The 72,089-nt window shown below is 34.0% G+C and overlaps 3 protein-coding genes and 1 non-coding gene across 5 annotated transcripts; all 4 read left to right on the forward strand.

The window, feature by feature from the left end:
• The first annotated feature begins 27,247 nt into the window (after positions 1–27,247).
• On the forward strand, positions 27,248–38,069 carry LOC105776800 (E3 ubiquitin-protein ligase RKP). Its single transcript, XM_012599712.2, has 11 exons — positions 27,248–27,507; positions 27,776–29,395; positions 29,819–30,643; positions 31,868–32,028; positions 32,906–33,044; positions 33,910–33,993; positions 34,619–34,900; positions 35,002–35,133; positions 36,245–36,444; positions 37,042–37,246; positions 37,406–38,069. The coding sequence occupies exons 2-11, from the start codon at positions 27,905–27,907 to the stop codon at positions 37,709–37,711; spliced, it is 3,825 nt and encodes a 1,274-aa protein (XP_012455166.1). The 5' UTR covers positions 27,248–27,507; positions 27,776–27,904; the 3' UTR covers positions 37,712–38,069.
• Positions 38,070–38,666: 597 nt separating this feature from the next.
• On the forward strand, positions 38,667–38,738 carry TRNAW-CCA (transfer RNA tryptophan (anticodon CCA)). The gene has a single exon. It is a non-coding gene; the product is annotated as a tRNA-Trp (tRNA).
• Positions 38,739–38,846: 108 nt separating this feature from the next.
• LOC105777602 (pentatricopeptide repeat-containing protein At4g39620, chloroplastic) lies at positions 38,847–41,733 on the forward strand. 2 transcript variants are annotated; one of them, XM_012600945.2, is made up of 3 exons: positions 38,847–39,240; positions 39,635–40,868; positions 41,292–41,733. In XM_012600945.2, exons 1-2 carry the CDS (start codon positions 38,893–38,895, stop codon positions 40,760–40,762), a joined length of 1,476 nt encoding a protein of 491 aa, XP_012456399.1. In that variant the 5' UTR covers positions 38,847–38,892; the 3' UTR covers positions 40,763–40,868; positions 41,292–41,733. The 2 variants fall into 2 exon arrangements, with proteins under 2 accessions (XP_012456399.1, XP_052478669.1); XM_052622709.1 differs by having other exon boundaries at positions 41,334–41,733.
• An 8,115-nt stretch (positions 41,734–49,848) lies between these two features.
• LOC105777154 (alanine--glyoxylate aminotransferase 2 homolog 1, mitochondrial) lies at positions 49,849–55,632 on the forward strand. The gene is made up of 9 exons (XM_012600246.2): positions 49,849–50,272; positions 50,381–50,611; positions 51,114–51,284; positions 53,421–53,564; positions 53,667–53,846; positions 53,984–54,209; positions 54,511–54,624; positions 54,896–54,982; positions 55,427–55,632. The coding sequence occupies exons 1-9, from the start codon at positions 50,003–50,005 to the stop codon at positions 55,468–55,470; spliced, it is 1,467 nt and encodes a 488-aa protein (XP_012455700.1). The 5' UTR covers positions 49,849–50,002; the 3' UTR covers positions 55,471–55,632.
• The last annotated feature ends 16,457 nt before the right edge of the window (positions 55,633–72,089 follow it).

The following is a 72,089-nucleotide window of genomic DNA, read 5'->3' on the forward strand; positions in this document are numbered from 1 at the left end:
TTTTTTAGTATCTTTTTAATTTCTTGGTTTTTGTTATGAATATTTTATTAAGTGGATATCCATCATGGTCAAAATAAAGTTTTGATGTACTTTAAATTCAAATAGTTATTAGAATTAGATCTCTACTTCTTTTATACTTCTTATGCCTATAATTAGAGACTCTGATGAAGCTTTGTAATTTTCCATTTGATTCATAAAGTACATTCTCCATTTCTTTCATATTTTCTTTGTTATTTATTCTCTCAATCTTTCTTTATTTTATAACACGTTATCAGCACAATGATTCTTTATTTTTTTCAAAATCTTTCGAAGTCGTCCCACAAATCAATCTTCAGGATGTTGAAAGATTCAACATCAGAATGGATGCTCGTGATAATAGTCAAGGTGGTGACGATGATGTTAAAGATCTTCAGGTATATTTTACTATGTTTTATTTATTATATCATATTTATAATAATTTAAGAATAATCATGACAACATGAATAGATAGCTTCTGATTTAAAATCCACGTATATTGGCGATGGTGATTATGAAATAAAAAATCAATAGAGGCATTTAGAAGTCTGTCATACCAGATTTGTTGCATTCCTCGAAGTGAATGTAAACTTAAAGAAAATAAAAGATATATTCATGGACCACTAAAAGTGGGAACATAATAATAACTAAGAGAACAATTGATTTTTGGTCAAAAGCCAAATATTTCCCATCTTACAATTTTTGGATGTGCGGTATATGTTCCAACTGTTCCACCACAACGCACAAAGATGAGTCATAATAAGAGATTGAGAATGTATATTTATATGAGTCTCCTTATAATATTTTTGAGCTATTAATTTGATATTTAGTTATGACATGAGTTGTCAGTTTTCTCAACATTAGGGAGAGAGAATAAAAAGTTGGATTAATAAAGTAATTGAAATGAATTATCAATGTCTAAGATCCTCGTACAAAGCAATGTGAACCAGAAGTTCACCAGATAATTCATTTTACAAATTAACTGCCAGATTCATTAAATCTCACATACCAGTTGAAAATGCTCCAATATGGATTGATGTCCTAACAGGGAAAACTGTTAATGCAAAAGAAAGTAATCCATGCATGAAGCGTGGAAGATCGGTCGGTTCCAAAGATAAAAATCCTCTTAAAAAAAGGGAGCAAACATTCAAGATAGTCATATAGTGGAGGCGGGGGTTCTTGAAGAGACCCATGACATAACTAATTATAAAACTCAAGAAGAGATTCAAGTACCTAAAAGTGAAAACGAAAATGATGAAAATAAAGAGATCTTGATAAGTTATGTTAATACAAGAAAAAGATAGAATAAAAAAAATGCAGTTGTCGACAACAATTTTTTTTATAATGTTGCTATTGAAATAACAAAAGAAAATGAGGATCTTAGGCCTAAATCTACTAAGTAATGTAAAAAATAGAAAAATTGGTCAAAATGGAAAGATGCAATTCAAGTAGAATTGAATTCACTTTCTAAACGTGAAGTCTTTGGACCTGTAGTCCAAACACCTAACGGTGTAAAGCCGGTAGGATATAAATAGGTATTTGTGCGAAAACAAAACGAAATTGATGAAGTCATAAGATATAAAGCTCGACTTGTAGCACAATAATTTTCGCCAAGACCCGACATTGATTATGAAGAGACATATTCTCCTGTGGTGGATGTAATCACGTTTAAATATATTATTAGTCTAGCAGTACATGAAAAACTTGACATGTATCTAATGGATGTTGTTACATCCTATTTATATGGTACACTTGATAGTGAAATTTATATAAAAATCTCTGAAGTATTTAAAATCCCAGAAGGATATAGAGTTTCTTGAGAAAATTGCTCGATCAGATTAAAGAAAATTTATATAGATTAAAACAATCTAGACGTATGTGGTACAATCATCTTAGTGAATACTTGTTAAAAGAAGGTTACAAAAACGATCCAATTTGTCCATGTGTCTTTATAAGAAGTTTGGATCAGATTTTGTGATAATTGTTGTTTATGTTGATGATCTAAATATTATTGGAACTCCTGAAGAGCTTCAAAATACCATAAATTGTTTAAAGAAAGAATTTGAAATGAAAGATCTTGGAAAAAAAGTTTTATATTAGCTTACAAATCAAGCATTTAAAAGATGAAATTCATGTTCATTAATCAACTTATTTGGAAAAGATATTATAGAAATTTTACATGGATAAAGCAGCCAATTAAGTAATCCGATGGTTGTACGATTGTTATATGTGAATGAAGATCAATTTTATCCTTACTAGAATGATGAAGAGTTTCTTGGTCCTGAAGGACCATATCTAAGTGCCATAGGGGCATTGATGTATCTTGCAAACAACACAAGACTTGATATAACTTTCGTTGTAAACTTGTTAGCAAGATTTAGTTCTTCTCCAACATGTAAACATTGGTATGGAATTAAACATATATTTAGATATTTCAGAGGGACTATTGATATGAGGTTATTTTATTCAAATGATTCAAAATCCCTATTAGTTGGCTATACTGATGTTGGATACTTATCAGATCCACATAAAGGTCGATCTCAAACAGGATTTTTATTTACATGTGGGGGTACTACCATATCATGGCATTCGACAAAGCAAACATTAACTGCTACTTCTTCAAATCATGCAGAAATAATTGCAATGCATGAGACAAGTCGAGGGTGTGTTTGGCTAAGGTTATTGACCCAACATATCAAGAAGATATGTAATTTGCTTTTATAGAAAAAGATGTCAACTATCTTATATGAAGATAATGCAACATGTATAACTCAATTGAAGGGTGGTTACATCAAAGGTGATAGAAAGAAACATATTTCGCCAAAATTATTCTTCAACCATGATCTTGAGAAAAGAGGTGATATAAATGTTCAACAAATTTGTTCTAGTGATAATTTAGCATATCCTTTTACTAAGGCATTTATAACTTCAACATTTGAAAGACTAGCACACAAGATAGGAATGCGTCAACTTAAAGATGTAATGTAATGTTGCCATTAGAGGAGTCTAAAACAAGTTGTACACTTTTCCTTTAACCAAGGTTTTGTCCCATTGGGTTTTCCTAGTAAAGGTTTTTAATGAGGAAACTTATAATAGATGTAATACCCATAACCCACATCCGTCGCCGAAATAGGGTTTCAAAGCATTACCGAAGCTTATCGATCAAATAGACATAAATTTAAATATTGATATCATATAATATTCAGATAAAACACCAATTAAATTCATACATAATGTCCCTTATTTGAGCCCTTGAGGCCCAAAATACGTGTTAGAAACAAATCGGGACTAATTCAGAGATTCAGAGAATTTTTCGTAAAATATTAAAAATTTTCAAAACTACAGGGTTCACACGCTCGTGTGGTCAAGCCATATGTCTCACACAGTCCAGTTACACTCCCGTGTGTCTGGCCGTGTGGACTCAGAATGTACCTTTAACAATAAGTTTACCATTCCTTGCAAGCTTGAACAATAAGCAACTCAAAAATCATTCGTTTAACCAATTCAAAACACAATCAAACACATCAAAAATATGTCAAAACGATCATCCTAGGTGCCTAACCAATGTATCATCATAGGTACCACAATTATATCATCAAAACATACCAGTAAAACATCATTCAAATCCAATTTGTAAGCATGCCAATTTCAATTTATTTTACCTATTTCATGTTCATTTAAACATTAACTTAAATTTGTCATAATATGACCTCAAACATAAAAACATATTTATATGTATATAACCATCCAATATTAATTTATAATCTTACTTACAATCAATCCGCAAAATGATTAATATTTAGACACCCTAGGTACATGCCAACACAAAACGAAAAACATCACGTTTGAGTTCCGGATCATTGTTGGATGTTGAATCGACGATCAAAATTAAGTACCTAACCTGCGTACGGAAAACAAAACCGTACGCTGAGTAAAAACTCAGTGGTATTTCTATAATTTGAATATTTAAAAATAAAATAATATACTATGTATAATAAAATGTTAAGCACAATTGAACATTTAAAACCATACAGTACTAAATTTTCCATCACTTGCTATAGAAATAGCTTTTAACAATTTTAATCACATTTCATTTATGCAATTGCTTTATCCATAATGCAATTGCTTTATCCATACCATATTCAATTCACTATTCCACTTCATTTCTCATATCATTCCATTTCAATATAAATTATAAGACTTTATTATTCATTTACCCCTATTAACATGACTCGGACTCAGACGGATACACAGATCCAATCAAAACACACCAGTTTGGCATCCAGTGTCTCATCAGATAATTCGAAGTAATAAATTGACACTCAATGTCTCATCGATTAAACCGAAGTAAATTGACATCCAACGCCTCATTAAATTAATCTGAAGTAATAAATTGACACCCAATGTCTCATCGACTTGAAGTCGAAGAAATCCCTGAACTCTTCCAATCCTATGGCATGCCATCTATATCCGACTCAGCCCGATACAATTAATAGGGTTTCAATTCACTTTCCAAATACAACCAATATTCATTTCAATTCAAATAATCAATATAATCAATATATATATACCAATTCAATCAATATAAATTCAATAAATCCATCACATACTAAATCAATCCATTTCAATTATAAAACACAATAATTCTCACCTTAATCACTTACCATAACATTTAATCAAAATACAACAATTAATAATTAGATTCGGATTATAGAAATACAAACCAAAAATTCTAAGCTATTCCTCGTAGACTTTATAGAAATACAAACCAAAAATTCTAAGCTATTCCTCGTCGACTTTATCTTTTCCCTTTTTAGTTGAGGATTCCTGAAACACCCCAAACCCGGCCTAGACGTTATGGTCGATTCTGGCGATGTCACATGAAACTCCTTTTCGAAAAAAAAAGAGTTGTCGTCAAAAACCTCTTACCTATATCACCTCTTGAAAGTATCTTATGTTAATTCCAGGACATGTCGTTCATTTTCAAAACGTAATTCATAAAGTTATTCTCTTTCAAAACGTGATTAATTTTCAAAATGTCACTTATTGCATAAGCTTTTTAAAACAGTTGCGTATTTGAGTGAATTTTGTGAAAACATTTGGTTCTTTTTGAAAACTCATTTATCCCTACTACTAGCAGTTATAAATCATAATAATAAAAATCCCAGATTAAAAATATAAATCAAAAGAGGCACTGATACAGTAAAATCCCCAACATAAAATCAAAATCAAAATTAAGCACTTAAATGGAATGAAGTAGGTTGTGTGGCCATCGCTGAGTCCTCCGCCACACCGATCCTCCTATAACTGGGGATTACCTGTACGGAGAAATCAGAAGGGTGAGTTTACAAAAACTCAGTGTGTAATCCCATATACAAGCAGATAGAAAGCAATCACAATCTGTCTGGGCCTAAGCCCTTTTTCAGTATCAGATCCAGTTTCAGTTAAGGCCTTAGCCTATTCAGTATAGGTGCAGTCATGCATTGGGCCTTATCCCATTACGGTATCAGTAATCAGTACAGTATCATTTATGCGATCACAAAATCCTACCTAGCTAGCCTTTACACTCCATCTCCGTCTAACCCTACATTCCATGTAGGGATATAATCACCCCACCCATCCCTACACTCCAAGTAGCACCGAATGAGGCACTATACAGTATTATGCAGCTAAGCTACTAGTAAGTTAGGCTTAAAGCCTTTCAGTACACTTCCTTCGATCAATATAAACCCATCCCCATGCTATGCATCATACAATCATGTCATGTCCGTATCATACATGCAATCAGTACAGTTTTATAGCATGCTCAATATACAGTCATAAATATATATATCGTACATGGATATAATAGTCATTGAGTCAATTAGGTGTCTAGGTAAGCTTACCGACCCTACAGTAGGTCCACCGTCGACTCAAGCGACCCGTGTAACCTTAGCAATACAACAGTGAAAATGGGCCTACAAGCCCATGATATTCGCTCGTGTGGCCTACGTGGCCCAAATTGGCCTTGGTCGTGTAGATCACATGGCTTGGCCCCAAAAATCCCACACGCCTGTATGGCTCACACGGCCTAATTCGGTCTGGCCTGTGTATCGCACACGGCCAGCCTCGTCGATCAAACGCCCATGTTCGATCTCATGGCCAACCACATGGACGGCCACACGCCCGTATGGCGTCGACAGCCTCACTTTTCAGCTTTTCACCATTTCCATTTATAGTGTTACGGTTACACACATTATTTCGATTCGAAGCTAAAGCCACCACGAGCACTCCAGAACCTATTATTGACCAACATTTCGATCAATTAGTCACTTAAACGATCGAATTAAACTTAATCCCAAAACAAAAAAGTCACCTTCCAAGCGGAAAAGCCCTTACCTTACGAACTACAGACGCTTCCCTCTATAACTTGGCACTAGCACAGCCCCTCACACCAAATTTTTGGCTGTCAACACAGTTAAATAAAGGTTCCCTAATTAATAACTTAAAAACTGAAATTTTATAGCACAATTATCACTTACCGAACGAGTGTGACTCTATGTTGCAATATGACGATTTGAAAACAAAGTTGAAAAGGGAAAGGAAAGAAAAAGGTGGATTCAACAAGAGGGAGGATAAAATTCAGCAGCAAATGAAAAATGGAGAGGAAAACGACAGGGAATTTTTATGAGAGAGAAGAAAAATAACTGGGTAACTCCCAAATCCCCTATTTTGCTCCCACTAAACCACATCCGTTACAGCTAGGTAACTCCCAAATCTCTCCACATGACTCCCCACTCAATCCAAACACCCCAAACCGTCCACAACCTCCCACACATCTTAAACACTCAGTATTTTACCACATTTCAAACTCCTTCACGGCACAAGAACAAAAAAATCCCCTTGCACGTACAGGGATTCAAATTCAAGACCTCCAGCACACTGACACCCCACTTAACCACCAGACCAACAAGCCCATTTTAACATATTTTACCAACATATATTTATAAGCCTACTGATTAGAGATAGAGGTTTATTCATTTAAAAACAAAAATTTGCCCAAGCTAAGCCTTGAACTTGGGACCTCTCAAACACTTCCCAAAACACTTAACCACTGAAGTAGACATATAATTGTGTCACAAACATACAAAAAAATATATAAGAGATTTTGGGGCGTTACAATTCTGATATGACGTTAGCTGCGGAATTAAAACAATTAAAATTCATCAATACAACACAATTCAATCTCATAATTAATATTTCAATTTTTACTCAATATTTGCCTAAATTCCAATTTAGGCCCTAAACCGAGACTAATTTTATTTCTTCAATCAATCTTATATTTTATACAAATTCCACTTTAGACTAGATTTAACTCCTTAATTTCACTTAAATCCTTAAATTTTGAATTTTAAAATTTAGTCCCTAATACTCAAAATTTACAATTTATTCTACAATTCAATCATTTTTCATTTCTAACTTAAAATCTATCAATTTAATCCCTAATACTAAAATTATTCAACATAAACATCACTTAAAAACTTAATAATTTTTAAAATTTTGACATGGGTCGGGTAGTATTTAATACTGGGCTTCCAAAAACATAAAAATTACAAGAAAATGGACTAAATTGACTAACCAATTGAGCTTTGAACTCTTGAAACCCTAACTTTTCTCTTCCTTTCTTTATTTTTTTCTTTTCATTCTTTCCTTCTCTGTTTCGTTTCTTTCTCTCCTTCTTTTTCTATTTCTTTTTCTTTTACTTTATCATTATAATATTAATAATATACATATACTTAACTTTTAAGTTTTAATATTATAATATTATAATATATATTTTAACTTTAAATATTTATAATATATATACACTTATGCCGCCTCAATTATGACCATTGGCATAATTGCTTCTTTGGTCCTTTTAATTTTTCTTTAATCTATAATTCAACTTTCACCCTTTATACAATTTAGTCCTTTTACCTAATTACTCTTAATTCATGCAATTTCACCTAGCCAAAACCTAATTAACTACACAACTAACTTTGTAAATATTTTTAACAAATATGTACGAGTCTGATTTACGGTAACGGAGTCTCTATGCACTTTTCGACACCCGTGACTATCGGGTCGTTACAATAGAAGATTGTGTACTCTTTTTCCTTCATTAGGTTTTTATCCCACAGGATTTTTCCTAATAGGGTTTTAATGAGGCACATTATCTACCAATGGACATCCAAGGGGAAGTGTTATGAATATCTTATTAAGTGGATGTCCATCATGATTAAGATAAAGTTTTGATGTACTTTAAATTCTAATGGTTATTAGAATTAGATCTCTACTTCTTTTATACTTCTTATGCCTATAAATAGAGACTCTGATGAAGCATTGTAATCATCCCTTTGATTAATAAAGTACATCCTCTATTTCTTTCATATTTTCTTTGTTCTTTATTCTCTCCATCTTTCTTTATTTTATAACAGCTTTTAATATTTTTTATGATTTTTTTTACTTTTAATGATTTTTTAATTTTATTTTATTTTTAAAAAAATTAAGTGATTTTTGTAATTTTCTTGACACAAGACAATTGTTGGAAAAATTGCTTTTATGTGAACTTTGAGGCATACTCTCAATAGGTAGAGGTGAAGAGTTAAATCATAAAATTATGGTTTCATATTCTACTCCATGAGACCTTTACAACGGTATATCATATGCTCAAAATGATTTAGTGATAAATGAGAAATTGATGTTCAAAGTAAGCTACTTGGAAATATTGTTGAGGAAAAGAAAAGGCTTAGATCCCAAATTGGTTAGATACCAAGTGTGAGATGTGTTTATATATGTGAACTCTCTTGAAGGATAATTGTATGATTAAGCTTGTAACCTTGTCTCACGCACAAAGAGGTGCAGGTTCAAACATGATGGGGTTGGGTTGCACCTGCACGACGTGTTCAACGCGAAATGCCTGTGTAACAGCTCGATTTTGACCCTAATCTGACAAAGTGGTTTTGGGGCCACAAATCTAAGTTAGAAAAATATTTTAATATTACTTTTGATATTTGCAGTATGTGAATTGATATGTGTGAAAATTTCATATGAAAATTTGATCGTTTGAGTGCTCAATTTGATAAAATGACTTAATCGCGTAAAATGGAAATTTAGGGGTTAAATCTAAAAGCACCTAATTGTTGTTGTCTTTTAAAATGGGAGGAGTTAAGAATCAATTAGACCATGAAATAGATAGTGGGCGGCATATGACAAAATTGACCTTAATATATATGTTATATATATTTATTATAATAAGGTTAATTTAGTCATTTGGTAAATTATAATATATAATTAAAATAAGTAATGAAAAGATGAATATCTTCATCTTTCTTAGTTGAATGTTGAACATGAAGAACTCATCCATGGCTTTTTAAAGTTTCGGCATTTCCATAGCTAGATTAAGGTATGTTTTGGTTTCGGTTTTTGATGATTTTTATGTTTTGTGATCGTTGCTTCGTGTTCTATCAAACCCATGCTTTGATTTTAGAATTTGATGGTGATTTTGAGATATGCCATTGATGAATGCTTGAGCTTTGTGATAGTTGGTGATGAAATATGAAACATATGTAAAAGATTAACATGTTTTGTCTTTGAATTTTTGGTGAAATTGAGTAATTAGAGCTAAATTGTGAAAATGAATTTTTGAGGGACTAAAATGTGAAATAAATGAAATATGTGGGCTTGTATAAGCCTATGAATATTCGGCCCTAGCATAGTGTGGGCAAATTTTGTGTATTTTGTGTTTTATGCAATAGGGACTAAATTGCAAAAAGTGTAAATGTTAGGGCCAAAATGGTAATTTGCCCATTTATGTGTCTTTGGACTAAATTGAATGAAATAATATTTAAACTAGTTTATTTTGAATATATTTAGATCAAGAACCAAAGAAATCGGAGTTGGATAGAGAAAAACTAAAGTCGTCGACTAATCGCCCGGTTTCGATCTTCACTGTCCGAGGTAAGTCTATTAGCAATTTAATGTTATTAAATCAGCATATATACATGTATATCTATTGTATATTTGATGAGTTGTAATTAAAAGTATATAAATTGAATTAAAGGTATGAATTTTATATATGTATATGTGAGGTTCGAATATATATGTATATACATGTATAAGTTCTTGAATTGAATTAAAGGTATGAATTATATATATGTATATGTGAGGTTCGAATATATATGTATATACATGTATAAGTTCCTGAATTGAATTAAAGGTATGAATTTTACATATGTATGTGTGTGATTTGAATAGATGTATATACATATACAAGTACTTGAGTTGAATTAAAATTATGAATTGTAAATACTTATAAGATTCGAACATGGATTACAAACTTCTTGAGGTGAAGTTAATGTGTGAATTGTACATAAATGTTTCGAACAAGTGTTTGCTATTAAGAATTATATGAGGAATCATCTTTGTATCTGTGATATTCAAGTTCTGTGCCTAGTATGCTTAATGCCGGTGAAATTTTTCAGACTTAATGTCTAGCAGGCTTAATGCCAGTATTCTGAGTCAGGCTTCAAGCCTAGCAAGCTATATTCTGGTGAATCATTTAAAATATGTGTTTAGTAAGTTCTTTGTCAAAATAACAACAAATGGATTATAAAATTATAATAATTAAGTATGTGTTATTTATATCTTGTTTGATAAGTATATATATGCATTCGGTTATATACCTTTGAAGTGTATATGCTTTCGATTATAAGTATTTGATAGGTATATATATGCATTCGGTTATATACCTTTGATGTGTATATGCAGTCGATTATAAGTATTTGATGTATATATGCATTCGGTTGTATGCATTTGATGTGTCTATGCATTTGATTATAAGAATTTGATAGGTATATATTTGCATTCGGTTGTATACATTTGATGTGTATATGCATTCGGTTATAAGTAGTTGATAAGTATTTATGCATTCGGTTATACGTATTTGATGAGTATATACATACATTTGGTTATATACATTCGGTGAGTACAAATTTTGGTTATCAATAAAATGATCTAAGGATAGCAAATGTTTAAACAATAATCATATGTGGTATTTGCGATTTCAATAAATGTACTTAGGAAATTATATGACTCGTATATATTTTAGTTATGCTAAAAACTTACTAAGCTATATAAGCTTACTTTGTTTGTTTACGTCTCTCTATTTTATAGACTTAGAAATCAAGCTTCAAGCTTGGGGATCGTCAGCAAAGTTCATCACTCTATCTTCTATTTCGGTATTTAAATGTTTGACTCAACTTATGGCATTTATAGGCTGGATAATGTTTTGAATGTCGTATTTTGATATACTGTATATGTAAATAATAGCCATGCGAAAATGGCTTAATTCCTTATGGTTTAGTTTGTTTACAGTGTTTATGTTTTGTTTTAAATGGTCAAAAGTAGGACTTATAATTATGCATATTTGATTATAGTTTAAGCTTATTATATGTAAATATATGTGATGCACTTGTCTTGATTTAAAATAGTTGATTTAGTTTTGGGTTTAGTCAATTGGCGAACATACATAAGGTAGAATGACATTTAGATTGAATGTTAATAGGTTATAAATAATGAGTTAGTATTAGTCAAATTTTTCACATACTTGAAATAGGATTTGGATTTATTTTGTATGAATTCGGTTTTGAGATATCGATCAAAAGTTAAGTATGTTTTGGATGAAGTGATTGTTAAATTGAGTTCATGAAAAGGTGTCTATGTTAATAAAATGTTATGAAATAAATTAGTAATTTGCATATGTATATATTCGATTATATGAGATTATAAATCATGTATAATTTGAAATTAAACCAATTATGTGTATTGAGATATTTGACTTGTAAATTGCACATTAAACTTATGTTCTTTTAAATAGCTAAAATATATATATTCATTTGTATTAGTTGGTACTATATTATAGTGTTTCGAATTTTAATATGTGAATATGAATATGAATGAATAGTTAAGTTCAAGTATATTTTGAGTTAACCAAATTGCATGTAAATGGTTAAAATTCTTGAATTCAAATGAACATCTGTTCTGAGTTGTGTTTTGTTCAGTAATACCTCGTAACCCTAATTCGGCGATGGATATGGGTTAGGGGTATTACAGTCTGGGCCGATCGGGCCTAAATGGGCCTACGGATATTTTAGCCCAACTTTGATTCCAATAAATCTGATTAAATTTTTAAATCAAATTGATTTAATGGCATATTTTGTGGATATTTTTTTCCAAAATTCCAACACTCTCCATGCCTATAAAAGGCCATGATTTCTGAAGGGATTTACACACTAATACTCTTTGATAATTTTTTTACTGAAACTCTGTTGCTATCAAAACTCTTCATTTTCCTCCTTCGTGTTTTCAAACATTCCAGTGATAGAAAAAGGCATTGTTCGTTCATTGATCTTGTAGAGGTGCTGCTACTTCGATCACTGCTATTGTTGTATCCTGGAGACATTCGACCAACGTTACTCCAAGTACCGTAGGAGCGGTCGAATCTATCTTAAGGAAACTGTGTTTCACAGGCTTTAACGTTTCGTAAAATCTCGATTCTCCTTTATTTCAACTGTTTATTATGGTTTTATTTGATTTTCGTATTTGATAAATTAATTATAAATCATTTTATTTATATTTTATTTCATATGTGTTTATTTATAATTAATTTATTTTCGCTAACATGTTTTGTCTAACAACAGTGTGTTATTGGTTGGTTTGTTTAATTTAACAAAAATTTGAATTGGCGACTAGATTAAAGAATTAAAGTACAAGAGCCAAGTTAAAAACAAAAACAAAATGCAACGACCAAATTGATAAGCAAAATTTTAACTATAATAAAGGGATCAAAGAAGTATTAAGCCTTTAATAAATAAACTTCAATGAATTACTGGATTTTTCATCAACTTTTAGGAGGTAAATGAATATTTTTCAAAATATAGGAGAGTAAGTAGGATATTCATCGAAACTTTAGAGTTGAATACTTTTCACAAAATATATAATAAAAAGAGATTTTTAATAAACATTTTATAATTTGTAGCCAAACATGATACAACAAAAGCGAACTAATAAAGTCACATTTGATATTTGTATTTTTATAGAAAATTTAATGTGTAGATTTCTTCAAGAGTTTGGTTATTCGTTTAAGTTTGAAGGTTTTTTTGAAATTTGTAAGGATTTGAGTAAAAATATTATATTCGAAAAATGGGTTTTGACAAAAAATTAAGTTCGTTTAAAAATGAGTTGAGCTTGGGTTCAAACATTCAAGGCCAGAGCCTAGCTTGACTCGACCTGTGTTATATTATATATATGCTATTTTATATATTATTCCATTTATAATAACACATAAAATTTAAAATTGTAGTAATACATATTACTATAATGTAAACATTAAAAATGTTAAGCTGTGTACATATAAAAGTTTAATAAATGAAAAAATATACAAAATCATTAAATATTAACTTAAAATAATATAAATATTTTTAAAAATATATATATGGGTAGGTCTAAAATGAGTGTGGGTTAGCTATTTACAAATATGAGCAGATTTGGGTAAAATTTTATGCCTATATTTCGGGCTTGACCAGGCTTGGGCAAATATAAAGTGTGTTAATGTTATGCTTAAGCCAGCCCACCCTAACCCATGAATCCTCCATCAATGTGGTACATGTAGGCTTTTTTACACCAATATTATAAAATTATATATTAAATTTGAAAATGGGTTAGATGTTTGATTATATACGAAAATGGTATAGGTGTGGTGGTGGAGGCTGGTGGATAGGCGGCACCACCACCCTAAAGCTGCCAATTTCAGTTTTTGTCATTTGAAAATATATATTTTAATAGATGGTGCAATGTTGATAGGCGGCACCTAAAGTTCGGGTTTAGTATATACCCGTTGATATATACGGGTATAGTATTTGGGGGTGGTGCCATATCAATAGGCGACACTAGTGACCCTTACTTGATAGGCGGTACTAGTGACCCCTATCTTATAGGTGGCACTGGTGAAGTAAATTTGGGGAACCTTATAACCATGGTCCCCCCTTTGTAGAGAAGAAGAGAAGTAGTTTAAAAAAAATAAAGATAGCAAAAGAGAATAAGAGAGGGAGAAGAAAGAAAGGTGAAAAAAAAAGGTTTTTAGTAGAGAAGAAGATTTAGGAAAAGAAAGCTAAAAGAAATAAAGAATAAGCAAAAAAAAAAAAGGATAGTAGAGAAGAGGAATGCGAAGGTATGGTTTTTTTTAAATAGAAAGTATTAGAAATGTAATTTTATTATGAAGGTATTTTGTTACTAATTTGTTTAGTTTAATGTTTATTGTGATTTGTTATAAATGTAATTATTTATGTTGTTTTAATTTATTTTAAAGTTATTTTGTTAGTAATTATTATAAATTAATTGTTAGTTAGTGATGACAAGAAGGAAAATAGATAAGTACTGAAATTCGGAAAAAAAACTTATTTTCTGTCATAGATATTGGAAGAAATGACAATAAATCTAATATTCTCTGATGAGATTACAACTTCAACACAAAGGGAGAAAGTTGATAGGATGATGAGAGAAGTGCAAGATTATAGAATGAAACAAGAAGAAGACATCCTTCAACACATTATTATTGTAAATCAAAAGATGCAAGAAGTGTTATGGAAGGGTCATAAACTGATTAGAAAGAATAAAATGCAATATTTAACCGTTAGAGGGACATTAATAGAACGGGAGCATCAAATGATTTTGACCAACTTTGAAAGACATTGGCACCACAAACCTATTAGAATGTAGTTATATACTACATGAAGTTTATAATCTCTTATGGAGCAAGAAAAATAGTGAGACAAATTGTAGGTTCGCGAAAGTTGACTAGGAAGCAAAATGTCTTTGACATGCCATGGATGGATAAATTAGTTAGGAAATTATCAAGAGAATTTATAAATTCAATACCCATTATAAAGATAGAAGAGGAAGAAGATCCCGAGGAATTTCCAAATTAGACTGTAGAAGATGAATTTGAAGAGAATTCATAATTTAATATAAAGAATTTCTCGGAGGAAGATAAAGAATCAGAGATGGAAGAAAACGTAGAAATGAATTTAAGTGGTTAAATGCGAAAATAAAGTAAAAGTTAGAGACTAGAGAATGTGAAAAAAAAAGAGTAGATATGGTTGTACATGTACAAAATGAGAACTTAATGTTGATATAATCTTGATCTTATGAATGAAAAGTTTTGCATATTAATATAATGTTGGTCTTTTTTATAGTTTATTTTTATTGAAGTAATTTTTTTGCTGTTCAAATTGTATTGAGAATTTTTGTTTTATTTTAATAGATTTAGTATTGAAGATGGATAATCAGTTTTTCGTATGTGTTTATTTCGATGGAGTAATTTTGACAACAATAGTTGGATGTATATTTGACTTTCGCCAACAAATAACAATGAGATTTAATAGAAATATCTCATTTGATGATATGAAGGAGAGGATTAGTGCAAAAATTGTTAGATGTTGTGGGAGAAGGATCTCAAAACTTTTCTCCAAGTTTTCAGTTTCGACATATCCCATCAAATTGACCAATATGGAACTTCTAAATGATGAAGACGTGGAGAGAATGATCGTTCTTTATTGTGGGAATCGGAGCAACCAAAATGCACTGATTCAGTTATTTGTTAAGTTAGCTGATGCGGAAACAACTGAAGATCCCACTCTATTAGGTGAAGCACATGGAGTTTAAGAGCCGTGTATGATGGTTCTGATATCGTATGTTGATAATCAATCAACTGTGCATGGGATCGACATTGATCTTGATACTGCGTTCAAGGCTGATGCGGTTGGTGATGATGGATGCAGTAGTAGTGATCCTTCTGATCACGAGGTCGATAGTAATAGTGATCCCGATGTGGATGAGGTCTCGAATGATATTAACAACGAAGGCGTGAATGACGATGGAAATGTTAACGCATCTTCAGTCGGGAACCAGATTCGATGTATTGTGATACACAATAATCTTAGGGCACATATGTCGGTCATAGACCCTGATGCGGTGCCTGTAGCCCAATTTTCAGAGTACCCTGATATATTACCTGCTCACCGGCTGACCATAGATTTCAATCCTGAAGAGTTATTCGTGGGCCAGAAATTCGAAAACAAGGAATAGTGCATATTTTCCATTAAGCAGAATAGCATGAATGTGTCAATAGACTACAAAGTCGCCGTGCCTAAACTGACATTATATATTGGGGAGTGTTGGAGATCGACGAAAGACTACAATTGGTAGGTACAAGTCGTATTTATCTAGAAGTCGCAGATATGAGAGATACAAAAATTTGTTAGGCCTCACACATGCAGTTCAACACGTATGATAGAAGACCACTAGAAACTTGATTTCTAAAACTATCTGTACATGCATTATGTCAATGGTGAAGGACACGTCGACCATTAAAGTTTCAGTATTGATTGTCGAAATGCAAACACGATTCCAGTATCGAGTATCATACCGGAAAGCATGGATAGCTAAACAGATGTAAATAGAGCAATTGTACGAAGATTTTGATGCGTCGTACAATAAGCTACAGGGGTGGATAGTCGCTATGCAGGAGTACGTACTGGGGACTGTCATTAATTTGGAGACACGACCTTATTATGACCTAGATAACCAACTAGAACCGGGAAAAATAATTTTCCAACAAATGTTCTGGACATTTGATTTATGCGTAGGAGCATTTCCCCACTACAAGTCGTTTGTGCAAGTAGATAAGACCTGACTATACGACAAATATATGCAGATCCTAGTTTCTGTGGTTGTTCAAGACAGGAATAAGAACGTGCTCTCAATAGCATTTGCCATTGTAGACAAGAAGAACATGGAATCATGAGAATTCTTCCTTACGAACCTGTAGAGGTATGTTATTAGTAACGATAATATTTGCATCATCTCTGATATAGTAATTGCTTCCATTAGGAATTCCAGTGTACCATGAATATCCGTTTACTGCATCCGGCACATCGCAGCTAACTTTCGCTGGGAGTATAAAAATGCAGACTGGCGGAGACAAGTTGTGAGAATGGGTAAATAATGACCTTATCTTTTCAATATATGTTTTAATATTTTAATTCGAGAATGTAACTTATCTTTTCTTAATACATACACAGCGTACGAGTTAGAGCCACACATTTTTAGGCAAAGGATGACTCGACTTGAGAGTGACATGGAAGGTGAAATGAGCACACCTTTCCAAAAATGGTTGGGTACCATGGAGCTGTGGTAATGAGCTCAAAGTTTCGATGAGGGCTTTCGCTATGGTCATATGACCACCAACTTGACGAAGGGGGTTAACTTCGTGTTGAGGAAAACATGTCATCTTCTGATTTCATCTGTGCTTTCGTCTACGTTCTACAGGCTGGCTACCTTGATGCCAAGAATGAGGTAGCAACAAGTCAACCAGATAGAGGCGAGATACGTGTTTGTCGAAGATTTCAGGGATGCAATGGTTGCAAACCGTCGGAGGGCGAGATCGATAAATGTAGAAATATATTCATGACATTTGGAAACGTTTCGAGTTACGGAGACCATCGGCCGTCAACCCGGTAGACCACCTAGGTCCTATGGAGTTGATATCCGAAATAGGCGGTGCGATTACAGGAGGTTCCAGACACTTCATTATCCTTGTGCACATGTCATAGTAGCTTGTGCTAAAGTCTCGCTCAATGTTAAGGTGTCGAAAAATGAAGTTCGGGACTCCATTTCCATAAAACAAACTCGTAAATATTTTTAATTAATATTTACGATGTTAGTTTAGTAGTGAATTAGATTTTGATTAAGTGAATTTTGTGAAATTAAGAGTTATTGAAGTATAGGAATAAATCGCGTATAGGTTAAAAGTTGATATAAATATTGAAATAAATTAAAAGGGCTAAAATGCTAAATAGACATTTACCTTGTTTAATGGACAGACATTAATGAAATATATATATTTATTATATGTAAACTTATTATATTTATATATATTATAGTAATTAATAAGTTAAATGTTAAATGCATGTATATATGTATTATATAATAAATAGTAAAGGAAATTATAAAAAAAAGAAAGTGTTGCATGCGAATTAAAAGAAAAGAATAAAGAAAAAGGAAAAAAAAAGAAAGAAAGAACAGAAGAGACAACGCATGGCCTAAGGGTTTTTAGCATTCAAACTTCAATCAATTAGTCAATTTAGTCCATTTTTCTTGTAATTTTTACATTTTTGGAATCCCGATACTTAGGACTAGCTGACCCGTGTTGCAATTTTTAGTATTGCTTAGAAATTTAGATGTTACTAATGTTGAGTAGTTTAAATACTAGGGATTAAATCGATATATTTTAAGTTAGAAATGGAAAAGGACTAAATTGTAGAATTAATTGTTAATTTTGAGGAATAGGGACTAAAGTGTGGAAAATTTGAAATTTAAGGGTATAATTGAAAATAGAGAGTTAAATTTAGTTTAAAGTGAAATGAGCATGAAACTATAGAGTTAAATGTGAAGATTAAAAATTAATCTCGATTTAAAGACTAAATTGAAATTTAAGCAAATATTGTGTAAAAATTTAAATATTCAAAGTGGAATTGAATTATGTAGTATTGATGTATTTTAATTGTTTTAATTTCGTAGCTAACATCGTACCAAAATCCTCGACTAAAAAGGGGAAGGATAAAATCGACGTCGAATAGCTCAGAATCCACGGTTTGTATTTCTCTAATCCTAACCTAGTTGTTAATTATTGTATTTTGAATTATTGCATATGGTAAGTAGTTGAGGTGAGTACTTTAGTACTTTGAGATTGAATTGAAATTATAGTTTACTGAAATGGATTGATTTGGTATATATTATGAGTGTATTGATTATATGAAATTAAAAATGAATATATGTTTAAATGTGATAATGTACAAATATGAGAATTGGATATTGGAAGTATTTGTAAGTGAAATGGAACCCTATTAACTGTTTTGGGCTAAGTCGGATATAGATGGCATGTCATAGGATAGAAAGAGTTCAAGGATTTCTTCGACTTCGAGTCAATAATGCACTGGGTGCCAATTTGCTTCAGTTTAACCGATGAGACACTGGGTGTCAATTTATATAGCGCTGGGCACAGTTATTACTTCGGATTTATCCAATGAGGCACTAGGCGCCAAACTGGTTTGTTGGTTGGATTCGTGTATCCATCTGAGTCCGACTCGTGTTAATAGGGGTAATTAAATAATAAAGTTTTGTATCTGATATTGAAATGGCAAAGTATGTGGATTGGAAATGAGAAAGTGGATTGAAAAATGAAATGTGAAATATGTTGTGAAAATAAATGGAATATATGAATGATGCACTCATGAAATGATTATGGATTGGTTTGTGCCATTGTATAAATATGAATTATTGATCGATATATGAAAAGTTATTTATATAGCAAGTGATATGAATTGAGATATTTGTTATAACCAATCAAGTATGTAAACATGTAAAAATTGAGTATAGTATGAAATGATGTGGTCATATCCATGAAATTGAAATGGTGATATCTTGTAATTGTAAGCTTAGACAGTGGTATGATAGTATAATTTAAATTGAGCATTCATGTACCATTATGTTTTTAAATGTTCAAATTATAGAAATATTACTGAGTTTTACTCAGCATGCGGTTTTGTTTTTTGTGCGCAGGTTAGGTACTTCTCTTTTTATCGCTGACTCAGCATCCAACAACAATCCCAATCTCAAGTGTGGTGATGTTTAATTCTATAATGGCATGTACCTAGGATGTCTTGGTTGTTAGTTATTTTTTGAGTGGGATGTAAATTGAGTTATGAGTATAATTTTGGTTTGGGTATATAAGTATATGTTTGTGTTTGAAGCCATAAGTTTGGTATATTGTTTTCATCCAAGGGTTGGTGTGTGTGTGAAATTTAAACTTGATGCCTTAGGTAGATATATGTTAGGCTAAATTGAGGTGATTTTAACATGTTTAAAATCTTAATTTGAATGATGCATTGTTGATATGTTTTAACGATATAAAATATGGTACCAATGAGGGTACATTGGTTAGGCACCTAAGATTATTGTTTTGGCATGTTTTGAGTATGTTTGATCGTACTTTGAATAGGTTAAATGATTGGTTTTTGAGTTTCTTAATGCCCAAGCAAGTTGATTGTAAACTTGTTGTTTAAGACACATTTTGAGTCCACACGGCCAGAGACACAGGCGTGTGACTTGGCCGTGTGAGACACACAACTTGGCGACACGGCCGTGTGTCATCTGTTGAATGCTTAGGGTGCAAGTCAGTTAGCAGACGGCTTGGTACACAGGCATGTGAGACTTATTCGAGAGTTACACAGCCTGGAACACGGGCATGTGACACGGCCATATGACCCTACTCAATGAGTTACACAGGCTGGGACATGGCCGTGTGTCCCTATTTCGATTGTTACACGGCCTGAGACATGGGCTTGTGTCTCAGTCATGTAAGGCACAAGGCCTGGCCTGGCCACACAGTCGTGTGACCCCTGTATCAAAATTTTTGTAATTATTTTCTAAACCTTCCAAATGATTTCAATTGAGTCCTGAATTGTTTTTGAGGTGTTTCTTGGGCCTCGAAGGCTCAATATAGAGACATTGTGTGATTGTATGATTGGATTAAGTTATGTTTATGATATTGAATAGAATTTATTATAATGTTCTGATTGTATGGTAATGCTCGTAACCTTAATCAGACGACAAAGAAGAATTAGGAATGTTACACCTATAATGTGCATAATGTACGCTCGAGCGACGCACATCACCTCCCGCTTAATGGCATTAATCAGTAAATGCTTAAAATTGGCCTTCAGTCATGAAAACCTCAAACCTGTAAATTTTGACTCAGCATCATCGGGCGAGACTCCTAGTAGGTTATAATAAAGGGCGACCGACTCAGAGATCGTACTTACGCCCATTACCGCACTCCCGTCAATTGGGAGCCTGAGTTGTAGTGCAACATCCTCCAGAGTGATAGTGCACTCCCCACACGGCAAATGAAAAGCGTCGATCTCCGGGCACCACCACTCGACCAAAGCGGATATTAAGTCGTACCGCAAATCAAACGTTCGGATCAATGCTGCTGACCCAAATCCTGCTAACTCCAAGTATGTCATTAATCGTTCATTCAGGAGATATCGTAAACCATTCACACAATCCCTCAATGCGCGATACGGGCCCTGGCATTATTAAATTACAGAAATGGTTAATAAAACATAATTTAATTTCGTAAATGAAGTGAAACTTTTTATAAAGGAATCCATGAGTAACAAATAACAATTTATTACCATCTTATTAACGTGTTTGATATGTGATCATCGTTTTAATAAAAAATTCATTTAGATATCTCGCAATTTTAAAACAAAGAGTTCAATTAGTTTGTTGCAAAAAACACATTTCAATAATTAATTTGTATTTCGACATTTTATCCCACTAATAGAAAAATATTATTAAATTACGAGATATGTGACACCCTAACACGAGTTACGAATAGCACATTTCGACAATTTATTTTTAAGGTGGTTCATTTTAAATATTTATCGAATACCTAAATCTAATACAATAAATTTTACAATAAATACAAGACAAAAATTTCATTACAAAAATACTAAACAGCTTTTGTCCATATCACATTTTTGCTATACTATTGCAAGTATATAATTAACAAAATAAAATTTCTCATAAATTTCAACTCAATGGTCCTATCTTTTATCTACCTACATATAAAACAAAAAAATTATGTTAAAATAATAGAAACTATCAAAACAAAATAAACCTAGTTGGTTGGAGTATATGTTGTTATGTGCATCTAATAATAAACAACAACAAAAAACACTATGCCCATCAAAAATTTAACAGAAACATCTCATCAATTCCAACTAAATAGACCCATCTTTTACATACATAAAAAAAATTCTCAACATAATAAACCTAATGAGACTAATGTTGTTATTTTTAATCTAATAAAACCATAAAAAAGAAAATATAAAACATTAAAAATCAAACAAAAACATACTTGCACACTTTCTAAAATAAATCAAACAACCTTTTTTTACCGAAATAATACCTTACAAAAATTTAAAAAATAATATCAAAATCAATTATAACATTTCTAAAATAAATAAAATAAAATAGAAAAATAACATTTATAACCTATAAAAAATCTTAAACCCTACACAAATATTGTATAAATACTAAACAAAAATACCTTAATTCCTCTTTTTAACCCTTTACAAATAATTTATAAACCCTAAACAAATAATTTTGAGAAACCCTAAACCTACAAAAATACCTTGATTTCTTTTTTTTAAAAACCTTAAACAAACAAAATCCACAATATTTTTTTCAAAACCCCAAGCTAATACTAAACCCTAAACTAACCCCAAATCCTTTTTTCTTTTTAACCCTAAATTGACCCCAAACTTCTTCTTTACTTTTCTTCTCTTATATTTTCAGCTCCACTACAAATCATCTATTTTTTTTCCTTCTTCTCTTCTCTATTCTGCTACTCTTTGTTCCCTCATTCTCTTTTTTTTTCCCCTTCGTTCTCTTCTTCTCTGGTTTATTTTCTTTTCACTTTGGGACCATTATAAGGTCCCAAAACAACATTTAACAACCCCTTTCATGAGACCCTTAAGGGTCTCATCCCATCGGCAGCCGTAGCAGAGCAGAGTCGGCCCATTCATGCTAGACCGGTACCACCTGTCAGGTAGGCACAACCACTGTTGGTGCCACTTGCCAGACAAGCTTCACCAGACACTCCTCAGGCTGTGGTACGGGGTTAAAATGGGTTAAAAACGGATCGTATGCGGGTCGTATGGCCGCCTATCAATATGTCACCACCTATTAAATTATATATATTTTTTCAAATGACAAAAATTGAAACTGGCAGCTTTAGGGTGGTGGTTCCACCTATCCACCACCCCATCTATACCATTTTCATATATGATCAAACATCTAACCAATTTTTGAATTTAATATATATTTTTATAATATTGGTGTAAAAAAGCTATACACGTACTTTAAAAATATCCAATGTGAAACTTGAATTGTCAATATGTGTATTATTATGGTACCTAGAATTTAGATTATTAATGAATGTTAAACCAGCCAATGTAGTTCAACACATGAATTGTTTTTTTCCAAATTATCATTTACACATGAATAATATAACATGATGAAATAAAGAAATTAAACTAAAACCTAAACCACGATTAATAAAAAGAGAAGTGAATATTAAACTTACGAACCATTAAAATAGAAACTAAATTCGACTTTTTCAAAGAGTCATTTGAAATCAAAACTTTTAGATAACTCTAATTTCATAATTTTGATCTTAATTTTTTTTCAAAACTTCACATTAGATGAACTCAAAAATTCTGAAGCAAAATTTGAAGGATTTCATAGTGATCGAAAATTAAATTATTCAACCTCTCATTCAAACTCAATGTGAGAGCTAATTTGGGTTTGACATACAAAAATCCAAGAAATAAAATTTTATGATTGTGGAAAATTTCAAAGAGATGTTTAATTTAGGGTTAAGAATTGTAATTTGTTTGATTATTCGGTAGAATTTATTAAAATTTATGTATTATTAAGGTATATTTATACATGTATAGTATTTATTGAAATTTATAAATTAAACTATAAGTATATAATTAAATATAAAAGTAAACTAAAAATAAATATAGATTCATAATAATATCTATTTTCAAGTTTATTAAAGGATCAACGCGTGCTATATGATTATAAAATATTATTAAATTATTCCATAATATTGGTGAAATATATTTATGTATCAAGTATATTTATTAAAAGTTAATGCTCTAAGTAAAAGAGGCTTTAGTTGGATTGGTAAAATGAAGATAATAAAAATTATAGTGTTTTGAGTTTAAATCTAGTTTATTGTTTTTTTTTAAATTTTACATGATTTAAAACGAAAAATATACCCTCATAGCAATGTTTAAATTACATTTTCTGTAAATTTGGTCATTATTATTTTTAAAGTTAAATTTGGCTATTAAAATTTTTATAATATGTTATATTAACATTAATGCTACGTTTGGTAGGAGTATTATTTTTTACGCATGTTTTATTGTATGGGTTAACAATAAACTAATTCAATGTGATATTTCACCACTCTCGTGACTTTTATTTTAGGAAGGAGATAAATTTTTTTACTTATTTTGAAGATGTCTTATTTTTTATATGAATTTTTATTCTTATTTCTAATTTCAAATTTAAATTTAAATTAATTATTTTTATTTTATGTTTAACTGTTGTATTACATACGTAATAAATAAACTTTTCTTTGTGTTATTACACCAATGTGGCAACTTATGTAGCATGGCACATGCACTTTTATGTCAACATGTCACGTAAAAATTAGATAAATGGAAAATAAATTAAAAAGTATTATAAAAATTATAAAAGTTTAAAAATATTAAAATAAAACACACGTGAATTATTATGTAAATTGTTATGTTTAAAATGTAACACTTTAGATAATAGTTCTATAAAAAATTGGTAGTCAAATTTAATTATTTTTAAAAATTGAAGGATAAATTTAATTTAAAAATAAGATTAAATTAATAAAAGATATAAATATTAGCCACTAAATTTGACATTACATTTTTATTACTTTAGAAAATAAAATTTTGAATAATTTTTATATTAAATTAGTAACGATTACATCAACACAATAAAAATACAAAATAGATTAGAAAAGGAAAAAAAAAAAACTGTAAGGGGACAAACACTGGTGTAGCGGTGCAAGGCTCCATGGTGTGGAGTTCGTCACTATGAATGGCGTCGAATAAAAGCGCCCTTTTTCCTGTCTTTTCCAAAGTGCGCATCTTTCTTACCTTTTTTTCTCTTTCGCACTTCTACTGTAGCGTTTACTCGGAGCAATGTTTTTTTTCACTATTCAATTACTTCTACTTGCTTGGTGTGTTCAAATTCGATTTTGCCTACCCTGGGGACTAATCATATGCTACCCTTTAAAACGATTGATAAGGACACCTTCAAAAAGTTATTTACAATCAAATCCTCTACTTTAACATATCATAATTATGCTATATCTGAGTAATTACTATATTTTTAAATGAGTTACTATTTGGTATCCTGATAGATGAGGATGAAAAAAACTCAAATTCAATGGGTTTCGACTCAACTCGATTCATTATGGTTCGATTTTTTTGAAAATTCAGATTTGGGATGAGTTAAGTCATGTAAAATTAGAAAAATAGTCTGGTCGAAGTTAAATTTGAGATAAATCTGTCTCGTTTGTCTCGAATATTTATAAAAATACTCCTAATATGTATACATATATTGAGTTTTTCTTTCAATAAATATATAAATAAAAAATCGATATATTAAGTTTTAAGTCTATACTAGAGGTGCTCATGGGACGGGCCGGGCCGGGCCGATAAAAAATTTTGGCCCGGGTACTAGGCCCGAGCTTGGCTCGGCCCGAAATATGGGCCTGCAATTTTGCCCAGGCCCTGCCCGGGAAAAAATCATAAGCCAGGCCCGGCCCGGCCCTTTTTTTAATAAATACCAAAAATTTATTTTAAAAATTAAAAAAAGTAATTTTAAAATATTTTAAAATTAAAAAAAATTTAAAAGTATTTTAAAAATATTTTAAAATTAAAAAATAATAAAAATATTTTAAAATTAAAAAAAGTTAAAAAATAAATATATTTATTATATCGGGCCAGGCTGGGCTCGGGCCAAAAAAGTGGTGCCCGAGGCCCGGTCCATTTTCTAAACGGACCTCAATTTTTTGCCCAATTTCATATTTCGGGCCTATATTTTTACCCAAACCCTCTCATATTTCGGGCGGGTTGTCGGGCCGGGCCGCCCGGCCCATGAGCACCTCTAGTCTATACTAAAAAAAATCAATCTTATTTGTTTCAATTTTTTTTAAAAAAATGCAATCCTATTTGCTACAAAATAACAAATAGAACAATTAAATTAAATTCACGTTGGGGTGAGGTGAAGTCGAGTCTTCTATTAAATTTTAGATTCAAGTTTAAGGTAATTTTTTTTCTTAAAAGTGGGGTCAAGTTAGGGCTGGGGCATATTAATCAAGTTTTGGGTTAGGATTGAGTCAGTCTAAAATTTGCCTTGTCTTACCTTGTTGCCATCCCTACTAGTAATATACCTTTTTTTAAAATTTCACAAGTGTCTTAAAAATTTGTCAATGTGTCTCTTTTTTTAAACTGTTTTTTTTTAAATAATTTATTATACTCTTATACGGCATTTGTCAATCTTTTAAGCCTAGAAACTCCATGATAGTCTACCAAATATTATTAATTTTAAATTAGAACAATTTTAAACTAAAATCTAAATCTAAATTATAATTATTTTTAAAATTAATTTAGTAATACGATGAAAAATAAATAGTATTCTTCAAAAGTTTCTCGGATTTGTACTTATATATATTATGGGAAATAGATCCACTTACGCAGTGTAAAAACTAAAATAATTTTACACACTTCTATAACTATTTATATGATTAATATTTTAACTATCCGAATGTTATATTTTATGATTTATTCATGTAGAACATGCATATTGAATTTGATGTAACTTTAAAATTCCTAATGGTTTGTTTTATGTAAAAAATCAACCGTTAACGATATATTAATGTATAGAATATTTTACATCAATATGATAGAGATATCGATTGATTACAAAATTTATATATATGACAAGTATAATTATATTGATAAATTAAATAATTAAATGATTAAAAGATTAATTATATAAATAATTACTGAAGGAGTAAAACCAGAATTATAGATATAGGTAATAATAAAATTTGATATCTTAAATATTCTAAATTATAAATGAAAACAAAAATAAACGAGAAGAAAATTAGTGAATGTGGCAGTGTGTGTGAGTAACTGTAGGCAAGTTTATCTCCAATCCGTTGACCGAATTACATAAAACAGGAAGCAACTCAAAGAGGGGGGCGCAGGATAGCATAGGCGGCCACGTCAGGAACCGCTAATAATAATGCAACGTGTCGGCCACGCGAACCATGGGCAGCCTCGACTCATTTTTCATTGGTGCAGCCCCCTGGTTCGACCCGTTTCACTTTTCTCCGAACTCTTTGGGCAATAAATAATAATATAAATAAATAATATTTATAAAACTAAAATTCTCACGGCCAAGGAAATGAAAAGTCCACATTTTCCGTTTCTTCTTCCTTCTCTTTCATTGGAAAATGCAAAATAAAAAAAATATAAAAAAAGGAAAAACATAAACGCTGTTTGATTTTCACTCTTTTATCTGTCTCTAAAAATTCAAATTATATTATATTTCTTCCTTTTTTTTTTCTTTTATTCTTTTACAATCTCTAAATGGCATGAAAAACCCTAGCTTGTGACAGCCGCCTTTGCAATTTCTAGTGGTGATTGAAACTTAATACGCGCGCATGTAAGTTCCTATGCTTTTCAATTTTTTCGAATTTCAATTTGTGGGGATGCTATTTTGTTCAATTTCGAGAGAAAAGACAGAAGGGAAAAGAGAATTTTAGGAATTGGGAATATCTGTTTTTTTTTTTTTTAGGATTGTGTGAGCTTAATCTAGTTTCGGTTTCATTTGTGTTCTTCTTGTTAATTTCATCAATAGAAGATATCATTCTCTTATAGTTTTTTTGGGGTTATATATGCATTTGATTGAAATTGATTTACAAATTTTGCAGTCTCGGGGTGGGAAATTGTGACAAGGCTCATGAAATTTATGCGTGTTTAAAGAATATAATCGAATATAGGCTGGGCAAGGGTTTCGGATGTTGAGCTAAATTTGGCGTATAAGTTTCTTGTTATTGGGAATGGCAGAAGATAGCCTCCGGATTGGTGGGCTTTCTTCTGGTTTGGCTGTTATATTGAATAGTGGGGATGGGAAGGAAAATCCATCGAAACCGCGCCTTGTATCATATTCTGATGAATTTGGTCAGCAGTCTGTGGAGCGAGCTCTTGAATATGTATTTGGTCTTCCCAATAAATCAATTGGTCCATTGAGCGGTCCTGTCGACAGCAGTCTAGTTCGTTCAATCATAAAGAACTACTTGTATTCAGATTCTGATTCTCTGGTTAGTAACAGGGATGGGGTTTGTATTTCAGATAATGGCTCTGGACCTGGTGTCATCGGTCTTGAAAAATTCAGTATTTGTGGTGAAATTAGAATTGTTAAGCCACCGTTGCTTTTAGAGAGCTTAGCGGTGTTCAGTAGTGCCAGGGCTAATGCCTATGTTTGGAAAGGGAAATGGATGTATGAAGTAATTTTGGAGACTTCTGGTATACAACAACTCGGATGGGCTACTATTTCCTGTCCATTCACTGACCATAAAGGTGTAGGTGATGCTGATGATTCATATGCATTTGATGGCAGAAGAGTTCGCAAATGGAACAAGGAAGCAGAGCCATATGGTCAGCCTTGGGTGGCAGGTGATGTCATTGGATGCTGTATAGACTTGGCTCATGATGAGATTTCATTCTATAGGAATGGTGTTTCTCTTGGTGTGGCATTCTCTGGCATTCGGAAAATGGGACCTGGATTTGGATACCATCCTGCAGTTTCTCTTTCTCAGGGTGAACGATGTGAATTGAATTTTGGTGCCCGCCCCTTTAAATACCCTATTGATGGCTACCATCCTCTTCAAGCACCTCCCCCTTCTAGCTCTTTTGTGAAGCAATTGCTGGACTGCCTATCCAGGTTATTGGATATGCAATCTGTCGAGCGAGCTGAGCATTCTTCAGTTGAAAGATTAAGGAGACTGAAGAGGTTTGTATCACTTGAAGAATTATTTTATCCAGTTTCTCATGGGATATGTGAAGAATTTTTCTCTGTAGTTGAAGCAGATTGTCAAGGTGCCGAGTACATTGGGTGGGGCCCCCTCTTGTTGTTCTTTATGGGGGTATTTGGAGTACGGGCACCACATGATTGGTTGAGTTTGGATAGAGTACTTGATGTCTTTCTAGAATTCCAAGGGTCACATGTTATGTTCGAGCACATTATAAATGCTCTTTCATGTGCTTGCAAGACAGCATCATTGGTTCTGACAGAATGCCCGTATTCAGGATCATATTCTTATCTTGCATTGGTATGCCATTTATTAAGACGGGAGCAATTGATGGTGTTGTGGTGGAAGTCATCAGATTTTGGTTTCTTATTTGAAGGCTTTCTTTCACGGAAGAGTCCAAACAGGCAGGACCTTCAGTGCATGATTCCTTCTGTTTGGTGGCCTGGTTCTTGTGAGGATGTGTCCACTGAAAGTAGCATGTTATTGGCAACTACAGCTCTATCAGACGCAGTTAGTAAGGTTTGTCCCTGTCACTTAAAACTGAATGGTTTTCTCCTTTGTGCAATACTTATCCTACTAAGAAACAAGTATCCTTGGTTGGTGTTCAATGTGGAGTTATGTTTATCATGTGACCTTATGTCTTAATGATCCCAAAGATGTATGTTTTCACTCATTTGGTGGATCATGTTAATGATAACATTACATGATTTGGGGCTTTAACCAGATGAAAAGTGCATTTGCTGATCTTCCATACAAAATTGTAAATGCATATCTGCTTGTGTAAAGACTTCATTTCGGAGTTGAATTGCCTCTTAAGGGTAATACAGCAGTCCTCTGCTAGGCAACAGCTTTAATTGTATTTTTAACTGTTCAACTAACATTTATAAATCCATAATGCTTTCTCTTAATCTATAGTTTTCTTTTCTTTTCTCCTTTTTCCAGATTGAGGAAAAGCATAGGGACCTGTGTCTTTTAGTCATACAGTTCATACCTCCTTTATCACCTCCCCAGTTTCCTGGTTCCGTGTTCAGGACATTTGTGCAGAACCTTTTATTGAAGTATAGAGGAGCTGATCGCAATATGCCACCTCCAGGGATTTTAAGTAACTCTGTTCTTGTTTCTTTATACACTGTTATTCTCCATTTTCTATCAGAAGGGTTTGGAGTGGGGAATATTTGTGGGTGGTTAAAGAGCTGTGATTCCAGTGGTCATGACATTGGTTTTCTTCATAGAGGTGGCTGCCAAAGTTTCCCTATAGGTTTGTTTCTTAAGAATGATCCACATCGAGCTGAACTTTCTAGGCTTGGAGGATCATTCTCTCACCTATCAAAATCACATCCTATGCATGATCAGGAAGCTGAAGTTATTCGGTGGGAGGAAGGCTGTATGGATGATGAAGAAACAAGAGTAACTCATTTAACCAAACAAAAACCATGCTGTTGCTCATGCTATGACATGGAGTTTACAAAGTGCTCAAAATATCCGATAAGAACTACAACCAAAAGTTCCCGTCACCACTGCAGTGCTATTCCTGAAAGATCTGCTCAGGTTGCTGCAGAATGTAGTACAGGAAGTTTGAATGAGGAGATATCAGATAAACCTAGCTCCAGTGATCAGTCAGAATCTGAGTTTGGTTATCGTCCGGTCCAGCATATGAGGACAGTACCGAGAGATAGTGATTTGGCTTCAACAACTCTAAGAGAGGAAGAACTTCTGGATGCTCTGCTATTACTTTATCACATAGGCCTTGCACCAAACTTTAAGCAGGTGAGAGTTCATTAGATCATATGTTCCTCAAAATAGTGCACCAGGCTTATTTATTTTTCATTATTTTATAGTTTGTTAATATTTCAACTTCAGATATTATAACGGTTTGGGCTATGATTTGATTTCATTGGAGATGCATTAGCTTCCATGGCAATATTAAAATAATGCAGTGTCAAGCCTCATGGTACAAATGGTAACAAACAGGAAAATTTCTGGCATTTATTAGGTACATGTAAGCTGCCTAAGGTTCTTGTACTCTAAGAGAGTCGGCATTGTTTACTTCCACAATTGGTAATGGTAGGAAAATAATTCAATTAGAAAATTTGTTTGAACATGGATATTATTAAAAAAAGTAGTAATGCTGGATTTCCTTTTGTTAAAAAAAAATAAAAATTATTACACTGTTCTTGTATGGATATAAACTGATAAACCGAAAAATGGAGGCTTTTTAACTCTGATCAAGCCCCTCAAGATCCCCCTAATTCATTGTTAGTGCTGTTTTCCCCATTAAGAAATCTTGAACTTTACTTATGATCGTTGCCAAGAAGTTGTAATAATATCTTGTTAAATTTTATATACTGATGTTCTGAGCCTCTGAAGTTTCATTGATCATTAAATGTCTGAGTGTTGGCTATCACCAATAGGTTTTTCTTTGGGTTGGTAATATTTGGCTGGAGATCATGCATCACAAAATTTTCAGTTAATACCTCCGGGCTTTGTCAGATACATGAAATTGTCTTAGCTGGATCTCAAGGCTCTGTTATGCAACTTTAGCATTTGTTGTTCTAAATGTTTCTGTGTGCCTGAGACATGATAGCTCTGTCAGCTAACTGTTTTACATTATAGTTGCTTTAACTTTCTAAGTGCAATCAGGTAGTTAAATCTTAACCTAAAAATCTATGTTCTGTATGTCTTGTAGTATTGAAAAGTTTGAAGTCTTAGCAATATTCACTTTTCAAGTGAACTTGAAGGTCCTGGATGACAGAATGCTTTGATCTTAGCATGCTGATGTGTTGGAAAGGATTCTTTTGTTTTAGATGGTTTTCCTCTTAAGTTATTTTGACAGAAATAAAATTGATTTTATGCAATGAGGAATTGAGTATTTGTGTTTCCTTTAAATAGTGATTTTATGTTTGATGCTCTACTGTTCTACCTATGAAATTGTAGCACCTTTCCCCTTTTTTAACTGATGTAAAGAACTGAGAGATTAATTTCCTTTTATAGGCGTCATATTACATGTCTCATCAGTCACAGTCAATATCCCTCCTGGAAGAAACTGATAAACAAATAAGAGAACGAGCTTGCAAAGAGCAATTAAAGCGTTTGAAGGAGACTCGAAATAACTATCGTGAAGAAGTTATTGATTGTGTTAGACATTGTGCATGGTAAGATGACCATGAGTAGTTTGCTTTCCCATGAATCATTTCTGTGTTATTGGTCTTATTTCTTCTCGTTATTTAGTTAGTTCCCTTTTCTTCTTTTGATTTGTCCCTAGGTGTTCAAGTGATATGTTGTATTTCATTTTGATATTAAACATAGTATTCATATTCTATCATACAGTGTTGAAATCTTAGATCTGTGGAGACTTTTCTATCTTTAGTTATTGCTGATATTAGATTTGTAATGATAGTGACTATGACGATGTGGTATTATAATTCTTGATTCTTATTACTATTTTGATAACAAGCGGATGCTTCAATTGCTATGCTCTTTATGAACATACTTATTTAGGTTTCATTTCTTGCTACACATGGTACATATATTTTTACCAAATCTGAGTCATTCCTTGGATTTTGACTTTTTCCCTTAAAGCATTGACTAAGAAATAGGATTTTTACTGGTGTACAAACCACAATTATTTTGCTGACATTGGAAAATGCCTTTTTTGGTTCTAGGTTAAAGAGTTCTGTTTTTTTTTAATCTCATTGTGTCTGTCAAATTTAGCCAGTTAAGATTAAATTTAATTAAAAAGGGGATGTTCCTAACTTTCAGGTTAACTTGTAAGTTTTGGCCAGAACTAACATCAACTGGACATGTTAGCTCCCTTCTTCCCCCTCCCCCCTCACTTATAAAGTTTGTACTCTTTTCAGTTTGTTACTTTATCTGTCACTGTAATATCTATGAAGGAGATCTACATCGGAGCTAGAGGATACCTTGTTCTTGTTTTTGTTTGGATGAATGTTCAAATTCTCAATTCTAAGAGGTGAAATTAGTTTTTGAGTCCCTGTAATTCATGGTTGGCTCTTTTGTCTTGCTGTACAGGTACCGTGTCTCTTTGTTTTCTCGATGGAAGCAGAGAGGAATGTATGCCACATGCATGTGGGTTGTGCAATTGCTATTGGTTCTTAGCAAACTGGATTCAGTGTTTATATACATCCCTGAATTTTACCTTGAAGCTCTGGTAAAACAAGTCTTCCTTTAACAATGTTATGTGCTTTGTTTCCAATTTATTCCAGTTTAAATCAAGATTGGACAATCACTGCTATACTACTGTCAAGTAATTTTAATTTTTAACTTGCAATTTAAATTGTGTTTGTTTTATTGCTTGGAAAAGAAATTGTTCGTCCTTTGATTTTTAAAATTCATTGAATTATGCAGACAAGCTTAATGTTTACATCCTTCCAAAATATATATTACAAGTAATCACAGTTTATGAGTGAACCAGCACAATATATAATTTTAGTTTCATTTGTATTTGGCAAACTACTTGATGAAGCTACAAAATGGAACTAAACTGAAGAGTGAGTTTGTTTTGTTTTTAGAAATTCAAATGCCAGCAACATATATGCTGCCACGATACATTACCTAGCAAATTAAAGTTTCATTGCAAAATATTGAAGAACAGTTTCAGTTTTTTTCAATCAGTTCTCTTTACATCTAATACTGCATTATAGACATCTAATTGAGTTGGTATTGTAAGCCGTGGCACCAACTCGGTGAAAGTACAAAAAGGATCATAAATAAAAGAATTAAATAGGGGTAATTATGTCTTCAAATATTTGTTATAATATTTTCTTTTACGAAGAATTACTTTTTCTTCTAAAAGAACCTACCAAATTTGATTTTCTTAAAATTCTTTTTTTTTTTAAAGTATTTTTTGACTCACATGGTGACTGTAGAGTTTGTGTTTTATAATCTGCCAATAGTGGACATTTGGCTTGTTTGAATTGGAATGTAGGACCTTAGAAATTATTATTTGGTGCGCTTTATGTCTATTTCCATTTGCATTACTTGATTGATAGTAATTTTTGTTATTATTTTTTCAGGTGGACTGCTTTCATGTCTTGCGTAAGAGTGATCCGCCATTTGTACCACCTGCAATATTTGTCAAGCAAGGCCTTACATCGTTTGTAAGTTATGCCAATTGATCTGATATTGTTGTTTGTTATAAGTTGAGTTTTGATTTGTGTTCTTCATCTAGTTATCAACTATTTGCTCTCATCAGAGTTTGTTTTGAGCAGTCTTGTGCTGGATTTACCATTTTGGTATAAGTTGCATCATTCTTATACTCTAAGAATATCACAATTTATAAAGAAAATAAGTAGTAGTTTATTAGATAGAGATCAATAATAGTGCATAAGCTTTTAAGCCCATTAACGATTCACTTTCTGCCAATGTGGATAGGGATATTTCTGTTCTGCCAGTTAGTATGTGCACTTGAGTATAATCGTACCTTATATCTCATATATGTTTGAGCATTGTTGATTAAACATTTAGAACATGCAGATAATATGCATTTCTAACTTTAATAATCAATTTCTATTCTGTTCGTTGTTTGTGGTTGTTACGCAATTGACATGTTCTGTTTAGTAGTTTCCTAATTTTGGAGTTCCAAAAGCACTAAACCCTATTGTTTCTGAAATCTGTGGCATATTTTTAGCATGTAGCATGAGCTTAACGAAATGACTTTTGTAGTTTTCTTCTTTGCTCAGTCCAAGTACGAGTTATGATCCAGTTTTTCCTATTGTTCATCAGGTAACATTTGTAATTACCCATTTCAACGATCCAAGGATATCAAGTGCAGACTTAAGGGATCTTCTTCTCCAGTCAATATCAGTCCTGGTTCAGTACAGAGAGTATTTGGCAGCTTTTGAGAGCAATGAAGTGGCCAAACAGAGAATGCCAAAGGCATTATTGTCAGCATTCGATAACCGATCTTGGATTCCAGTTACAAATATTCTTTTACGTCTGTGCAAGGGTTCTGGGTTTGGTTCTTCAAAGCATGGAGAATCTTCATCATCATCAATTATTTTCCAGGTGAATATTGTGAACCATCACTAGTTCTTATTCATCTTCTTTCCCACTGAAATCGCTTCTCTTTCTAACTTTTGCCCTATGGGGGGCTCTAATTTTTATAGGGACTGTTGCGTGAAGCTTGCATCTCCGATGAAGAGTTGTTCTCAGCTTTTCTCAATCGTCTATTTAACACTCTCAGCTGGACAATGACTGAATTCTCAGTTTCCATTCGGGAAATGCAAGAAAAATACCAGGTATGATTATTCTCTCATTCAAACAGTTATCTTCTTGTTTTGTTAATTACTCTTTTGGAGGTTCTGCTCTTATTCTTCTTGTATATATACTATTTACTCATCGCCAACGTGGATCCCAACTTAGTGGACTTGCATCTTTTGGACTTTTATGTCCATTATCGTCTGTTTTTGTACAACATTCATTAAGTAGACAAGGATACTTGAGAAAAGAAAATGGTTACAAAAATGTTCCTGAAAAATGCTGATATTGCATAGTTCTTAACCATGATATGGAATAGCCGTTATAAATGGTACTACCTTTTACAGATTGGAACAGGTTAAAAGGTAAATATATGGAACCAAAGGTTGCATATACTTGTTATCGGCTTTTGTTGTTGCCTGTCTAGTATGTCAAGGTCTCAAATCCAAATAATTGATGAACTGTTGAATTTGTGAACAGGCCTGATTCTTCCTCTTAACTTTTTAAAGCAAATATAACTTAGGGTTGGTGGTGGTTTAGTCCTACTTGAAAGCATGGCTTGGATGGGTTTTCTTTGTATTTCATGGATGGCTTGAGGTGTGTGTTTTACAGATGAATGTGTAGAGAATGTATGATGATATTGAGGAGCAATTTGGATAGGTGAAAAGTCCGAGAAAACAATGACTGGGGTAGGCAAGGAACTTTATTTTAGATGAATCATCAGGGATGCCTTTCAAATAGAGAAGGGATTCTTTTTTCTGAATTGCTGGAAAGGCTGATTATCATGATTCTGGTGGTTCAAAGATGGCCAAATAACATTAAGGTTAAAAAAGTCATGTATGGTGGGTTCTAATTTGTGGTTTTTTGTGTTATAGCTTGTTAATTCAAAACTTTTAATTTAAACATGGCCCCTTATATTTGCTGCCCAACATCTGCAAGATTGTAAATGGCTTGCATTACTTTTTCGTAGAATCGAAGTTATACGGCTTTTATCATAGGATTATGACTGTTCATACATATCCCATTCAAGTCAATGGTTATAACATTTCAGCATGTAGTGTAAATGCCATACTTGAGGATAACCCCAGCTTTATCTTTCGATTTGAGCCCATCTTCCTTGGGATATCTGATGTTGGAGACCTGCTTTTTCAGGTATTGGAGTTTCAACAGAGGAAATGCTGTGTCATATTCGATCTCTCGTGTAATCTTGCAAGGTTGTTGGAGTTTTGTACCCATGAGATTCCTCAAGCATTCCTCTCAGGGCCTGATACAAACCTTCGAAGACTGACCGAGTTGATTGTCTTCATTCTGAACTATATAACTTCAGCATCAGATGTCGAGTTTTTTGACTTGTAAGTTGTCACCCGACTGAGTTAATTTATACGACTGTCTTTTTCTTTATAAATTATAATGTGTAATATCCTGATTATGTTCCACATTAATACTATAATATGTTGTGTAATGAGAGGCAAATGTTACTTGAGTTTCTTTTATAAAGTTGCATGCAAGATATTTGATGAACTAGAATTTTTGTTTTTATTCCTAGTTCTTTTTATACTAAATACTACTCAGACTTGGGAACTAGATTTCTGATATCTTCAATTTTTCTTAGTTTTTTTCCCCATGTATTTGTGTCTTTCAAGGATTATTTTCTCATACCCATTTTTAGAAAAAGTTAATATAGGTTTCAGATACATGTTCTTCAAGAAAAATAATTGGAGCAACATAGCTTTATGTTTAAGTCAGCATCTTATTTTTCTTTCATTGAAAATTTCGAATTCTGGTTGATATATCTTGTATATATCAGTGGACACATTCTACTTTTTTGATGAACGGACCAGTTGCATTGGCCTAGTTATTAGTGGAACTAAATATAACTGTATGACTTGTTAATTAACATATGAAAAAATGGTAACATAAAATACTTGTTTTTGTCTTTTTATGAACAGGTCACTTAGACGGCATGGTCAATCTTTGGAGAAAGTAAACCGAGGCATGATATTAGCTCCTCTAGTAGGGATCATTGTGAATTTGTTGGATGCTAGCACAGATTCCAAGTTCAAGGAACACAATGATATCGTGGGTGTTTTTGCAAACATGGATTGCCCTGAAACTATGCATTATGGCTTGCAGTACATGTTAGAGTATAATTGGGTTAGTACTGTTATCCCTTATATATCCAAGAATCCACCATGTTTCATTTTGCTCCATGGCATTTTGATCGGATGTTTGCGAGCCAGGGACATTTTTTCTTTTCATTTCAAGGTTATGATTCTTACAGTCTTTTAACTCTCATACACCTTTGATTTCCAGGCTACATCATTTAGGGGAGAAGCATATGTGCCTAAGCTTTGCCGGCTAGAGAATTTCTTGGCCCTCCTTATCAGCCATACTGATTCAAAGAAGATCGAGGGGCTTGAATGTGGAGAAAACAATGCCGACGATGGCATGTGCTGCATCTGTTACGCTTCGGAAGCCGATGCACAGTTCATACCGTGTTCCCACAGGTCTTGCTATGTTTGCATAACTAGACATCTTTTAAATTGTCAAAGATGTTTCTTTTGCAATGCCACTGTCTTGGAAGTAGTCAGAACCATAGAAAACACAGTTGAAAGATAACTAAGAATCTTATATTGTTTGAGGAAAATGGGGAAGAAAGCCAGAGAAAGTTGAAAAAAAAGTAGGTTTTTTGGTTTGTTTGTTCATTTTATTGCTTATGCTTTTGTTATTAAGGATTTATATTCTTATATATATACCCTTAAAGAAGTGGCATGTAGCTAGAAGTCGGGGGGTTGGAAAATGAGCGTCAGCAAGCCCTTTGTTTAATCCTCAGGCTGCAGTTTCAGTTGTACCTGGGAAAATAAAATTCTGGGTACACTACGCATTTTGTAGTTTGAGGGGCAGTAGTTGTAAATATGAGATGTAAATGGCAAGGAAAATAAGATAAAGAAACGAGTGCTTTTTTGGCTGATTATTATTCAACAATCCCAAGTAGCATAAGACTACTAAAATAACAAATAGTAGCCAACTTTTCATATTTATTTCTTAAAAAGAAAAAAGAAAAGAAAAACCCATCTATGTATTGGCTATTATTTCCTTGGTTCGAAAGGTGGAATCTTTTACCCTTGGAATCAACTCAAATAAGATTTGGCCCATTCGCTTCACTTATCATTTTCTTTATTACGTCTAATTGATTTTAGTTTAAATTTGATAATGATGTTCTACTGCTCAACTAAGAGTGAACAAATTCTAATTAAATAAGACAATTGAATCCTTTTTGTGCACGCTTCAATAATATTATTATTAGTATTATCTCAAATCAAATATCTTCGTTGAGCTTAAATCAAACTCCAAAATGGATTAAATTTGGATTTTGTACCGAATTTGAACGGAATACAGATATTTAGGGAGGTCGATAGGGTATCAGCTCAATTACCAAAAGCTCATTGTTATCCAAATTACACATTATCGTGGTTTTTAATAACTTATCAGTTCAAATGGAGTCTTACAATTGGTGTCTCAAGAACCATTACTATTTGAATAGATATAAATTTATATAAAAACCTAGCACCTGGGATCCGTGGCGCAATGGTAGCGCGTCTGACTCCAGATCAGAAGGTTGCGTGTTCGATTCACGTCGGGTTCAAAATCCCGATCCTTCCGGATCTATATTTTTCCCTTAGTTTTTTGCATGGGTAGTTTCGTCATTTACTTTCTTCCCGAAACTCTCCATATTTATAAAACAACCCCCGAGAAGCCCCCCCTATCAGCAGCTCCAAACACCGAAAGCTAAAAATAAAATGCCCCTAATTTTATCACCTTACTCTCTGCAACTCTCCACATTCCCTTCTCCTTTTAAACGTAATTCTTCACCAACTAACATATCCTCCCTCACCCAACCATGTAATCTTCCATCCCGACCCATCACACGAATATCCTGTACCACCCGACCCAGGAGGAAAACGGGTTCTTCAAAACCTGAGGACGCCGAAGCCAAGGAACTAGTTCGGGTCTTAATGAGAAGTTTCGGCGACAAAGAGCCGTTGGTTAAGACATTGAGCAGGTATGTGAGAGTTGTGAGATGCGAACACTGTTTTCTCCTGTTTGAAGAACTCGGCAAAACTGATAAATGGCTTCAATGCCTTGAGGTTCCTTTCTCCCTTTCTCGATTTTTGTTTCCCCCTTTTTGGTTCATTTTTAAGGTTTAGGGTATTTGGAATTTTGCATTTTCAGTTTGTTCTTAATACGGGTGTTCTTCGAAGATTTTTTTTGGAAAAGATAAAAAAATAAGTAAAGGAAACTAAACTTATCTCGTTATATTCATAGCTGTTATAATTACAGAATGGGTTCGGGCATAATGATCTGTTAGTACTAGTAAACAGGTAAAAGCAGCAATCAAGTGGAACTTAATGAACATATGAGTTGAGAGCAAATCTTTGTGTTAGAGAATTTAAGCTTCTTAAAGTGTCCTGTATTGCTGTTGGTAGCTGGAAACTTGGATGAAGTAAATCTGTTTGACTACTTACGTACTGTACCTTTCAGGTTTTCAGATGGATGCAGAAACAAAGGTGGTATATTGCCGATAATGGGGTTTACTCGAAATTGATTACGGTTATGGGAAAGAAAGGCCGAACTAGAATGGCTATGTGGCTCTTCTCTGAGATGCGTAACAGTGGTTGTCGGCCTGATTCTTCGGTTTATAATGCTCTTATCACCGCCCATCTCCATTCCCGTGATAAAGCCAAAGCTTTGGACAAAGCTTTGGGTTACTTCAACAAGATGAAGGGAATTGAACGGTGTAAACCCAATGTTGTCACTTACAATATTCTTTTGAGGGCCTTTGCTCAAGCTCGAAATGTGGATCAAGTTAATGCTTTGTTTAAGGATCTTGCTGAGAGCAGTATTGCCCCTGATATATATACGTTTAATGGTGTGATGGATGCATATGGGAAAAACGGGATGATCAGAGAGATGGAGTCTGTTCTTTCTCGGATGAAAAGCAATCAGTGTAAGCCTGATATTATTACATTTAATGTGCTTATTGATTCTTATGGCAAGAAGCAAGAATTTGATAAGATGGAACAAGTGTTTAAGAGCTTGTTGCGCTCCAAGGAGAAACCTACCCTTCCTACATTTAATTCGATGATCATAAATTATGGCAAGGCGCGGCTTAAAGAGAGAGCTGAAAATATTTTCAAAAGGATGACTGATATGAAATACACACCAAGCTTTATCACCTACGAAAGTCTTATAATGATGTATGGATTTTGTGATTGTGTTTCTCGGGCGAGGGAAATATTTGATGAGATTGTTGACTCTGGGAAGGAAATGAAAGTTTCGACCCTAAATGTCATGCTTGAAGTTTACTGCAGAAATGGTCTACCTATGGAAGCCGATAGGCTATTTGATAAGGCAAATAACATTGGGGCGATTCCCGATTCATCGACATATAAACTTCTATATAAGGCCTACACGAAAGCTGACATGAAAGACCTTGTACAGAAGTTGGTGAAAGAAATGGAAAAAGATGGTATAGTCCCTAATAAGAGATTCTTCCTAGAGGCTCTTGAAGCCTTTGGATCTCTACCGGCTAGTCCAGGTTCCGTTCAAGCCACAAGGAGTGGCAGGCCTGAGACTAATGCAAAAACTGAGGTTAAAGTAATTAATTGACTGGTTCTTTGTTATTTGGGTCTCCTTCCAACTAAGCCTGCATCAGAGCAATGGATGGTTTTCAATTTCAGCTATATTGACTGTTTTCCCCCACAAAATGCTGCCGGTATATGTCTCCGTTTGTTCTCTTATTTTCTGTTTGCATAGCAAAGCTTATACCCTATTAATGAGAATCACTTTGTGTGCTTGATTTTCCATTTAAAAATATAATATTGTTTTCTAAATTGTTGACAAAGATCACAGATTTAACCATGTCATGTGTTCGATCTGCATCTTGTTGCATCATTGTTAGTGGACTAGATAGTAAGCATACTTTCAGTATAGGATCCAGTGACAACTTTCTGTGCTTGTAGTATTTGGTTCATTGTTCTTTTATGACATTGACATCTAGTTTCCTGCTGTTCAGTTTGCTATTCTCTAATTGTGTTTTTTGATAAATGCGATGTGTTGTGTTGAAATGAACTGAGAGTAGTAGTTTTTCAGACATCTTTAATTGAAATGAGCCAGATTAATTTGTTTCATATTTCAGGGCAATGAACCGATTCTTCCCTCTGGTTTAATCTGAATGCAGTCCGCTTTCAAAGGCAATGCAATAAGACAATGAATGCAGAACGTTGGTCGTATTGCAGGCTTTATCCATACTCAGTTGTAGTTACAAAGAGTTCAGACAGTTGGGTATCTTCCTCGAATCGTAAGCAGGTACTTACAGCAATATTGTTTTGACTCTTCATTTTGCGTAAAGGATGGTTGCATCCGATATCAGTATCTAACATATATTTGGACTATGGTTATGAGTGTATGATTGTTCAAATGTATGAAAGAAATCGAGTATATTTGTGTTGAATATATTTCGTTTTCCTTAAGGAAGCCTATATGTTGGATAATACTAAACTCATGTTATTCAATGGTAAGAGGATGGCAATGTTTTTTGTAATATCCAAATTCACATAAATGCTTCAAATTTTAATTTCTTTTATTATTTGCATGAAATGCTAATATTATTATTATGTGTTTGAATTTGTAATGGATAACACTATTATATGAGTATTCAATTCAAGTTTATAGATGAGCAAATAACAGATTTTGTTGAATATTAGCAAAAGAGATCAGATACTGATTTACTTATAATGAAGACAGATTATGAAGATGTTTAAATGAATCTAATTGCAAATAATCAATATGGTCTTTTAATATAATCTATTTTATTCCAAAACAATTACAAATTATCTATTTGCTTAAGTAAATTAAAATTAAAAATTATATAATTCAAAGACTACTTCAAATATATTCAACATGAATTTTTTTATCTACAAAAACAATTTAACTAAATTAAAAGTTATATTTTCATTATACCAAACTTCATATTTTTGTTATATCAAAGTAAAAGTTCTATTGTTTCAAGGATTAAAATAAATTGTATGTATTCAAATAACTAATTTGTCATCATTTTTTAAACTGCAAAAGAAAATTTTAAAAAATCAACATATACAGGGGATGGGGATATATAGGCAGCTTAACGACACAAAAAAGTTGCTCTTTACTTGTCACCGGTGTCGCTCGAAAAAATTCATGACAATTTTTTTTCAATCTGACCATAAATTTCTCTTGGCCGCATCACTTATTAAAAATACGTCTTTTTTCTCTTCTTGAATATTTATATTTTTTTACGAATATTTTAAAAAATACATACTGATATCCTGTGACGACACTCAAAATATATACAGTTTTTTAAAATGCAATAATTGAGTCTCATTAGAGGCACTGATAGACACTATAGAAAACAGGTTATTCTTGATTTTGATTTGAGTTTTTTAAAAAATAATATTTTTTTTGGTTATTATCGAAAAAAAGCCAGAATAGTGAGGCAATGGTAGGTGGGTTGGGGAACCCAACGAATATTCACTAAAAAGAAAGTGCTGACATTTGTAATTTGTCTTTGCCAGCTCAATTATAATTATCTACTACCTCGTCAGAATCTACTCCATCCCACGTCATTTCTTCAATTTGAATTTTATTATAATTTTTGGGGGCAAAATACAAGAAAAATCTTTTTTTTTTAAATTTATCGAAATAGACTTGGTATTTTATTATTTACCGAAATGACTCATTTTCTCCGAAAGCGCGTCCTCGTCAGCGCGATGTCAGGGGACGTGGCAAAAAAACGCGTCCTTGAGGGCGCGCTTACGTGGACGTAAATCGCTCCCAACGGTAAAAAAAAAACTATAAAAACCCTCCAACCTTCACTTTTTTTCACAACTAAATCCTTTATCTCAATTTCTCTCTAATATTCTCTCAAATTCCTCTCAAATTCCTATTTAAAAGAGCTTCAAATTTTTAATTATTTTTAAAATAGTTTTAAATTTTATTTTTTTGAATTCTTTTTTTAAATCGTAAAATTTTTTACCAATTTAGCAATGGCCGGGGAATTGATTCGTCTTGATGACAAGCATATATCAGTGGAACAAATGAAAATGGTAAGTGTTAAATTTAATTTTTAAATATTATTTAAGATTTTTTTATTTATGCAATTTTAAATAATTATTATTTTATTATTTGTTATAAAAGTCTATAGATCGGATATTGCAATGTTATATCCGCAATATGCATGTCCTCCATCACTGTTGGTCGAGAATTACCTGCGAGAGGTGGGTTTTTGGCACGTGGCAACGGTAGGCCGGGGATGCAAGTTGGACCCAAAACTCATCAGTGCATTGACTGAGAGGTGGAGACCCAAGATGCACACATTCCATCTTCCATGTGGAGAGTGCACTATCACTTTGGAATATGTCAATTTGCAATTGGGGTTGCCAGTGGACGGGTACGCAGTCACCAGGTCTGTTCAATCTGGTGATTGGGGAGCGGTATGCTACGAGCTGTTTGGCGCTATTCTGGAGAATATTAATGGAGGTCGAATCGAGATGGGCTAGTTACGAGACACATTCTCGGATCCGGATGATGATTCAACCGAAATAGAAAGAATCAGATATGCTCGGGCATACATTCTTCAGATAATTGGAGGTTATCTAATGCCGGACTTGTCACGGAACCTAGTTCATCTAAGATGGCTGCTGAAACTCGTTGATTTTCGAGTAGCTGGTGAATTTAGTTGGGGGTCTGTTGTGTTGGCAATATTGTACCGGGAGATGTGCGGGGCAACGCGACCGAATAAAGCGAAAATCGGAGGTTGCTTGTCTTTAATGCAGTCATGGGCACAGTTTCGCTTTCCATTTTTACGTCCTCAAGTGGACCACTCGTATACATTCCCACTTATAACTAGGTAAATTTTATATTAGATTTTACAATTATTACGTAGATTTAAAATATAATCGAATGCTAAAAAATTATTTAATTAGGTGGAACCATCCGGCAAGTTATGCTCGATTACCTACTTTTCTTGAAGATATACGACTTCTATTGGACCAACGGTCGAAAACACAAGTAAGTATTAAATAAAATATATATTTCCATAATGAGATAGTCAATTGGTATTTAGTATTTAGTACATAACTAATATTTCCATCATGGTCATATAGTTTGAATGGACACCATACGAGGATCCGGCAATTCAGGCAGTAATTCCGGATGAGTACTTGCAAAATCCAAACGATTGGCATGTGAAAGTCCTATTGGTCAACTTTACGATTGTGGAGATGCACCAGTCGGACAGAGTATTACGGCAATTTGGATTCTGACAACCGATTCTCGTGTCAGCTGAGGTGTTGGATGATCATCACAAAATTGACCTACGACAATTGCATACGGATTTGCCAAGATTCTGGTCACACTACATCCAGATGTGGGAAGATCAGTATGATTATATACCTACTCGAAAACTGATCATCGTTCCAGAGTTAGCATGCGTGCCGGAATACATGCCATGGTTTAAGATCCATGGCAAGCCATATTTACTCTCGCCAGAGGAGAGATAGTTATAATTGCGTGTCCAAAGGGAACGACGTGGCCCTTTAAATTCAAGAAGAAGGGACGATGGCGCAGGCCCATCAACGAGGCCTAGAAATTCACTCGGCCCATCATCAGCGCCCATAACTTCATCAGGCCCAGCAACAGCACCGACACAGTCACCCGACCCAGCAGTTCAACCGACAATACCCACGACACAGACTTTTCAGATGATGCCAAGTACGTATCCTAGCCCTTTTATGTATCCTAACCCTTATATGTTTCCTTTTCCTAGTCCCATGACAGGTTGGAGTCAATGGCTCGGTTCATCTCCATTTTCGAATACGCCGAGTGGACCGCCGATGTATAAGCCATCGTCGCATGAGGGATCATAAGAGGGGGCGTCGGGGAGCTCTTCTTTTTACCAAACCCCATCACCGTATGGGTTTCAAACACTTTCGCCATTGGTGATGCAAACACCTCCACATTCACTATTTTACCAAGGTGGCTCATCTTCCTAACACCGGCAACCAGATCCCCTACCGGATGAACCAGAATCCCCGCCAGAGCAACCACAATCCCCGCCGGAAGCTAGACAAATAAGGAATTCAGCGTGTAACCGTCAACGACCGCCATGTGGCACTGAATCCGACGGGCACGGAGATTGATTTTTATTTTAATTTATTTGTACAAAATAGTTTATACTAATGTAATAAAATAAAAAATAGTTTATTTTGAATATTTTGATATTATTTGATGTAATAAAATACAAAATAGTTTATTTTGAATATTCTGATATTATTTTATTTAATAAAATACAAAATAGTTAATATTCTTAATAATAAAAATTATTTTAAATAATTCAATATGCTGAACACTTGGCATATTATTTCATTTCATAAAATAGGCAAATATTCTTAATAATACAAAGTTGTTTACAATGACGTTTAGCTATTGCGATTTGGGCATGATCGGCTTGTATGGCCTGGATTCCTACACCATCCGCACAACTTGCCTTGACTGGCTGTTTCTCGGATATCTATATTGTTACGTATTCTAGTCGAGCAAGGTCGACCCTTCGATTTGTGACGTAATTCTCTATCCGATAACAGCTTAAAAGGAGCAAGTGATACGGGCGGCCACTTACGTTCATCTGGGACCGGTGGGAAAACGTGTCTCCAGACATTGTACATGTTTTCTAATTTGTACACTTCGTCGATATAGATCATCGGATCTAGACGGAGATTCTGACAAGCTGCAATTACATGAGCGCATGGATAACGAAGTGCATCAAACATCCCATAGTCGCAAGTCCTATTTCGCAAGTGTACATGATATTGCCCGCCAATAACACCTTGGTGCGGTCTGTCAAACTCTATCACGCGAAATCATAAGTTGTCTCGATCGTGACACACTGTGTGCATAGTGTTCGCCCGCTCCTTGGCCTTGTTAATTTCTTGCACTACCTTACTGCACCATATATGGCCTCCTTGCATCTGGCTTGCATAACTCGCTGCTTGCTTTGGAAATAGCGCCGCCAAACGAAAATATGTCTCTCGCACAATCGGTGTTATCGGTAGATGGCGCGTTCCTTTTAGAACAAAATTTATGCATTCAGCCAGGTTTGAGGTTATATGACCATATCGTAGGCTGCTGTCGTATGCTTGTACCCACTGTTCGAAACGTATATTGTAAAGGTAGTCCACGCTTTAGCTGTTAATTGAACGTAAAACTGCCAACATCTCGTGAAAACGATCTTTATTTATTTCATACCCTGCCAATATAAGTTCATAGCGAATATTACATACCACTTTTTCATTTGCAATAAATTCAAAATGACAAACGAAATAATATTAATAGAGACTAAATACCCATGTTGGCCACTTGTCGTCGTTCACTCTTAGATGGATATTGCCTGTAGTAGTTGAAAGCAACGTGCCTTAGGCAATATCGATGGTGTGTGCGCTGCCATAAGCTTCTCTGTCGATCAAATGCAGCTAGTATACCTGTACCCCGATCTGAAATAACACAGATATCAGGTTAGGGGCACACATGCCTCCTTAATCTAGATAGAAAGAAATCCCAGTCATTAGATGACTCCTCCAGTGTTATTGCAAACGCAATTAGAAGAATTCTCCTACCGCCATCCTGTGCCACTGCAAGCAATAGCCGATGAGTATACCTACCAAACATAAAGGTACCGTCAATTTGTACCAATAGCTTGCAGTATGGAAATGCGTCTCGGCATTGCTTAAAGGTCCAAAACAAGCGTTTGAACACTTGGCATCTACGTAGCAATCGGTTGTTGTAGTACGTATTTTTCGTTTTAAGGTCTGTGATGCAACCTGGGATGTATCTCTCTAGCACTTGACACCACTACCATATTTCATTATATGAAGCGTCCCACCCACTATGCATCTTCTCCAACGCCTTCTGCTTAGCTATTCAAGCCTTGCGGTAAGAGGGCGTGTACCCCATTTGGCTACGAATATTGGCAATTAAGATCGGCACTGAAGTCTTGGGATCTGCCTTCACCGTGGGTAGTATCAAGCTAGCTAATATAGCTGAATCCATCTTGGTATGATCTTGTGAAACACCTATAAATGGAGTACATTAAATAATGTAACATTACATAATAACAGTATTATTCAGAAACCGTCAACACTGTACCTGCAGCACATGTATGTGGACCTTTGTTCTTTTTTATCTCCCACAACCCTGTCCTTTTCCTCAACGAGGCGTAGATTTTCCATGAACATGTGCCGTCTTACACGGTACACTTTGCCTCAAACTTATCAGATTTAGATTTAACCACGTGGTAGTTAAAGCCGTTGGTGATGCTATGTTGTTTCAAAGCACCAATAAAACTATCCTTGTTTGAAAACTGATTACCAACTTCAAATTCACCCGAATCTAACCCCGAACTTGTACGATCACGCAACCGGTGTGGTAGCTCTAGAAACTCCAACGTATCATCTACAGACAGATTAACATTATGCATGTGGGCTGGAGGTGAGTATGCTCTGAATCATGGATTTTCTTCTTCATCTAAACTCCTTTTAGCATCTTCAAGTTCTGTTGGAATAGGCTCCGATTCAGAAAATAAGTCAACTTCTGTACCATCGGGCCCGGGCTCTCGAGGTAGATCCACATCGGAGTCATCTTCTAACCCAGTATCATCTGCAATGTACGAGGTCCCCTCACCGGTGGATGTCGTAGGGAGTACATCATCCCTTCTTCTGGGCATTTCATAACGTCTCCAGTTGGATGTAGATTGCCAACCACTAGAACTTGATGCCGTTCTCCAGTACGTATTTTCAGCATCATACATCAAGCCACCGACGTACATGTCCCATCCACCGACAGAGTGTCTTGCAGGTGATGTGCATTCTACACCACTACCAAACATGGGCTGTTCCGTGTTTTGTAACCCGCTAACCGAGTGTCGGCTAGGGGTCGTGTATACCTCTTGAACACCAGTCACAAGTACATCATTTGGCAATGTAAATTGTACATATAACTCAATATAAGGTGCTCCACTAGCAAGATAAGTCTGCACCATTGCCTCCAAGCTACGAGCACATTTTATGTCGACCGAGTCATATGTCACCGGATCAACAGAAGAACAAAATCGATACGTAATAGACAGAACTTTCATTGGCGTCGATCTGAAAATTTTACGCCTAATTTTTTTACGAAGTTCTGTCAAATCTATGTTCTGGTTAAAAACCAGTTGCACTGTATTCTCCGATAAAAAATAACACCGTTCTCGGTGTGGCAAACCTCACCATCATAGTAAATAACAGCACTAATACGCTCACTCATCTTTAATTTCTAACCTTCTTAGCCTCTCTAAATTGTTTTTGCTGTAACTTATGCAATCTGAGAACATTTTTTGCCTCATTTATAGCCTCAGACCAAACATGCTACTATAGCAAAAACGCGTCCACGTGGGAGCGATTTCAAAAATTCTTCTGATAAAGCATCCTGCTTGAAACGTTTTTTATACTATTTGCTCAGAAAAGTCAACTCGAAATTATTTTTTCAGGACCTATTGTAGCAAAAGTGCGTCCACGTGGGAGCGATTTCAAAAATTCATCTGATAAAGCATCATACTTGAAGTGTTTTTTATACTATTTGCTCAGAAACGTCAACTCGAAATTATTTTTTCAGGACCTACTGTAGCAAAAGCGCGTTCACGTGGGAGCAATTTTAGAAATTCTTCTGATAAAGCATCCTGCTTGAAGCGTTTTTTATACTATTTGCTCAGAAACGTCAACTCAAAATTATTTTTTCAGGACCTACTGTATCTAAAACGTGTCCAAGTGGGAGCGATTTCCTTAATAAATTTTTAATTAAATTACTCACGTAACCCTAAACCCTAATTTAATTGATTTTTTTAAAAAAAACCATAACACGAAACCTAATCCAATTTTGAAAAAAATATAATTAATTTAATTAAGAAACCCTAAACCCTAATCCCTTATTCATTTAATTTTTTCTCCAAAACCCTAAAATCTTAAAAACCTTAAACCCTAACCCTAACCCTAACCCTAAAAACCCAAAACCTAACGTGGGAGAAACGGACAAAACGCGTCCCCAGGGGAGCGCTTATGTGGTAGCAAAACGCGCCTTTGAGGGAGTGATTTATGTTCACGTAGGCAAAGCGCACCCTCAGGGACGCGTTTTTCTGCCACGTCCCCTGACATCGCGTTGACGTGGACGCGCTTTTGAGAAAAAGGGTCATTCTTATAAATAATAAAATACCGGGCCCATTTCGATAAATTTTAAAAAAAAGGCTTTTAATGGTGTTTTGCCCTAATTTTCGACTCTAAAACTTCAATTACCAAATTATGACCATTTTTGTCTTTGAGATATATAAATATTTAATTTTATAATAAAATATATAAATGAGATATTTGTAAATTTTGTGCATGCATCAAAGAATTAATGAAAATTTAAACAAAATAAAATATGATTCGTAATAAATAAATAAATTTATTATTATTATAATGGAAGCATAAATGAGTTTTAATACCCACTTTATAAATCTAATGTATGTCACACCCGTGATAATATAAAAAAAATCTTGAAATTCGGATTGAAATTAACATCCAAGGATTCGCTAGATAAAGACGAATCTGAAAAGAAAATTTTCTTATAACAAGCATTTAAATATTTTAAAATTTTAGTGTCATCTCATCAAATCATTATTTTGGTAATAAAACAGTGGAAAAAGAAAAAGGAAAACAGTCCACTCACTCCATAAATCTCTTCTTTTTTCCCACTTTCTCGAACAAGAGAGGAATCTGTGAAATTTTTATAGGTTTTGGGTAAGATATGGCGATGATGTTACAGAGAAAAGTGTTGAGGAGAACCTTCGGAGAAGGCAAAGCAATACTCAACTTCAATTCTAACCCTGTACTTTCTCCCTGCACTTCCTTCTCTACCGTTACTTCCGCTGCCGCTACACCATTCCACAATGCGCCACGTCAGCTTCCACCGTTCGATTACCAGCCGAAACCGTACAACGGACCGTCGGCCGATCAAATCCTTGAGAAGCGGAAGAAGTTCTTGGGCCCCTCTCTCTTCTACTACTACCAAAAGCCTGTAAATGATTTTTTTCCTTTTTTTTCAGATTATATAGTTGCTCCTTTTTATTTTATTTTATATATTCATGATTAATTTATGCTTTTTTTTAAAACAAAATGTATTCAGTTGAATATTGTTGAAGGAAAAATGCAATATTTGTATGATGAAAACGGGAGGAGATATTTGGATGCATTTGCTGGAATCGTAACGGTGTCGTGTGGTCATTGCCATCCGGAGGTTTTGAATGCAATAACAGAGCAAAATAAGCTACTCCAGCACGCTACCACTATTTATCTCCATCATGCAATTGCTGATTTTGCTGAAGCTTTAGCTTCCAAAATGCCTGGAAATCTCAAGGTTGATTTCTTCTTCTTTCGCTGAGCTTTAGTTTTTCATTTTTTAAAATGATTTTATTATTATTTTCTCCATTCTGGTGATGCATCAGTAGATTCTTAATATTTATGTTTTCCTTTTTAATGAGAATTTTGGATTAAAGGAAAAAGGAATTGGCAGTTATAACAAATTCATAATTGAGTAATATGAAATTATTATGTTGAAGTCATTGATCATTTTAGTTAAAATTTTTGTTTGTCCTTTTATTTTTATTTATTTATTATTAATAATAAAATTTATGAAAGCAAAAATGCTAATAGTTAAAAAATGGTTGCAATTTATTTTCTTCTTAATTTCAAGTAAAGCAATATATGAATTCATCCACTGTTATCAATAAAACTGTTTATTGATAAAAACAGAGTGTTTCGCTATTGGTATTCATGGGGGAAATGACTGGAAAAGAAAGGCTTGGTCAATTGATCCCTAAATGATGTCTGGAATGAATTGTTTTATGAACTTCTTTCAGGTTGTATATTTCGTGAATTCTGGGAGTGAGGCAAATGAGTTAGCAATGCTGATGGCCAGACTATACTCTGGTAATCTTGGTATGATTTCCTTGAGAAATGCTTATCATGGTGGAAGTTCTAGTACTATTGGACTCACTGCGCTGAACACATGGAAGTACCCAATACCAGAGGTTTGTTTACTTATCATGTCTTAGAAATTCCTACAAAAATTTCATGTTTTTATATCACCAAGTCATGTTGAAAACTAGATGTTCTGTTTTAGCAGCCATTGGCTTTAAACTTTCTTTGACTTTTGCTTAATGGTGTGCTTTTGTTCAAATAATTAGATAACTTTGATGTTCCCTTTTTCCAATTGCTTGTTAGCTAAATATGATGTTGAACAATGGATTTGACATGCCGGAAGTTCTAGAGGATAGTATAAGATAAGAAAGTGAATGGGAATAGATGATTTAATCTTATCTCACTTTTGGTGCATGCTAAACTTATAGATATTATATTTGTTACCAATTTTTAGGGCGCTTCTTTGACCAAGTCAAACTTTTGAACCAATCAAAATTTTCTTTCCCCCTCCTTTTTCCCTAGCCCTAACTTTTTCTCTTCTCACCCCCTGCTCCTTCTACCCCTTTGCTCCCTGCTCTCAAACTGTGAAGATCGAGTTTGCTCCTAAATTTTCCAAACATGAATCAGACTACTTTGAAATGAAGTATTCCGATGAATTATTATTGGTATTGTTTGAACAAAGTGAATAGGGAGGATCAGCAAGAGCAAGATCATTCAGACCCAAAAAATAACAAAGCAAAAGCAAATGAAGGGTTTGTCTGAAATTGGAGGAATGTTCCATATCTTGTCTTAATTTCCATTTTCTTCTAAATTGCAAGATTGGCTCTACTACAGCTTTGAGACCCTACAAGCAAACCTTAAATATTACTATGAGTTAGAAATACTAACAGGGAGTTGCTAGTGTGCAATTGAACCAAGTATTTAGGCTCCATTTGGTAGCATGGTGTCCCCCACCATGCTCCCAAATAGAGCATTAATATGACAAGAGTGAAGCTTACAGGTAGGTCATACTCTCTAGCCTTTCAAAAGCAGGTGGAATGGTTCCATTCAACTTGTTGCCATGCACGCCAGTTTAGCTTGGTCTCATCGATCCTGTAATAGGGTGGCCGATTTAATTTGCACTAAAATGTGTAGAGAAGCTAAGAAGTGGTTTTTTGATATGGATTATCCAAAAGACATCCATAATGCTGTTATTAGTGATATTATCTAATAATAAGTCCTGACCCTTGTGGTCGTCTTTTACTCAAAAAAAAAAAAAAACTTGTTGCCATGCACATTACTATCAACAAATCAATCAATAGGTTACTACCTTAAGGTTCTTCACGTTTAGAACAGAAATTAGATCGGTATATCAGTGCGTACAGGCTGTTGAGATTTGTACATGAGCTAAGATTATCGGGAAGAGGTCCGTCAAGGTTGTTATTAGCAACATTCCTGCAAAAAACTGTATCAGTTCTTTGTATATACTAAGAACAACATATACAGAACAGTCAGGAAAACTAACACACATCAAGTTTGAGAGCAGGGAGCAAAGGGACAGAAGGAGTAGAGGCGTGGAAGAAAAAAAGTGGGGTTAGGGAAGAAGAAGAAGAGGAAGAAGAAGAAGGGGGAAAGAAAATTTTGATTCGTTCAGAAGTTTGACTTGGTCAAAGAAGTGGTTTATAGTGGGATTTGACCAATAAGGGGTGTGCCAAGTCAGACCCCATTATAGGTTAACGGTTGGTTGGGTGAGTTTGGGTGACCAAAATAAAAACGCCTTAAAAGTTGGATGACCAACTAGGTAGTTTACCCTATTTATTAATGGGTATTTAGCTCACAATCTTATCCCATGGGATTGGAATAATTGTTTTATATTATTGGGTAGTTACATGCACTAAAATATTGCACCAAAATGATGCTCTCTCATTTATCTATTTCTTTATTCTAAGGAAAGTGAAAAGTATTAAATTTGTTTTGGGTCTATAATGGAAATGTTGAAATGTATGTATTAAATGAGCGTGTGAACTATGTATTAGATGAGTGTATATGGTATTTATCTTTTATTTATCCTCTGCTTTTCATCGACAAGGTAGTTGCCTTATTTTTCAAGCCTTGAACTTGTATCTTGGACTTCATTTTAAAAATTTTAGCTATGTAACCATTATATATTCCCTTTACATCTATATACTAGCTCTTTGACAGAGATACTATCATTCAAAGTTCAAACTAGAATGCTGATTTCTGAATGTTATATTGGAATGTGACAGGGTGAAATCCATCATGTTATTAATCCAGATCCTTTTCGTGGAGTGTTTGGCTCTGATGCTACTCGTTATGCCAAAGATGTACAAGATCACATTGAGTATGGTACTTCAGGAAAAGTTGCTGGGTTTATAGCAGAAACCATTCAGGTTAAATTGGCAACAATTGTCTCCTTTAGGTGTTTTTGATTTTTTTTTCCTCTTGCTCTTTAAAACTGGATACTGAAATTTTCAAATTGTAATTATTATTAGGGAGTTGGAGGAGCAGTTGAACTAGCCCCAGGATATCTGAAACAGGTTTATGACATTGTACGCAAGGCAGGCGGTGTCTGCATTGCCGATGAAGTACAAACGGGATTTGGTCGCACAGGAAGCCATTATTGGGGTTTTGAGACTCAAGGTGTCATTCCTGACATAGTTACCATGGCAAAGGTCTTTAATCATCGAACTTTGTTGCTTTGTACTAAATTCTGTGAACATTGGTACATAATTTCATTTAGTTTAGCTATCTTTTGTCATTGCTATAAGAAATGGTAGTGTCCTGTTACATAACATTTCGTGTTTGTCAGGGTATCGGCAATGGATTACCATTAGGTGCAGTGGTCACTACACCAGAAATTGCAAATGTGATGGCTCAAAAAATTCAGTTTAACACTTTTGGAGGAAATCCTGTATGTTCTGCTGGTGGACTTGCAGTGCTCAGAGTTATAGACAAGGAGAAGCGTCAAGCACATTGTGCTGATGTTGGTTCTCACTTGATCGGACGCTTGAGATCTTTACAGGACAAACATGATAGTAATTATTCTACAATTTGGCACCTCCCATTTGCTTTGCAGCAGTTTCTAAAACTCATGTTTAATTTGCTCATGCATATTTTCGCCAACCATTGTTTTGTAATTTTGAATTGCACTGAACAGCAAATTATTCAATTCTTGAACACAAGGAATTGCTTTAAATGGACCTTTGTAATTTAACAAAATTGCTTTTAGGACTACTAAGCTCTATCTTAAGTTTAAATTTATTTGTGTTCTTTTACAATGTCAAGTTAGTGCTATCAAGTGAACTGAATTTCTCAGTATTATTTCCCTTTTTTCAGTCATTGGAGATGTCAGAGGTAGAGGCTTAATGGTGGGTGTGGAACTTGTTACCGACAGGAAGGAGAAGACACCGGCCAAGGCAAAAACTGCCATTCTGTTCGAGAATATGAGAGGTATTAAGGCATGACTAGTCAAATCAAAGATCAGAAAACAAAGGCTTTTTATATTACTGTATCTTCTAATCGAGAAGCAAAAGAATCCATATCCCTCTCTTTTGCTTTTCTGCTTCTCTTTTGCTTTTCTGCTTCCATGTCCCTACACGGGAGGGACATGGGGATGTATAAGTGGATCCGATCAAATTGTTCCAACTTTGGATAATAAGCTTATAGGCTTTGTCTTCATTGTTGAGAAATTTATGCTAACTGTTCTCTTTTCTGACTGAAGAACTCGGAGTTTTACTTGGGAAAGGTGGGCTGCATGGAAATGTTTTCAGAATAAAGCCACCAATGTGTTTCACCAAAGATGATGCCGGTACTTCTTTCTCTTAATGTAATGATTTGATTGCGAAACTTAATTGTGGCAGACACTAAACAAATGGTTTTCTTATAGAGGTGTAACTGAGTTAAGCCAAGTTCAAGCTTGAGTTGAAATTCGTGAATTGAAGCTAAATCAAGCTTCACTTTTAAAACTTGAACTCGGTTTGAAATAAAATTAGACTATTGTGTATGCTTAAGTTCAGGTTAGAATTAAGATTTTCCAATACTAATTAAAAAAACTTAAAAGTATACATATGTTAGAAAAACCGTATTAGATTAGTGAATTACTTAGTGTAGAATTAAGATATTTAAACTTTGGCTGACTGAAATTCTGTTTTTATTTAATTGAAATAGAGTATCGCTTATTTTTGTAAATTTCCTTTTATGTCCTTTGGCATCGTGGCAGAATACAGTTACAAGCAATTTTGTACTTGTGCAGATTATCTTGTTGATGCTTTGGATTATGCAATGTCAAAGTTGTGAGCAAAAGGGGTTATCTAACTTGTGGATCCTTTGGTATCAAAGTTCAGCATAATTTTGTGTTTAATAGTAATAAGAAAAGTACATTTTGTTTGCATTTGTATTTGTCAAAAAGGATCATCAAAATCCCTTCTATAATGTGAAATATGTTTCTCTGTGTTTGCATTTGTTGATTGGATTCATCGAAAATAAGTATAGTTAGAGGTGGGAAACGGAAAGGTTGTGGGTATGGGTTGGAGCATTGTGAGTTCAGGTTCATGAAGTATATAATCATTTTAACAAGCTATTCTAGATTTTATGGACGGGCCTTTTGAATTTGTCAAGTTCAGGGGTCTTGAGTTGGAGTTTGGGTTCATTATATAATTCGTTGCCTTCACACCCTGTACCATGCAATATATTCTCAGCATTTTCTTTAATTTTTACGCAGCAAACTATTTTATGCCCTTCTCCCATCTTTATGCAGCTAGCAGAATGATAAAAAAGATCTAAATCGAAAGACAAATAGTAAAAACTAGGTCGCATTCACGGGTTTTTTCAAATTTCAAATTAATTAAAATTGTGAAAGTATTTAGTTTATATTATTATAGTTTTTAAAAAAAATACTGTTTATTAATTTGATATAAAAATAGAATGAATAATCTGTAATGATTTAGCAAAATTTTAAGGACACGTTTGGTTCGTTGTAATGAAATAGATGCGTAATGGAATAGAGGCATAATAGGTAATTCTTTTGTTTGGTTGAATGGAATGGAATAGAGGCGTAATGGTATTCTTGTGTTTGGTTGAATGGAATAGAGGTGTAATAGTATAAGGAAAAAAATTAAAATGACTAGAATACCTTTAGCAGAATTTTTTTAGATAGATGATTATTGTTATTATTATTAAATTTTAATAAGATTATTAATATAAATAATAAATAATTTAATCACATTTTAACATAGTTATTATTAAATATAATTTAATAAAATATATAATTTAATAAAATATATGAATTTACTAAAATCATAATATATAATACTATAAAAATAATTTAAAATAATTATTATTAAATATAATTTAATAAAATATATAATTTGATAAAATTCTTAGTATTAAATATTCTTATACTGAATTTACTAAAATCATAATATATAATACTATAAAATATAATTTAAAATAATTATTATTAAATATAATTTATAATCTACTTTATTATTTTTAAAGCGCAATACATATTTTAATGTGCTAAAATATCATTAGTGGAACAAATAATTTAATTATTCTACAATAAAAAATATTACCAGTAATAAATAACTTGAGAATTATATTTTGCATAAACATAATTTTCATATATTAACAAAAGGTTAAATGAAATTCATGAAATTCTATTTCATAATCCATATGTTATACAGTTTTAGAACATCAAAAAGTTAGAAGATTGTAATGACATACCATCTCAAATATTACAAACAGAAAAAGTTACGAAAATATCATCAACAGAAATAAGAAGTTTAATGGTCAGCAAGAAATCTTCTGATCCATTCCAACCGCACATCAGAAGGTAAACTAAAGAAAACGAGCATTTGAGTTGGATGATCTGGAATTTTACTCAATGCTCGATACCACTCATCCACTGTTAAACCTTCTATTTCACATAAGGTTGAATATAAATTTGTAGCTTTTTCTTGGATGATCTGGAATTCTTTTGACTTCTGTTGAACTACCACATCGGAGGCAATACTCCTACTGATTTGTTCGCCAATTGCCCGCATGTTTTCGACCAATAAAGTGGCAGCCTCATTAAATGAAGAAGAAATCTTATCACCTGCATCAGAATTCTTCTTTTTCTTGTTTGAAGATGAGGAACCCCCTTGGTTTCTATCTCGTCGGGGCTTCGTAGCAGAAACATCCATGTCATCCAAAGAGACATCAGCTTTGCAGTCTTAGAATTCGTTTCTTTCTTCATTCATATCTGTAGTAGGTACACCCTGAGCATTTATTTCTTCAAAAACATCAGCGGCTATTTGAGCATCTTTCCCAGTCGCTCGATCTCTTGCGTATATGGCAGTAAGGTGGTTGTAGTAAGGGAAAGTACGATGTCTAAATTGAGTGGCTTCTTTGTGACTCTAAAAAAAAATGAGGAAATCATATTAGTTATTAGTTTGGTAAAAATAAGATAATAAAGACTTGAAATAATTCTTACCTTTAAATAAGAGTCCCGAACCGCATCTTCAGCAACAACTAGCTGCCTATGCTCGTCCCAACCAAAACCGCTATTGTTTTGGCCATTAAGCATGCCATACACAATTGGCCACTCCCTTTTTAGTAACCTAATCCTCGATTCAATATTAGGTCTAGCCTTCAACATTGTATTGAGTAAAGCCTTTTCTAGCATTTTTTCCAACTCGTTTAAATAACCGGCTTTGAACCCGGTATCAGCATTAAATGTTCCAACATTTTGCAAGTCCACCATGCAGGAAACCAATGCTGCATCTTCTTCTGGAACCCATTTCCTTTTGGTTCCTCGAGAAGCTTGGGAAGAAACATTTGATTCTGAAACACCTAACATAATTATCTTAAGAAAAAAAATTATATTAATTACTATTAATATCATGAAGCAAAAGTTGAACACTTTATAAAATTATAATTAAGTTCAATATCATGAATCAAAAGCTCAACACTGTATAAAATTATAACACATGCTGAATGAAAAGAAATTAAATTATAATTCAACAAGTTTAGTACAATACAAAAATCAATTCAAACACCACCAAAGTTTCACAAACTAGATACATAAAATAACATAAACAAATTAACTCAAACTCATTTTGTCCCTAAACCTAACTAATTTCTAGATGCTTGCCATTCATTGAACATTTGGTTGGCTAGTTCCATCCTCCAAGTAGCCCAAGCATCCGATGGATGAATATTTACGATATTCGGTTCATCGTCATCTACTACATTACTAGGTAATCCTTCTCCCACATTCGCTTCAATAGGATCAATACTCATATGGGTTCGAATAAAATTATGGAGCAAACAACATGCAATAATGATTCTATTGTGCACCCTTACAGGATAGAATGATGGACTCCTAAGCATTCCCCATCTAAGTTTTAATAACCCAAAGCATCTTTCAATAACATTACGTGCTGAGGCATGTTTCATATTAAAAAACTCTTGCGGAGAACTTGGCTGATAACCCTGACGCCACTCGTTCAAATGATATTGTTGTCCTCTAAAAGGTGCAAGAAATCCCTCACAATTTGTGTATCCAACATCAACTAGATAATAACAACCTATAAAATAATTTTTTTTTAAAATGATTAATTCAGCATAAAAAGTTTGATCTTAATGAATAATTCAAAGTCCTATAACAATCCACTTTACCATGAGGAACTTTTAGTCCATGTCTTCTACTAATGGCATCTCGAAGAACCCGTCCATCAGCAACAGAACCTTCCCAACTAGGAAGAACATAAACAAATTGCATATCAGGTGTACAAACACCTAGCATATTTGTTGCTATGTCACCTTTTTGCGTTCGATATCTAGGTTTATCAACTGTTGAAACCCTAATCTTGATGTGGGTTCCATCAAGAGCACCTAAACAATTCTATATCACTTGTTATAAAACTTTGAGTTAGGATACTAAATTTAAATCTAAATCAACTAAATTATGTACAAGCTATATTTAAAACTCAGTTCAATACCTTAAACCATTTCCACCTTGTGTCTGAAGAATTAGTTGTAATTGGCTCTGCCTTTTAAATAACACATCTTGTAAGCGTATGACAGCATTTAAAACACTATGAAATGATCTGCTAACAGTTTCCCCAGACTTATTGAAGTGATGCTTGATAACTCGATTTTTAAGGTGATGGGAAATGATATGTAAAAACATTGCCACTTGCTCATCAACAAGCATGTTCCTTGACGACTTCAATCCCCCTAACGTTTGTAACATCTCACATAGTTTAAAAAAGACAAATCTATTCATCCTAACTTGTTCAATACAGGTTTCGTCACTAGCATATATAAGCCTTTTCACATAATCTCGTTGTGCATAAAAATCTAAAATATAGGACCTAATCCTTGGTCTATAAGTATGTAGGCTATGGATGACACCCAATGTAAGTAAGAACCAACTCGCAATTCTACAGATTTGCAACCATATTGTCAATGCAATACCAATTCTTTTACGGCTCACACTTTGTGCAATTAAAGGCAGACGAGCCATTACTGCAAGATATTAATGTGTTCCATATAGTCAAATCGTAGTAAAAGGGTATCATTTCTCCAATCATAATTTCAATAACAGTAAAATAAAATTAAATAATTTAATTGCCAAAGAACTTACAATGATTGAGTTAATACAAGATGCTCAACTGTGGGTGGAGGAAGCAATCAAACAATCCAAAGAAGAAGAGGAAGCAATAACACACTATCAAAGAAAAATGAACAATACAAATTTAGAATATTTACAAAGTACAAAATAGAAATGAAAACTATCTTTACAACTTGAAATTCATTTCTTTATCTATCATCTAAAATTAATACTATTTTATAATCGATCAAACATATAATTATACTTGTAATAAATAAGGAGGTAGAAACATTGTGATATGGATCATAACGTTAAAACAGACTTCATAGTTAATATCCAAGCAACTAATCTCTAACGCTCTCATCCCCACCTAATCAAAGGTAAAGTCACTGCCTTTCATCTTCCAATACAACTTAAGCATAGGATGAAGAGTGTTTCCATTAATTATGGATGAAAAATGAATGTATTTTACCTTTTGAGATTTTTTTTCTATTTTTACGCTCAATCTTAAGTATACTTACAAGAGATGATATTTAATATGGTTACACATATATTATGACACATTGTAACTTTTGCATAGATAAAATTACGAATGTATACAAGGTTGCTTTTTCCATGTTATTCTTTTTTAAATCTCTTTTGGATATCAATTATTCCAAAATATCTTTATAAATTATTTGGAGCAGATTATCTATAATAATATAATTACCCTTTAAAATGCATTAGAGCACGAAAATAGTATATCAACAGACAAAAATGTTAAGTTTATTCAAATAATAATAATAGAGCGAGTATTTAAATAACAATAATAAGTTATCTTTAAAATTACATTGTATAAAAATATTTTGAAATAATTTTAAAAAGATATCATGGTCTCCAAATGAAAACTAGATAAAATAGTTTAACTTTGAAAGTCCGTTATGTAGAGGAAAGTCGTGCATCAACTACGACATCACAATTGAATTTTTGTCTTAAATCTTCATATATTTCCCCAAAGCAGTCTCCCATACCATTTGAAGACTCCCATTCAAGATATTTAATATGGCATGTGAAAGAACCAACTTATTTGATTAAAAGCACCAACATATACACTTCACACAGTACTTTGCACAAACAAGAGTAGATGTAAAAGCAAAATCAATCACTGTAAACAGCATTAAAAAGGCATTGTCAGCAAGTCAAGATCTATGACCCAAATATAGACAAAATGCCAACAAGACTCATAAAGAACAAAGGGAATCGATTTAACAGATAACTATGGATTTAATAGTACCTGTTGTTACAATTAACCATAAACCGCAAATACAACTAAGCAAATGAGATTCAATTATTACAATTTAAATATAAAATAATAGAATCCAAATACATGAAAAAAGTTATTACTATCTTTCCTGGTTGAAGGTGCATTTACAGCTTTTATTTAGCACTCATGAAACTTAGTAAGGGTGAGATTCCTAAGGTAAGGATATCTATTGCATCAAAGAGCAATCTATGGATATGGAAATTCCCACATATAAAAAACACATAAGAGAATTATAGACCCTAAATCCAGAGATGGCTTACCTCCTCCAATATCCTAAAAACTTTAACTATTGATGCTGCCTGCCTTTGATGAAATGACAAAAGCTCCCAATCCTGCACATTACAAAAAGTAAGATGTGGTTTAACCATTGTTCCAGAGTTCCGGCAATTTTAATTTGAAACAACTCATGATAACTGTCTGTTAGTAAGACAAATACATGATACTTATATTTCATATATTCAAAGATGTTATCATATATCAGCATCAAATCCAATTTAGGATACAAACAACCTACCTTGTCTTGAAAGGTAGGTCAAAATCATCATCTTCTGTCACTCATTGACAAAAGTAGCTCAAGAAAATATAACCAAAGGGATTTGTGACCAATATTTTAAGAGGGAGAAAGCAAAGAACAGAGGTAAGAAGAAAGAAAATATGTGTGAGTCTGTGCAATGAACACAAAAAAAGAGGAAAATTAAACAACATCAAAGACACAACAAATAAGAGCTACAAACCAAGAAAAAAATAAGTCAACAACTTCAGTTGTCAATATGAGTCTATCAAATGTTTCATTTTCTCACTTTTGTCTCAAAAAATTCATAACCATGTATAGGTACAAATCTATACAGTCTCAGTATGAATTGATACCATCCTACTATACAGAAAAAGAATAAATTAACATAATCCTACTATAGAACTGACCTCAAGTTCCAATGCTTTTCTTGTCCATTCCAGTATGTGAGTATGCTGACCAATCACCCAATCAATAATTAATGGCCCTGAGACTTTTTCAATCTGCACACAAGTGAATCAAAATTAATACTCCACTTAGTCATCAAGATATTATCTAAACCCATACATCAAAAGCACTTTCTTTTGGAAATGTTTAGCTCCTAAACATTCCTATGTGGAACATTTTCCAACTTGCACAATACCATTACCCACTCCACTACTTGCATCAACCTAAATAATATTAGATGCACAAAGAAAATTATGTTTAAGATCATCATTAATCCTAAATCAAAGTTTTTCTTTTATAACCGGAAGTCTACAAAACAACAAGTGAACCAATAAGCAAAATCATGTCCAGCTGTTGTCTGTAAAGTGTACCTCACTGTATTTCAGCTAACATATTATTCTTAAAAAAGGACCAAATAAGGATTGAATGGCATGATATTGGTTACATTTAAATTAAGATCCAGGGGGCTTTAAAAAAATGATAGAATGTTCAAATATCAGACTAATGAAGTTCAGAAAGTATTTAATCCTTAGAGAAAAACAATTGCTTCTCCATTAAAAAGAAAACACTAGCTAGTAATATGTGACTCATGAACAAAGAATAACACCAGAAAAGAATAAAAAAGGTAATATTGCAGGAAGCAAACAACGAGGAGAAATACAATAACAGATACAAGATAGAATGATAATGTAGAGACATAAGTTTACAAACATGATTCAAAACACTTTGATAAGTAATACAGTATCATAAAATGCAAACAAATAACACGATAATGGTCCAAATATGGTCTAGGAGAGTCTTGCACTACATTCCTCAAGAGCAGAAGTATAAAGTATTTAGTTAAACAAAACTTGGCACCACAAAACGAGGGTTTAAAAAAAGCACCTTATTTGCCTGGACAAAGTATTTATACAGGAAAGCCCCCGTTTCTCCCAAAAAACACAAATATGAACAAAATAAAGCATAAAAAACAGTAAATACATTTCCAGCCCAAAATTTTCTCTATCCTAGCTTCGGTAATGAAAAAAATCATAACCAGCAAGAAACAAAATGCCGATTTACCAAGAAACTAATGAACTGAAACAATCGCACCAAAAACTAATCGTATTTATAAAAAAAACTGCAATAACACCCATTAAAAATGCATGCAGAGAGGAAAGAAATAGATATTACTCACAGGCCTATATATTTGGGAAGCCACTACAACCGCACTTCCCTTACAGGAGAAAATAGAAGCTACAAGAAATTGCAGCTTCAATTGCCACTTCAATTGGGTCGGAGATCTGAGACGGTGGAGTCGGTGAAAGATGCCAAGATGAAAGTGAAACGGGAGCGGGTGGAGGTTTGGTTTGCTGGTAGCTTTTGTTGATGTTGGGAGGGAGAGGGTGGAGGTTGATTTCGGCTTGGGAAGGTAAAACAAAGACTAAATAGCTAATCCTTGCTTTTGGAAGGGAATACAAATCGGTGCTGAAGCAGGGAATTTTGGGACTACGTCCGTAACGTAATAGGCCCGTATTAGGGCATTACATCGAACCAAACACAGGATTAAGTGAGGCCCATGGAATAGGGGTGTAATGGCTATGCCATTACACCCAACCAAACATGGTGTAAGATTTATTTTTTTTCTTGACGGAAAAATGGCTCCAATCCAATTAAGAGTATTATTTTCATATAAAAATAAAAGGTTTTTTTATATCATTAATAATTGTGGAAATTCCGTATATTTATTAAATTAATTAATTATTACACCTAGAGAAATATTAAAATTATGAACAATATTATTCATTTATAAATGAGAATAAATTGAATGTATAAATATTTAAGGAAAATATTCATTTGTTTAATGCATTTAATTCTTTAAAAAAGTTAAAATTAAAATTAAAATTAATTGAATTTACAATAATATTTTTATTTTTAAAATAATTTTATTTAAAGCATTAAGATTTCATAAATTTTTTAATATTAAATGCTTAATACATTTTTTAAATAAATTTAATTTTCTTAATTTGCTTTTACATATACTTTGTTGACACTAGATATCAATGGGGAGGAAGGGAGTGTCGGTTCACCTAGTAAGGTAGAAAGCCGATGAAATGAGGAGAAGGGAGGAGATGTTCTTAGGAAGGGGAAAGAGATTTGATGGGGGAGAGTGTTGAGGGGGAGGAAGAAGATCCTAGACCCTCATGTACCTAGGCTTATATGGTGGGTCACCATTTGTCCTAAAGTGTCACGTATTCGACAGTACGAGTGATGCCATTACAAGTTAGTTGTTGCCATGATGTGTATTTTGTGGTCTTGCCAACATATAGGTTGTCTTGATCTAACATTCCTATCCTTGGGGTTCTACAAGATGATTAAGCCTAGATGATCCCAACTAGGGGTGTGATGCTGACCGTTTTTGTGTTACCCCTCCAAGGGGTCACTGAAAGGCCCGTGAGGGGTAGGATGAAGGCCATTCGATAGTTTGCCTCGTGTACTTTTTGTTAGGGGTATAACTAGGTGTATAACACACTTAATTCAAATATTATAACATTTTGTATTAGTTTTTGTAAAAACGGAACGTCGATAATGGCAATATAGAACAATTGCAAAGCAAAAAGAAAGAAAAATAAGAGCACACATATTTTACGTGGAAACCTTTTCGAGAAAAAACCACGAGCAGAGGAGAAGAAAATTCACTAACGTTGAAATTTGAATGATACAAGAGGAGTTTCGACTATTTCTATTTATCGGTTGAAAAACTTTATTCTAATCAATGTCAAATAGAAGGAGAGAAGTTCTATACGGATTCCACTTGTACAATCAATATCAAATAGAAGAAGAGTAGTTCTATACATATTTTACTTGTATTTTATTTTATTTTATTTTATTAACATGAATTTGGGTCACATAACTCTAACAATCTCCACATTGACACGAATTCTCAACAAACAAGTTCTTCACCATGAACTCTCAACGAGCAAGTTCTCCACCTATTCTACAAAACCCCTTAAGGGGTAATATTCAACAATGAACACCAACCAAGTCCAACCAATGCTCAAACTTTGTTATAGGAAGTGACTTAGTCATCATATCTGTAGGATTATCATGAGTACTAACTTTGCTCACAACAATATCACCACGAGCAATAATATCATGCACAAAATGATACCGAATATCAATGTGCTTTATTCTCTCATGAAACATTTGATCCTTCGTAAGGAAGATGACACTCTATCTGTCACAAAACACTGTACTGATCTGAAGGTCTTTACTTAGTTCACCAAAGAGTCCCTTTAACCAAATAGCTTCTTTACAAGCCTCAGTAATCGCTATGTACTCAGCTTCAGTAGCATACAAAGTAACTGTAGTTTGCAAAGTTGCTTTCCAACTGATTGCGCAACTCTCAATTGTAAAGACATACCCTGTGAGAGATATTCTTTTATCGAGGTCTCTAGAAAAATCATAATCAACATACCCGATGACTCCATCTCTAATTCTTCCAAGCTATAAGCAAACATCAGTAGTACCTCGTAAGTATCTGAAAATCCACTGAACTACTTTCCAGTGTTCTTTACTGGGATTTGCCATATATCAACTAACTGCATATGAAAAATTTGGACATGAGCAAGCCATAGCATACATAAGAGATCCCACTGCACTAGAATATGGAGCACATGACATGTAGTCAATCTCATCATCTAATTATGGAGACAAAGCCGATGAAAGTCTGAAGTGGGCTGCTAATGGAGTACTAGTAGGATTGACATTCTGCATATTGAACCTGCAAAGAACATTTTTAATGTACCCTTTCTGAATTAGGTACAATTTACATGCTTTTCTATCTCTGAGAACCTCTATCCCAAGTATCTTCTTTGCTGCTCCTAAATCCTTTATCTCAAATTCTTTACTAAGCTGGGTTTTGAATTTTCTTCTCTCTCCTTCATCTTTGGCTACTATTAACATCATCTTTGGCTACTATTAACATGTCATCAACATAGAGAAGTAGATACACAAAAGAACCATAACTATTTTTCTTAAAATAAATGCAACTGAAAAAGTGCTTCTTTTGAAATCATGCGTAGTCATAAAAGAATCAAACCTCTTGTACCACTACATTAGTGACTGTTTCAAGTCACAAATGGACTTTTTCAACAAGTAAACATAATCCTCCTTTTCTGAGACTGTAAAAACCTCTAGTTGTTGCATATGAATATCTTCCTCAAGTTCTCCATGCAAGAATGCTATTTTTACATCTAACTACTCAAGCTCCAAATTATAGATGGCCACAATACCAAGGAAGGCTTGAATCGAACTATGCTTCACAACTAGAGAAAACACATATGTGAAGTCTACACCGGGAATCTGACTGTAACCTTTTGCAAACAACCTTGTTTTATATCTGGGTTATTCAACTCCTAGAGTCCCTTCTTTCTTTTTAAACACCCATTTACAACGAGCAACATTTTTACCTTTAGGAAGCTTCACTAGATCCCATCTTCTATTTTTATGGAGCGATTCCATCTCTTATTGCATAAAAATTATTGTAACGCCTCGAAATTTGGGCCTAGAAGTATTGGGCCTTGAGCAAGGGAACGGTTTGGAAATTGTATACAAAAGTATGTCTGCTTTAGTGGTTAAGGGTCTTGAGAGGAGTTGGAAAAGTCCTGGGTTCAAACCTGGGCTTTAGCAAAAATTTTGGTTTTAAGTGGATAAAACCCTAGATGCTTGGATGTAGGCCTTTTAAATTATTGTGTTAAAAAATGTCATAAGGAAGCATGTGGTTTAGTGGTTGTGGCGTCATTAAGGTTGTAAGGGAGCCTGGGTTCAAGTCTTGGCTCTTGCAATTTATTTTGGTTATTCTTTTAAAGGAACTTGGACTTTGGCCTTTAGACCTTTTAGTTAATTGAAGATAAAATGTGACATAAAAGAGCTTGTGACAAGGAGTCAAGTGGCATGTTGAGCTATTGAGGGGGGCTTGGGTTTGAATCCCATTGCAAGCAAAAAGGATATTTATTTTGCTAGCATGAGGCGGCAAGAGTTTAAGGTGGTTTTGAACTCTGTTGGGTGAGAGTTTGAATGGGTCTTGGAGGTTGTTATGGAGGATATCAAGGAGGGATATTTGGAGAGATTTGAGGAGAGAATATTGGGATTTGGGGAGGTTGTTGTTGTGGAGAGCTATATATCACATCTCATTTATTCCTTATTCTGAATGGGGGAGATTGGCGAGCCTTTCAAGGTATTCGTCACTTTCTCCAACCTGTATTGCTTCCATTCCTAACTGGTGGTGGTCGAGGTTGATTGGCACATTGCCTAGGAACCAAGAGTGCGATGATCATTGATTTGCGGAATAAGAGTGTTCGAATCGAAGGGAATCTGCAAATCGCATCAGGTGTGTAAACTCCCCATTGTAACTGTAGAACGACAAAAGTCGAAAAGCTGAAATACGATGTTTGAGACCACACGAGCGTGCGATCGCTCGTGTGGAAAGTCGAATCTGTGAATCATGGGCGATAAACTGTGGAGGCCTCTGTGAGCATTTTCATAGGCTTAGGCCGTAATGGGCCACGTTGGGCCGAGTGGGCTCAATGGGCTTGTGAGCCCCACACGGATGAAACCTACTATTTGTGGCAAATACTAGACTGGGCTATGTAGATCTCATAGCCGTGGTGAAATCTGGGCCGAACAGGCCTTTCGAGTGTGTGGGACCACTTAGGCCGAGTAATGGGCCTTGGTTCTATTTACACTGTTGTGACCAATTAGGTTACCTGAGTTACTCGAGACGACTGCAGACCTTTCGAGAGGTCAATATCTGAGCTGAAATACCCTCGATGGGTAAAATAACCAAAATACCCTCGATGGGTAGAATGATCGAAATACCCTCGATGAGTAAAATGACCGAAATACCCTTAAAGGGTAAAATGACCGAAATACCCTCGATAGGTAGAATGACTGAAATACCCTTATAGGGTAAAATAACCGAAATATCCTCGATGGGTAGAATGACCGAAATACCCTCGATGGGTAAAATGACTAAAATACCCCTATAAGGTAAAATAACCATAATTCCCCTGTAGGGTAAAATGACCGTAATACCCCTGTAGGGTAAAATGACCGTAATGCCCTGGTGGGTAAATGACTATTTTTGCCCCTCGAGGTCAAATGATTATTTTGTCTGTGGTTAAATGACTGATTTGTCTGTGTTTAGTATGACTGATTTGTCTGTGATTTGAATGACTGATTCTGAGCATGGCATTCTGCATACACAACATACTGCATGGGATTGGGATACTGTTATGGAGGAAGTATTGTATTGGTGGCTCTGCCACAATCACTGTTACTGGTGGCTTTGCCACATATACTATTACTGGCAACTTTACTACGATACTGTTGCTGGCAGCTTTGCTGCGATGCTACTGATGGCTTTGTGCCGATCATAATACCGTTACTGATGACTTTGTGCCAATCATATTATCGTTACTAATGGCTATGTGCTGATCATTTCACTGTTACTGATGGCTGTGTACTGATATATCACTGCTATTGATGGCTTTGTGCCGATCATATTACCGTTACTGATGGTTGTGTGTCGATCATATCACTGCTACTGATGGCTTTGTGCCAATCACATTACTATACTTATGGCTTGTAGCCATTCTGTTTATAGCTTATAGCTATCCTGTTTACGGCTCTTAGCCATTTCGACTATTGGCAGCTTTGCTGCATTATTACTACTGGCAGCTATGCTGCAATATTGGTGTGAGGGTTGGGTGGGTCGACTCTGTCCCCACATGGTGTGTTGGGTTGGTACGAGTGGTGTGGTAGCTGGATTGGGATGGGTTTGCATACTTGCACCATACTGATACTGTATAGGGCTTAGGCCCACACTGTACTGTTACTGTTAAAGGGCTCTAGCCTAGGCTGATTCTGTTCTGTATGCTGACAGTTTGATAAGGGATTACACACTGAGTTTTCATAAACTCACCCTCTCCTCTTAACTGTATAGGTAATCCTCAGCCATAGTTGATTCGTTGCTGCGAGGGACTCGGAGGTGGCCACACAACCGCATCAGCTTTCATTTTTAGCTTTTGATTTATAAGTAACTGAATTTGGGTATTTTTATGTAAAAAGGCCTTTTTAAAGTTATGAACTTTAAATTGGGGTTTTTATTTATTTAGTTTGATATAAACTGATAGTTGTAGAATAAGATGGGTTTTCAAAGTTAACCGTTTTCAAAGACACCACGTTTTCGCAATAAATGAGATTTTGGAAAATTTATAACATTTTAAAAGTGATTAGTTTTTAATGATGCACGCTTGGAAATGAACAACCCGTTTTAGAATCACCGTTTAATAACAAATGATTAATTTAAAGATTTCAACAAGTTTTACGCTAAACACCTCAATGTGACACTGTCAGATTAGTCCATAACTCCTAGGCCAGGTTTGGGGTGTTACAATTATCTATTTTCCTGAATCTTCACAGCTAACTACCTCGGAATAAGTAGATGGATCTTGATTTGCATCTATATCTTCAGCCACATTTAAAGCATAAGCAGCTAGATCATCCTCGACGTACCTCTTTGGAGTTTTAATTTCTCTTCTAGGTCTATTCTTAACAATAAAATATTATGGTGAAGAAACAAATCTACTCTGAGTTTCTGTACTAACTTGAGGAGTAGACTCTGTTGTAGATCCTAGATCAATCTGAAGCTCCACCTGCTTTTGTTGATCTTTATTAGAAGAGTCTGTAAGAGATAAGTTAGGTAGCATAGCAGTTTCATAAAAAAATAACATCTTTGTTAATCACAACTTTTCTATTTTCAGAACAATATAACTTATACCCTTTAACACTAGCCTTATAACTAAGAAAAACACATTTAATGGATCTAGGTTCCAATTTCCCATTATCAACATGAGCATATGCAGGACACCAAAAGATCTTCAAATCAGAATAATTAGCAGGATTACCAGACCATACCTCTTGTGGAGTTTTTTTTCTCAATGACAACGAACAAAGACCGATTAATAAAAAAACATGCAATAGAGGTCGCTTCAGCTCAAAACGACTTTAGTAAACAAGCATTCGACAATATGCATTGAACCTTTTCCATGTTTTTCTATTCATTCGTTCTGCAACGCCGTTTTGCTGTGGAGTATGATGAACTGTCAAGTGTCTCACAACCCCTTCTAATTTGCACAATTCATTAAACTCATCAGAACATAATTCCAAGCCATTATTTGTGCGAAAGTGTTTTATCTATTTTCCTATATTCTTTTCAATCATAGTTTTCCAAGCCTTAAACGCAGAAAATACATCACTTTTCCGCTTTAAGAAGAATGCCTAAACTTTTTTAGAAAAATAATCAATGATCGTCAGCATATAATTAGTGCCATCCTTTGAAGGCACTCTAGATGGTCCCCCAAAGATTAGAATGAATATAATCTAGCATTCCCTTCGTGTTTTGGATTCCTCTGGTGAATCGAACTCTTTTTTGGTTCCCAAAAACCCAGTGCTCACAGAACTTCAGTTTGCTAATGTCATATCTATCAAGAAGTCCTCTTTTGCTTAATTCTGCCATGCCGTTCTCACTCTTATGCCCTAGACGCATATGCCAAAGTCTAGTAACATCATCATCTGACAAGAAAGAGGAAACGATAGCTGTATCACCAGTAACAGTAGAACCTTGCAAAACATATAACTTGGCAGTCTTTCTCTGCCCTATCATCACAACGAAGGAACCCTTGCTAATCTTTAGAACCCTACTTTCAGCTGTGTACTTATGCCTTTTGAAGCAAGAGTACTCAACGAAATCAAATTCCTCTTCAATTCTGGTACATGTCATATGCCTCTAAGTGCTCTGGCGACTCCATCAAACATTTAAATTTTGATTGTGCCAATACCTACGGTTTTATATGAAGCATTTTTTCCCATCAAAATAATACCTTTAGACAATCTTTCATATGTTGTAAATGAATCCCGATTGAGACTCATATAGAAGGTGCAACCAGAATTGAAGATCCACTCCTCGCTCACTTTAGAGTTGTCGGCAAAAGCAACTAGGAGTTCACCATTGCTGTAGTCTTCTACAATATCATCTTCACCGGATTATTCTGGTTGTTTTCCTTTTTGATTCGTAGCCTTCCTTTTGATCTTGCTTTGTACTTTATAACTATAACACTCCTAACCCAAATCTGTCGCCGAAACAGGGTTATAGAGCATTACCAGAGTTTATAAATCAAATAGACAGAAAATACGAACCTTTCATATCACATAGTATTCATGTCAAAAACCAATAAAATTCATACATATTGTCCCTTATACGAGACTTCGAGGCCGAAAATACACATTAGAAACAATTTGGGACTAAATCAAAAACTCAAAAAATATTCTAAACACATTTAGAATTTTGAAAACTGCAGGGGTCACACGGCCGTATGACTCACATAGCCAAGAGACACGCCCGTGTCTCAGCCTGTGTCCGTGTCTGTGTCCGTGCCCGTGTAACTCACTGACTTGTGCCACACGGCCAAGCCACACGCCCGTGTGCTAGGCCATGTGAGCATACTAACTTGCGCTATTAAAAAGATACAAGGGACACACGGCCGTGTCACTTGGCCATGTGTCACATACGGTTGAGACACAAGCCCGTGTGGACAGAAATAAGCCATTTTATAGGCCACATTTCTCACTGAATTTGGCATCCACCTGCACTCAACATTTTGCATATACACAAGTCATAATTAGGCATCCAAAACAAGCCAAAATCAAGCATTAAACATGTAAAATCATCACATACAACCAATATGCCGTTAGGCACATCAAATGACAATATGCAAACATGTCAACCATGTATCCAAATTTACCTAAGTGACCAAATACGTATATGCATAATTGTACCAAAAACCTATCATGTAGGTCACTGATCAAGCTCACTCATTTGGTACCCAAAATACGAATTCACAAGGCAAATCATTTTGCATCGTTTCATGTCATTTAACTTACTTACCAAAATATATCAATATTTCCAAATGGTACCAAATATACCATTCTAACTAACATTAATATACCTATAA

Source organism: Gossypium raimondii, chromosome 10, assembly GCF_025698545.1.
Source record: "Gossypium raimondii isolate GPD5lz chromosome 10, ASM2569854v1, whole genome shotgun sequence".
NCBI classification, from domain to species: Eukaryota; Viridiplantae; Streptophyta; class Magnoliopsida; order Malvales; family Malvaceae; genus Gossypium; species Gossypium raimondii.

What these genes read in the sequence shown, in the direction of transcription:
- LOC105776800 (XM_012599712.2), top strand. Translation starts at nt 27,905, where the DNA reads ATGGCAGAAGATAGCCTCCGGATTGGTGGGCTTTCTTCTGGTTTGGCT. An exon ending in TATCAGACGCAGTTAGTAAG is followed by an intron (nt 29,396 to 29,818) that starts GTTTGTCCCTGT and finishes TCCTTTTTCCAG; the next exon opens with ATTGAGGAAAAGCATAGGGA. An exon ending in TTGCACCAAACTTTAAGCAG is followed by an intron (nt 30,644 to 31,867) that starts GTGAGAGTTCAT and finishes TTCCTTTTATAG; the next exon opens with GCGTCATATTACATGTCTCA.
- LOC105777602 (XM_012600945.2), top strand. Translation starts at nt 38,893, where the DNA reads ATGCCCCTAATTTTATCACCTTACTCTCTGCAACTCTCCACATTCCCT. An exon ending in AATGGCTTCAATGCCTTGAG is followed by an intron (nt 39,241 to 39,634) that starts GTTCCTTTCTCC and finishes TGTACCTTTCAG; the next exon opens with GTTTTCAGATGGATGCAGAA.
- LOC105777154 (XM_012600246.2), top strand. Translation starts at nt 50,003, where the DNA reads ATGGCGATGATGTTACAGAGAAAAGTGTTGAGGAGAACCTTCGGAGAA. An exon ending in GGAAGTACCCAATACCAGAG is followed by an intron (nt 51,285 to 53,420) that starts GTTTGTTTACTT and finishes GGAATGTGACAG; the next exon opens with GGTGAAATCCATCATGTTAT. An exon ending in TTTCACCAAAGATGATGCCG is followed by an intron (nt 54,983 to 55,426) that starts GTACTTCTTTCT and finishes GTACTTGTGCAG; the next exon opens with ATTATCTTGTTGATGCTTTG.